This window comes from Cryptomeria japonica, chromosome 3 (genome assembly GCF_030272615.1).
Source record: "Cryptomeria japonica chromosome 3, Sugi_1.0, whole genome shotgun sequence".
Lineage (NCBI taxonomy): Eukaryota > Viridiplantae > Streptophyta > Pinopsida > Cupressales > Cupressaceae > Cryptomeria > Cryptomeria japonica.
In genome coordinates, this window is record NC_081407.1 from 997206398 (window position 1) to 997278486 (window position 72089).

Sequence of the window (72089 nt, forward strand, 5' to 3'; positions counted from 1 at the left end):
TCAAAAATCTCAAAAACATTTGAAAAATCATAACATTCCAAAAATAAAAAAACATAGTCCTAGATTTCATATAACTTGCATTTCATCCTTGATGTCTTCAAGTCTCTCTTATGCCTATCATTACTAGGTCCTAAAGCAAGAAGAACAAGATGGACCCATCTCAATATGATCGAATGATCAATCCTACCAGTCACAATTACTAGAGAAGGAACCCAAGCCCCATAGTTGAATATCCACTGAAACCTCCTCTTGATACATCCATAGAAAGTATTTATAAAATTTAACCCAAGAGGAGATTGAGGAAGACTTACAAGATCCTAAGATTCAAGCTATCATGGATGCCTTTCTCACAGTAGACCAAGATGGATACTTCCTACTCTCAGCACAACAAGGGGCCAAATTGCCTCCTGATTTTGACATCTGGAATATCAAAGAAAAATCACCTAACATAGATCTTCTCAATTTAGCTAACTTCCCAATTCCACATCAATATAGACCCAAAATAAATGAGGGTTCATCATCATCATTTGATTTCTAATTTAATAACCCCTTTTTTGCTCTACCTTTGACACATGAAAAAAGTGGGGCACAACCTAATCCAAATTCAACATCTTCCAATCCAAGTGTCTCTCATTGATCAAAATACGTCTCAACCAAGTCAAAATGTGCCACAACCCAAACAAACCTTGGTTAATCAAAATGCACCTCCCAACCAAAACCAAGTTAATTCTGCATCTTCATCATCAATCCAAAATCCTATTAACAATCAAGTATTGCAAGCTACTAGCCAATCTCCCCCTTCAATCAACACCATGACCATTACCACGAGTACCACAACATACTCATCAAATATAATTGTTAATCCTCTGACCCAACCAAATGTCAGTCAGGGTACAAATAACCCTCCATCAAGTCAAATTTCAAGCCAAGATCCTAATATTCAAGCTATCATGGATGCCCTTCTCACAGTAGACCAAGATGGATACTTCCTACTCTTAACACAACAAGGGGCCAAATTGCCCCCTGATTTTGACATCTGGAATATCAAAGAAAAATCACCTAACATAGATCTTCTCAATTTAGGTAACTTCCCAAATCCACATCAATATAGACCCAAATTTAATGAGGGTTCATCATCATCATTTGGTTTCCAATTTAATAACCCCTTTTTTTCTCTACCTTTGACACATGAAACAAATGGGGCACAACCTAATCCAAAATAAACTTCTTCCAATCCAAGTGTCTCTCATTGATCAAAATATGTCTCAACCAAGTCAAAATGCGCCACAACCCAAACAAAACTTGGTTAATCAAAATTCACCTCCCAACCAAAACCAAGTTAAATTTGCATCTTCATCATCAATCCAAAACCCTACTAACAATCAAGTCTTGCAAGCTAATAGCCAATCTCCCCCTTCAATCAACACCATGACCATTACCACAAGTACAACAACAAACTCATCAAATATAAATGTTAATCCTCTGACCCAACCAAATGTCAATCAGGGTACAACCAACCCTCCATCAAGTCAAATTTCAAGCCAAGATCCTAAGATTAAAGCTATCATGGATGCCCTTCTCATAGTAGACCAAGATGGATACTTCCCACTCTTAGCACAACAAGGGGCCAAATTGCCTCCTGATTTTGACATCTGGAATATCAAAGAAAAATCACCTAGCATAGATCTTCTCAATTTAGGTAACTTCCAAAATCCACATCAATATAGACCCAAATTGAATGAGGGTTCATCATCATCATTTGATTTCCAATTTAATAACCCCTTTTTTTCTCTACCTTTGATACATGAAACAAGTGGGGCACAACCTAATCCAAATTAAACATCTTCCAATCCAAATGTCTCTCATTGATCAAAATATGTCTCAACCAAGTCAAAATGCGCCACAACCCAAACAAAACTTGGTTAATCAAAATACACCTCCCAACCAAAACCAAGTTAATTCTGCATCTTCATCATCAATCCAAAATCCTACTAACAATCAAGTGTTGCAATCTAATAGCCAATCTCCCCCTTCAATCAACACCATGATCATTACCACAAGTACCACAACAAACTCATCAAATATAACTGTTAATCTTCTGACCTAACCAAATGTTAGTCAGGGTACAACCAACCCTCCATCAAGTCAAATTTCAAGCCAAAATGTTCTACCTCCCCCTTGAAGTTAGAATGCCCCTACAACTAGTGGAACATACAATCAAAATATTATGAACATTATTTGAAACACTCTTATTCGAAACAACAATCCCCCACATAACACACATCCTACTTATCAAAACCCCAGGGGTACATCATCACAACTTGGAGATTAATCAAAACATACCCTATCTTCAACCATGAAATCAAAACTTGATTTATACCCAATATCAAATGTCTTCATCCTTAATGTTACAAAACATCACTTCTGGTATCAATCCTCGTGGTTCTTCACTTATGACAACATCAAGTAACAACATGCCTCAATTTCATAATCACAATCCAATCCTCCTCTTCAACCAACTAATATATTGGCTCAACAATTGCAAAACCTTCAACAACAAATCACCAACGTGCAAATGAGACAAAGTCAAATGACATACTCATTTGAAGATATTTGCCTCTATCCTTTCGATAGAAGCATACCTATGCCTCCTTTTCCTCATAACTTTGACATACCAAAATTCAAAAAATACAAGGGCAAAAGTGATCCAATTGAATGTGTCAGAGAGTTATATATATCATGTCTATAAGTTTCTTACAATAACACATGCTTGAAGGGCCTCTTCCCATGAATTTTAGGTGGTCAAGCAATGAAATAGATCTCTCATCTCCCACATGATATCAAAACTGATGCACTGCGAAATGGACAAGGTTAGCAAATGACAAACAACACAAGACACAAGAAATCGTTAGTGTTAGTCAATCAAAAAACTAATGTAAACAGGCATATCAAAAGAGATACTAAGAACATGAAAGCATATTTAACTAAAGAAGCAAATACTTCAAGGCATCTCCAAATACCTCCTAACATGCCCTTGGCTTCTTCTCCCTTGTTCCTCTCCTCTCCAAGTTCCAAAATAGTGTAGCTCTCAGCAACTTTTTGCACTATGGATGCTTATGGAGGATTGAGATTTTAGTATTTTGCTCCAAATGTGAAATGAAAAGCTAAAATACTAGATGCTATTAAAATGATTGATTTTAACCAAAATAACAAAGATATTAGTTTGCTATGCTAAATGCTCTCTAAAATGACTATAGGTTAAATGCATACAAGTTTTCAGGATTTGGATTATGAAGAAATGGGCTCTATTTATAGGAAAAATGGAGCAATGGATGGTTGAGATTGAGTAATCTCAACAAGGGTCAGGATTGAATGATTTGAGATCCATGTGAAGGCTTTCAACCCAATCCCATGTTGACAAGTGTCACCATGAGGAGGCTTGAGAGGAGAGATAAGGATCATTAAATGCTTGAGGGGACATGATGGTTACCCTAGTCAAAGAAATAAATGCTTTGAAGAGACACATGGGTTACATGAGGGTTAAGTTAGGGGTCAAAGTCCTTAACCATGGGTGCAAGGTGAGTTAACCATAAATGGTTATGTAAGAGCCTTTAATGGTTTGGAAGACTTTAGAGGTTAACCATTTGAAGACTTAAAGCCTTAAATGCCTTTCAAAGACTTTGAGGGCTTTGAGAAGTGACTCCAAGTTGCTTAGGAATGTGACAATATTTAGGGGATGGATTAGGCTAATTAGGAAGGGGTTAGAAGAATCTAGAAGGGATTTAGGCATGCAAGTGGATTTTGTAGGAAAATGCAAGTGAGAGGAATTTTGGGATTTTCAATTAAAATAAAATCATTTATTTCAATTAAATGGTGTAATTTGCATTTGGGTAAATATTCAAATAAATATTAATTTATTTAAATGAGAAAAAGGAAGATAAAGCATTAAATGCTTGAAGACTTTGAGGGAAACCATTAAAGGCTTAAGAAGACTCTAGAAGGAAGCCATTAAGTTTGAAGACTTTAAGGGGAACCATTAAAGGCTTAAGAAGACTTTAAGGGAAGCCATTAAGTTTGAAGACTTTAAGGGAAACCATTAAAGGCTTAAGAAGACTATAGAAGGAAGCCATTGAGTTTGAAGACTTTAAGGAAAACCATTAAAGGCTTGAGAAGACTCTAGAAAGAAGCCATTGAGTTTGAAGACTTTAAGGAAAACCATTAAAGGCTTGAGAAGACTCTAGAAAGAAGCCATTAAGTTTGAAGACTTTAAGGGAAACCATTAAAGGTTTCAAGTGGGTGAGGATAAATAGGATTTAAAATAAATAATTTATTTAAAATAGTTGTGCAACTTGCATTTGTAGGAAAATACAAGTGGGTGGAGGATAAAGGTGATTTAAATAAATGATTTATTTAAAATAGTTGTGCAACTTGCATTTGTAGGAAAATACAAGTGGCTGGAGGATAAAGGTGATTTAAATAAATGTTAATTTATTTAAATGTGAGAGGTGGGATTTTGGGGGATTTAAATAAATATTAATTTATTTAAATGCGAGAGAATATTTAATTAAATAAATATGCTTTATTTATTTAATTAATGGTCTGAATTTGGTTAAGTGAATTAAATCAAATAAATTGAATAATTTATTTAATTAATAGGAGAAGAGGGTTAAGATGAATTAATTAAATATATTAATTTAATTAATTTATTGATTGATGGTTAAATAATCAAATAAATACTAAATATTCATTTAATTAAGTGGACAGATTTATGTGACTACAAAAACATTTCAAGAAATTGTTGAAAAATTCATTGCCCATTTCTCTTATAATATTGACCATGAGGTGTCTTTGAGTGACCTTTACAACACTAAGAAAAAATGTCGATCCTGAAAATTATAGCTCTGTACCTATTCCTGTGCATAGTAGAGAAGGGAAAATGGTTGGGAATAGGGGTTTGCCTTAGGTCAAACCCCAATTTTGGAATTAACCATGAAATAGAATTGAAAAGTAATGTAATGGAAATGCTTTCCTTTTGAGGGGAAGGTTGAAAATGTTTGAGACACTAATGTTATACCTCTTTATGAAGTTTTGTTTTTCGTCACAAGGAATTAGGGTTTCATGTAGATACTATTCATAAAACATATAACACGTGAATGCCATCTCCAATGCTTGAATCTTGACTTTACTTCTTCTCTAATGCTTGAAACAAGACTGATTTCTTGCTCACTTGAATTTGTTGAATCTCAAGAGTGGATTATGAATTTGAAGTGTGAATCATGTGCTATATCAAAATGAGAGAGGTAGACCTCCTTTTATATATGCTAGTCGGAAAAAAAAAATTCTGACATGAGCCGACATGGGATCTAGGTTCCTGCTCAAATCATGTTACCGTTATGAGGCCCCAAAATGTGTCCTTTTGAAGAGGAGAAAGGTGTTGGGCACCCTGGACTTGGACATTAGGGTCCCAAGATCTTGGAGAGATAAATGCGGATCATGAAAATTTGAGCTTGAAGCATGGTGTGAGCAGAATCAGGGCTTCAATGAGGCCTTAGGGGACAAACACCAAGGTGAGGGCCCAAGTGAGGACAAAATTGTAAGGGTGTACAATTTAGGATGCTACAGATACATCTCACCATGCTTATTCCATAGCTTATTTACATAGGTCTCTTTATGGAATTTGATTAGAATAGAGTTTGTTAAGCACAATATAATTAGACCTTTGGCTTTATGGTCCATAACATCATACTAAGCAGCCACAATAATATCTATAGATCTCGTGATATTTGCATCAACAACATCCCACAATACTCGATCTATTAGAAAATCATCCATCATCAACTTCCACATCTCAAAATTACTTCCAGAAAATTCCCCACCTCTATTCTCCCTAACAAACTTTCCATCAAAAAATTCCTACAACAAGATCAAAAAGTATCTTTTGCACAAGCTCCCACTCGGATCTAGATTAGTTCAAAAAACCCAACAACGCACAACTAAAACCAAAGGTGATCAGGCTCTAATATCACTTGCAAGGAAGTTAAGGTCGTGAAACAACTTCCTACACTAATCTTGAGAAGAGGGTAATGCAAAAAAATTGTAGATCTTTACAACAATTAAGAAAAAATTAAACAAAAATAACACAATAACATTCATACCATAACACAATGATTTACATGGGGAAAACATTTTTGTGATAGGAACACCATGCTCCAAAATCCACCTAATATATTATTTAGAAATTAATAACAAATTGCAATATACTTGCAAAGCAAGCTTCTCACAAGAGTATCACAAATCAAAGATCTGGAGGTAACTCGATATCTAAAATACTCTTACACACAACCTCCATCTCACATCTCACGCACCTTATATATAAGAGATACAATACATGAAACCGTTAAACGCTATTACAAACCATGGGCTAAAACCACCCAATAAAGTGGCACCCATCTTATCTCCAATCCAAGATGCCCTATGTTGTGTCAAAACACACACCAACACATGTACTTATCTTTTCCATATCATTCCTATGTCCTACATGTTCTTACATTTCTCATTTTAGGAGATCCAACTTCCAAAGGCCATAACTTTTGAACTGGGTGTCTGATTGACAAATTGCTTGAAGTGATAGAAAGCTCGTGATGTTCTCTTTCAAGCTATAAATAGGAACACTAATTATAGACTCTTTTGGGCCATTTTGGAGCCTCTAAGGTCTTAAAAATTGAATTTGAAACTTTCGTTCACAACATCCAAAAATGAAAACTTTAATATATTCAAATCTAGACATGATTTTGCAACAAAAAATTTATTGGCATGCTTATCTAGCCAATCTGAAGCTTTGGGGGAAATCTTAGACCAATTTGTGCTCAAATAAAAACTTACTATAAATAGTTACCCTATGCAAATGAAAAGATGTGACACCATTTTCCTAACAAAGGTATTTTTTAGATATTTTACTGTTTGATGTTGCATTTTGTTAGTTGAAGTCAAATTTTGGTTTTGCACAATTTTATGTTGTTGATCTCTATTCCTAATGTTTGAAGTGTATCATTGATGTAATCATGGGTTTTGCAAGACAACCTTTTATTATCACTTTGACTAAGTAGAATTATGAGTTGTGAAAAAAAGGAATCATCACACATTGTAAGTGGTTTGACATCTCGCGTCATCTTCATGGACTCATTCTTAAGCCAAAGACACCATGGAAGCAATCAGTTTGGGGTAATTGAAATGATCATATCATAAGGTTGATGAGTTGTAGCATTAGTCAAAGCTTCCTCCATGATGTCTACCCCTATTTTAGAGGTATTCAATGCCCTTGCACAATTTTGACCATTATTTGGGAGATTTTTGGAGATCCGCATGTTCCTCCATTCCAAATGATCCTGCTTTAGATTGTCTTCTTCCACTTGATGGTGTTGACAATATTCCCTATGATGCTGGTACCTTAAAGAGGAGTTTGGATATGAAGTAGTACTTGAGAGTTATGATATTCTAGAAATTCCTCCTACGACTCCTGCTTCTCCAGTGGAGACCACAAATTCATCTCTTTTTAGTGGTTAATTACAAGAGGCATCTATTTGTCTTCCTGATTGAGATTCCTATTTTCCAAACATTAGTTCATTGTTTGTGGAGTCTCATGTTTTAGATTTGGGAGACGTTTATGTCTCATATTTGATGATAGTTATGGTTTAATTTTTGTTTCTTCATCTTTATCTTTGGATCTTATTCAAAATCAATTTCCATTGGTTCCTTGTTTGTCACCTTCTATTGTGATTAGGTATGTACCTGATTGGTTTGTGGCATCTTTGACATCCAAGGACATGGCGATACATGAGAAGTCTCACATTTTAGATTTGGGAGATGTTTATGTCTCCTATTTGATGATAGTTATGGAATAATTTTTGTCTCTTCATCTTCATCTTTGGATCTTATTCAAAATCAATTTCCATTGGTTCCTTGTTTGTCACCTTCTATTGTGATTAGGTAGGTACCTGATTGGTTCGTGGCATCTTTGACATCTAAGGACATGGCAATACATGAGAAAGTTTTAGAGACATAATCTTCATACATTTGGATTCATCTTCCTACCAATTCATATTCAGAATGGGAATCATTATTTTATGCGTACTTGGTTCATCTTCTTCCCTTGGTGATAAATGTTGTTTCTAGGCATTAGACTATGTTTAGTCTTTAAACACTCGCCATTTTTGTAGGACATTATCCATTATGGGGGGGCTACATTGTTTCTCTCTTTTATTCCTATGGGGTGATTCTTGATTGTATATACATGATGTATGTAGTCCTTGGGGTGTATGATTGAGTCCCCTATGCATCATCTTGTTTGTTTCTTTTCTCTCTTTTGGAGATGAGTTTTCTCCGATGTGATTTTCTCCTTTTCTCCACTTGTGAGAGATCCCATTTCACTTTATTATATTTGCATTGTACATGAGTACCTAACATGGTTTTGTAGTCGAGGCCCATATTGCATCTTGCTCATATTGCATAATAATCTTCTCCCTAAGTTGCACATTGAGGGGGGCGGGAGGGGGGTGTTAGGGTTTCAAGCAGATCCGAAGCAAATATGAACTAACAATTATATGCAGATTTAAATACAAAAGATAAAGAAATAAAACAGGACACAGATAACACAGAGATTTAACGTGGTTCACCCAAAATGGGTTACGTCCACCATACACAGCCGTCCAATCTTTCTTATTATCCAGCAAAAACAGTACATCAACCTTACAATGCCTTAAGCATCCCAGCCACTTATAACATGCATTTTTTTGGGCAACAAACAAAGTCGGCCTTTTTAGGGTTTTATTACAATGTCGGTTTTCATCAACAAAAAAATGGCAAAAAAAAATTTTCTCGAGGGCTGCCGCCCTCGAACCCCCGCTTTCTCGGGGGCTGCCGCCCCCGAACCCCTGCCCGGGGCCCGGCCCGGCCCCGGACCCCGACGAGGATACGTGCTTAGTGTACAGTACTTTGCTGATCAGTCGCCACATTTCAACAATCTCCCACTTGGAGACTGATCAGGCTCCACACCGAACAATCTCCCACTTGGAGACTGATACTACACGACACCACTGTACATGCAACATCCGCTGGATAAAACACTAGGACTTGACTGGTATAAATTCCACAATTATTAATCAAGAAGACCAACAGAAACTGATGAAGAAATCAGCTTCTCCTGTGGAACTGCCTTTGTGAACATATCGGCATGATTCTCACTTGTGTGAATCTTCTCAAGCCGTAACTGACCCTCCTCCAAAATAGTCCGGATGAAGTGGTACCTGAGCTGAATGTGCTTTGTCCTTGAATGAAAAGCAGAGTTCTTCGCAAGATGAATGGCACTCTGGCTATCAGTATACAATGGGCTATCCTCTTGTGTCTGACCCAATTCCTTCAGAAAACATTGCAACCAAATCATCTCTTTGCTGGCTTCTGTAGCAGCAACATACTCAGCTTCAGTGGTTGAAAGTGCAACAACCTTTTGCAGCCTAGAAATCCAACTGACTGCAGTTCCCCCTATAGTAAAAACATACCCTGTAGTACTCCTCCGTGAATCAATATCACCTGCCAGATCAGAGTCAACAAATCCACTTAGAGCAGCATTAGATCCTTTGAAACATAATGCCTTCGTAGTAGTTCCTTTCAAATACCGAAGAATCCATTTTACAGCATTCCAATGTTCCATACCCGGATTACTCATAAACCTGCTCACAACTCCCACTGCATGTGCAATATCTGGCCTTGTGCATACCATTGCATACATCAGACTGCCAACAACTGATGAATACGGGATGTTAGACATTTTATTAACCTCTTCCTGTGCCTTTGGACACATCTCCTTAGTCAATTTGAAATGACTAGCCAAAGGTGTACTGACTGCTTTTGCATCCTGCATGTTAAATCTTTTCAACACCTTCTTTATATACTCACTTTGGGACAAATTCAAGGTTCTATTTTTTCTGTCCCGTGTAATCCTCATACCGAGAATTTGCTTAGCTGCACCCAAATCCTTCATAGCAAATGACCTGGCTAATTTTTGTTTAAGATCATTTATATGTTGCATGTTAGACCCAGCAACAAGCATGTCATCAACATAAAGCAACAGGATAATATAACTGCCATTATCAAATCTCTTAAAATATACACAATGATCAGAATGACATCTATGATAACCGTGTTCAGCCATGAAACTATCAAATTTTAAATACCATTGTCGGGGTGCTTGCTTTAGACCATACAGACTTTTCTTCAACCTGCACACCAAGTTCTCCTTACCTTTGACCTCATATCCCTGTGGTTGCAACATGTAAATTTCCTCCTCCAAATCTCCATGGAGAAAAGCTGTTTTGATATCTAATTGTTCAAGATGTAAATCATCTGCAGCCACAAGACTAAGTACAGTTCTAATTGAAGTCATTTTTACAACTGGAGAAAATATTTCATCATAATCTATACCCTTTTTCTGTGCAAAACCTTTTACCACAAGTCTGGCCTTATATCTTTTCTGACCTCCTTCCTCCTCCTTCAGCCGATAAACCCATTTGTTAGGCAAGGCTCTTTTTTCTGCAGGTAAAGGGACTAAGTCCCAAGTCTTATTTTTCATCAAGGAGTCCATCTCCTCTTTCATGCCTAGTTGCCACTGTTGTTTGGCATCCACCTGCATTGCTTCTTCATATTCTTCTGGTTCACCAGAATCCGTTAATAAAATAGAATACAAAGAAGGAGAAAATCTTTCAGGGGGTCTACTTGTCCTCGTAGAACGTCTAACACTTGCAGGAGTTTGTGGGACAATCTGTTGTTGCTGAGCATCAGGTACCTGTGGCATTTCATTTTCAGGAATCTCATCCAACACCACATATTCTTGTTTGTCCTGTTCATGCTTCTTTTCCTGCATTTGTTCTTTATACACAACCTTCTCATTGAATATAACATCTCTACTTCTAATTATTTTCTTATTTTCAAAATCCCATAACCGATAGCCATATTCATCTATCCCATATCTAATGAAGGTACATTTCTGAGATTTAGCATCAAGCTTGGTTCTGTTTTCTTTATCAACATGGACAAAAGCTTCACAACCAAAAGTTTTTAGAAAAGAATAATTTACCTTTTTACCAGTCCATGCCTCCTCTGGAATACCACCATCCAAAGGGGTTGAAGGTCCTCTATTTATCAAATAGACAGCAGTATGTACAGCATCTGCCCAAAAATGTAAGGGCAATCCAGCATGCAATCTCATGCTCCTTGCACGTTCCATGATGGTCCTATTCATTCTCTCTGACACACCATTTTCCTGTGGAGTTCCTGGAACTGTCTTCTGCTTTCGAATCCCATTTAAGGAACAGTAATCTTCAAATGTTTTGCTGCAATACTCACCTCCATTATCCGATCTGAGACACTTCAACTTTTTTCCTGTCTCATTCTCAACCAAAGCTTTCCATTTCTTAAAAGTTTCAAAAACATCTGATTTTTGTTTTAGGAAATATACCCATGTTTTTCTGGTTGAGTCATCAATAAAAATAACATAATAACAAGAGCCACCAAGAGATGATACCTGAGCTGGTCCCCATACATCTGAATGTACAAGCTCTAACTTCTCACTCTTCTTCTCTTTCCCAACCTTGAGAAATCTGACTCTTTTCTGTTTACCATAAACACAGTTTTCACAAAACTCTAAATCAATCTTCTTTAGTCCTGGCAATAGATTTTTGGAGTGAAGGATTTTCATCCCTTTCTCACTCATGTGCCCAAGCCTATGGTGCCACATTATCGAATCTGTTCTTGCAACATTTATTGTTGTTGTCCCTGCAGTAACTTTATCTGTAGCAGCTAAGGTAGAGTAAGTGTTACCAGTACACAGATATAATGTGCCTACCTTTGCACCTTTAGCTACTACTAATGATCCTTTAGTGACCTTCCACATACTGTCTGAGAAGGTAACTATGCAACCTTCACTACCTAGTTGCCCTGCAGAAATTAAATTTCTTCTTAAATTAGGAACATGTCTTACCTCCTGCAGAAACCAGTCATTACCATTCTGCAACTTGATCTTTATCTTTCCTTTTCCAACAATTTGACAGGGCTCATCATCACCCAAATATACCTGTCCAAAATCACCTTGAACATAATCTAGAAAATATTTTCTATGGGGTGTAGCATGAAATGAAGCCCCAGAATCTATTACCCAGGAATCATTAACATTATCCAAACATAAGATTAAAGCATCTTGTAAAGTATTACTTGCAATATTAGCTTCCTTACTGTCATTTTCATTTTTGTCTCCTTCTTTGTTTTTCCGAGACCAACAGTCTTTCTTTAGATGACCAGGCTTTCCGCAGTACCAGCAATCTTTCTTTCCTCTAGATTGAGAGCGTCCTTTCTTTGACTTCCCTCGTGACTTCTCATTCCCAGGGCCTTTTCCTCTTTCCTTTGATCTTCCTCTGTTCTCCACATTCAAAACACTACCCGATGATGTTGAAGTCTCACCTGTGCTTTTCCTTCGCATTTCCTCGCTTAGGATAACACCAACAATATCATCAAATACCAAAGTATTTTTACCAGAGACAGAGTTACTTACAGCCATAACCAAGCTATTCCAGCTTTCTGGCAAAGAACATAAAATCAAGAGAGCCCTAACCTCTTCTGCAAAGGTAATTTTTACCGAAGACAATTGACTGGTAATTGTATTAAATTCATTTAAGTGCTCCTCTACAGATCCTCCCTCACTCATTTTCAAATTAAACAAACGCTTCATAAGAAATACCTTATTTGAAGCCGAGGGTTTCTCATACAACTTAGCCAATGTTGCCATCAAATCTACAGTCGTTTTTGCTTCTGTTATATTGAATGCTACAGACGACGCAAGGCACAATCGAATGGATCCCAAAGCCTTTCTATCTAAAATGTCCCACTCTTCATCTGATATTGTGGTCGGTTTCTTTGCCTTTCCTTCCAATGGCCGCCACAAATCCTTTTGATACAGGTAATCCTCCATCTGCATTTTCCATAACTGATAATTCTGGCCGTTAAACTTTTCGACCTTGAATTTGGAATCCTCCATTGCTCCCACTCAAATCTGAAAGTCCTACCAATTTACAGAAAACCTCGCTCTGATACCAATTGTTAGGGTTTCAAGCAGATCCGAAGCAAATATGAACTAACAATTATATGCAGATTTAAATACAAAAGATAAAGAAATAAAACAAGACACAGATAACACAGAGATTTAACGTGGTTCACCCAAAATGGGTTACGTCCACCATACACAGCCGTCCAATCTTTCTTATTATCCAGCAAAAACAGTACATCAACCTTACAATGCCTTAAGCATCCCAGCCACTTATAACATGCATTTTTTTGGGCAACAAACAAAGTCGGCCTTTTTAGGGTTTTATTACAATGTCGGTTTTCATCAACAAAAAAATGGCAAAAATTTTTTTTCTCGGGGGTTGCCGCCCCCGAACCCCGGCGAGGATACGTGCTTAGTGTACAGTACTTTGCTGATCAGTCGCCACATTTCAACAGGGGGGTGGGGGGGGGGGGGTGTTGAAGTAAATGAGATTTTTACACATGCTTAAGTTTCACTTAGGCAACCAAAATAATATTTTATTAGAAAATTAGTTGCATTTAGTTGAACATTAATTAATAATACATAGGGTACATTTAATATTAGTTGTTGGTAGTTCTTTGTTGGTTATCTCTATTGGCTCTCTCCTTGCCTTTAAAAGCAATGCATATGTACATATTTTGCATATCATCTCAATCTCAATACAATCCCTTATTTGATGAAATAGATTTGCTTCTTTCTTTCTATGAAGGTTATATTTGTTGGAATCAATGAACACTGTGAGGGGAGGGTGAATCAGTGTTTCGATATTAATAAATTAATTATGTTGATTCTTCAACCACTAGATGCAAATAACTGAAAGAAAAGTACAAAAATAAAAACCAAATAAACATACAACCATAACACCGAGATTTTTACGTGGAGACCTTGAAAGGGAAAAACCACGATGGGATTGAGTACCCACAATATTATTATACTATGGCCAGTAGTAGAACAATATTACATAAGAGGAATGCACATGCATTCAAGCACACTGCCTAGAGCTCACTTCTCAACTACAAAAGAGCTGCTACCCCGAAGGACTCACTATCCTACAAATGAGATATAGAAGCTAATAAAATGTGTGAATTGGAGTATAGCATCTACAAATGCCAGAAATCAGTTCCAGATAGGCTCATAAATGATCTGTTGCTGTTTGTTCTGATAAACTGCTCTGTTCTGCTCTACTACTGATTACCAAATCATTAAACTCTCAAGATGCACACGTGAAACTATTCCCAATCGCACCAATAATAATTTCACACACATACATATATACAAAAGATCACCCAACACCATCTTATATATCCGCACCACCAAAATTGCTCTCCCACAAGTCGACTTCACAAAATATCAAAATATGAAATGTCTAACTTCAAGTCAGCCCAAATCTTCACAAAACCATATACCGGATCCAAAACATATAATCACACGCTTCTCATAAGTCGATCCAATTACCTAAAACTTACCAACAACCACCAAAATTACCTCAAGACATCTAGTCCATACGTTACACCACCAACAATGAAGATAACCTTGTTTTACTGCTCTGTTGGATACCAGACTCTCTAACATACTTAAGAAACAACACTGGAGGATAGAATTGCATGATAATCTTCTTCTCATACTCAATCGACTTAACTCAGATGACTAAAACCAAAATCACATCACCAAAAATGAGAACTGTTCACCAAAATTGTACATTGAGAATTATCGACACTTATATCAAAACTTACTCAAGACATTTGGATATCCCAAACTCCATATCAGATAAGATCAATAGGCTGAGTTTCCATCAATGACAACTCCAAAGAAATCTCATGCACCAGACATCATAAATCTTCACTAGAGCATCACCGAACTAGTGTCATATGCCAACAATATTGCAGGTTATGTCCTTGGTTTGGAGGTTGCTCCAACATGGAGGCTATCCCTCCCCCTCCCCTTGTTTCGAGCCTTTGGAGGGTGAGTTTTCGTGGAATATTGTTCAAAGGAGGAAGAGAGTTATTTTTAAAACATGCTTGTGCTCCCTACACCCAAGTTAAGAGTGCTTAAAACATTAGAAGGGGTCCAAGGGTGGTGTAGTCCAATTCATTCTTGTTTGTTGTGTTGACAACTTGGCTGCATTTGTTATTTTTTATGTGTGATAACTTGGTTCTTGTTTGTTGTGTTGACAACTTGGCTGCATTTGTTATTTTTTATATGTGACAACTTGGTTCTTGTTTTGTGGTAGCCTACTTTTTTGGCTACTTTTTGGTTGTTTTCAACCTTTGTGTTGATGTCTTGTATTGTGTTGTAAATGGTTTTGGGACCCTTCAAAACTTGTTTGACCTATAAAGTAAAAAATAATCCCTCAAACATCTCATTATTGATTATCTTTTCATAATACTTGAGTAGTGTTGCAATATATAACTACTTTGAGGTATACGAAAACTTCTCTTACATATGCTTGAATAATATTGCAAAAAACTCTTGTATGTTCCTTGCTTCCTTGAGAAACTCCTTGCTACTCGACATCATGCAACTTACCATGCCATCTACTTTCATTAGTAACAACGTTTCACTATCCTTAATGATGGTGAAGTTCTTCTTCCACCCATTATTGATTGTGCTTTTTTCATACTATGTTGGCCTTTCCAACAACACATGCCACACATCCATTATGATCACATTATGCCATAACTTATCCATGTAATTTCCAATTTAGAGTGCACTAGATTATGCTTTTTTTTTATTATTAAAATGATGTATTTTTCCTTTTGCAACCACAATAATTTGTATGGTGTAGGGTGTGTGACAACTTTTAAGCTTAATTTCTCAACCATATTTGTAAACACTAGGAATATTTGCACTACCTCCATCAATTATCAACCTATGCCACTTAACCACACAACTTGCATTTGGAGCAAAATCCACTCTTCCTCAACCATAGTCCATTGTCCTCTTAGGCTAATTCAATGCTTTGGAGTTGCACTTTTTGTTCACTTTCTTCTTTGGCATGTATGATATGCACTCACTTTGTAATCCTCTTTTTTCTTTGTGAGCCATGAATCCTCCAATTCAACTATAATGGGATAGAAGCACAAGTGCCCTTTGTTATCGAGTTCACGTAGCTCTCACTCATATGACTAAACTATCAGTCTGATATGATGACACAAACCACTAGTGGGTCCAATGAACAATCGATTGGTGATTTTCTAAAGTAATAACAATATAAAGAAAGGAAGAACAAACAAGAATTCATAAAACCCACTAATATATTATTTATAAAAACATGTGCAATCTATGGATCACTTTGAAATTGATGTATTCCAACCACCATTTACAAGGCAACCTATTTTAAAATAATCACATCACTTGCAAAGACTCTTTATGATACAACTAAATATCTTTTATAAACCCAAATATGCCTAAAAATTACAATGTTCTCACCTTGCACTCCAAATCTTCTCCTTGCATGCTCCCTCTCTTCTTCAATTATTAAATTAGTTTTAGGCGGCTTTGTTTTTAAACAATGTGTCATCAATTACAACCAAATCTTCAAGAAACATGTCACTTGAATTTCAATCAATCATACACTCCATTCTATGTGCAAGAAACTATAGTCTTCATTATTTCTCTAGTTGACCTACATACACGTTTTTTCTCTAACCAATTATACTCTTAAATCTCTCCAATCAACCACTTAATCAACTCAATCTACACTATTGATTGCCATATTCAATTGATTCCTTCGCTTGGAATTTTATAAATTCAACCTTCCTTAAGCTATTTGATAACACACACTATAATATATTGTTATGTTGTTGAATTAAGTAACCACATATCCATATTCTATCATTTTGAAGCATATATAGCTCTTAGATTTGGTGCAACAAGAATTGTTGGGTAAAATGTGTCTATTTTCTCTATGTTTTAGTTTCTTGCTTTATCATGAAGTAAAAGTTAAAATTGAAATTGATTTTAATATGAGGTTTTGATCTCAATTTTTTATTTCAAATTTTGTTGTTCGTAGGCCGCTCACAACAAAGGAAAATTCTCTTAACTTCAACTTGCTATCTCTTTGTCTATATGTGTAGGGAGTTGAGCTAGCCGTTTTCCCCAAAAGATGCATCTATTTAGGAAACCGTTACCATTTTAGTTCAACAATCTCCCCCTCAACGTTACTTGAGGGGATTTGAACCTATGACCCCGCTTTGATACCACTTGAAGAGAGTTGAGCTGGCCACTTTTCCCAAAAGATGCACCTATTCAGGAAATTGCTACCATTCTAGTTAAGGATCTCATAGGAGTTTGTTAAACCATGTCATGAATCCTAAGGGGAGACGCGAGACACATTCCAACAATATGTTTCCAAAATCAAATGTAGGAGGTTCTTGAAGAAGATGAAAGAATTGTTAATGATGGATGGAAACTTATACATATCGCTAGGGACTTGTCAACTGGTAGGTGGGATAACTTTGATGGACAAGACCCCCTCCTAATATTAGTGTTTATATTACCAATTGATGTTGTTGATTTTTTATTTTATTTTTTGTTTAAATGTTAATTTAATAATTTGATAGTTATTAGTACTTGCCGTTAGGCAGTACTATTGTAATGAAAATTCATTTGTTGTGCTTATATGGTTATTAAAATTTTTTATTTAGACCAATGAAAAGCAATTATTTTTCTTTCTTTAAATTTTTTTAATTTATTTTATAGTATAGATGCACATTTGTTAACATTATAATTTACAAAAATTATTTTTGTTGCAAATGATTGGCTAATATCGTTTTGCCTCTTATAGGCGGGTTTCTCGGAACAAGGCATAATCTCAGGTTAAATTTTAACTTCATTATTTGTTGTAATAGGCAGTTCACCTATGAACAAGATTAAAAATATATATATTTTAAAAATATGTATTATATTTAAAATGTTCTTTAATTTATAATCAAAATAAACTAAATTTCAATAATATTTTTTTGGCAAAATAGATAAATATTCATATTAATTTAATCATAAAATCAAAAAAATATTAAATCTTATAAAAACAAGGATAATGAAACTAAATCACTGTGAAAAAATCCTAAGCAACATAAAAAAAAATTGATCTAAAATATTCATTGCATTATAATATAATAATATAAATTATGAGTTTATTCAACATGTAATATAAGTTATAAAAATTTTAATGACATTTTTTGATTTATTAATTTATTAAAAAAAATTAAATCGGTTTATTTTTAATTTTTTTTCCAAACAAATCAATTATTCAAAGGTATATTTTTACAACTTAAAAAATAAAATAAAAACAATATATTATTTTAATAATATAAATTATTAATAATAATCAAAATCTTATATATTCACAAAACGAAAAAGTCATACCTTTCATTTTAAATAAGGGAGGTTTTTTTAATATGTTATACTTGCCTTAGTCAATACTATTGTAATGAAAATTCATTTGTCATGTTTAAATGGCTATTAAATAAAATTATTTAGACCAATGAAAATAATTTTTTTCTATAATATAGATGCATGTTTTTTAACTTTATAATTATTTTACTTGTAAATGATTGGCTAATATTAGTTACAATAAATATATATTTCTAATAATTATAACAAATATTATTATTTAACTAAAAATCATTAAGGCAAGTACTCGCCACTATGTGGCACTTGTTTCTCTTATAGACGCATAGTATTTAAAATGTAGTTTTGTCCTTTTTAAAATCATAAATTTATTTTTGTATTCTTGATTAAACTAATTTAATTTTGAATTTTTTTAAAAAAAATTTCATCATATACTTTAAACACATTGATTTTATTATGACATTATTATCAAATTTATATATATTAGAAAATAAAACAAAATAAAAATATAATATAATTTACCAATAAATTTTTATTGGATGTAATTAAAGGTGGATGCAAAATTGACTCAAAAGTTGTGAGTTAACATTAAAAGTTAGAGGGCTATTGCTAGATCATAAGTTTTCCAAACATCATGCACTTTGGAATTCATTTAACCTAATGAACATCCGACACTATTCTATTGCTATGTCAATGTTCCGAGTTCTGGTTGCATAAACCAGAGACGAGCGGCAATGGAAACAATGAATGGAATTTACGACCCCAAAAACAACAGACATCCCAAACTCGAAAGCAGAAGGAAGAAAAAAAAACTGAGTAGAAGTCTCCATTCAAATCTGAATCTGCAAGAGGGAAGAAGTAGCTATGGAGTACAGCCATTGGGCAATCTTCTTTTCAATGGAAGTGGCAATCACAACGCCAGAGATGTGGGCTTGGGCACTCTCAGTCTATTCAGTGATGAAACCGTAATGGATGTTTTGGGTTTTCTTGATGCCAAAGATTTGTGCCATCTTGCATTGGTAAGCAAAGCCTTCTACGTTTTCAGCAATCAGGAATCCCTATGGAGGACCCTTGTTCTTCATCAACTGAAAGGCAATTTCTCCTTCCAAGGATCGTGGAAGTCAACATACATTGCAACGCATTGCCCTTTTTCTTCTTCTTCTCCAACCCTGATGTCCCACTTCAAGGTCAGTAATTTCTATTCAGATTACCTGTTTCAAAGTTGGCTGTGTGCTAATTTAGAGATGAAGCAAGAGTGGTTAGAGGTGGATAATATTGAGAGAAGAGAGAAACTTTCTTTAGATGAATTTATATCCACTTTTGAGGAACCCAACAGACCAGTACTTATTAGTGATGTGTTAGGAAACTGGGGTTCATTAAAGAAGTGGGATAGAGAGTTCCTCTGTGAAGTTGCAGGAGACACGGAGTTTGCTGTGGGTCCAGTTGATATGAAGCTGAAGGACTACTTTTCGTATGCAGATCGTGTGAAGGAGGAGCGCCCGCTTTATTTGTTTGACCCTAAATTTGGAGATAAAGTGCCTGACTTGTCCCTGGGTTATGAGATACCCATATATTTCAGAGAGGATCTTTTCTCATTGCTGGGGAAGGAGAGGCCCGATTACAGGTGGCTGATATTGGGTCCAGCTAGATCAGGGTCTTCCTTCCACATAGATCCTAACAGTACCTCTGCATGGAATGCAGTCATAAAGGGCTCTAAGAAATGGATTCTTTTCCCTCCTGCTGTGGTCCCTCCAGGTGTGCACCCCAGCCCAGATGGTGCTGAGGTGGCATCACCAGTTTCTATAATTGAGTGGTTCATGAATTTCTATGGAGAAACAAAACACTGGAAAAAGAGACCCATTGAATGCATTTGCAGGGCCGGGGAGGTTATCTTTGTGCCCAATGGATGGTGGCATTTGGTTATTAATCTGGAGGACTCCATTGCCATTACACAAAATTATGTGAGCAGGTAAGTTATTATTTAAATGCATTCGGTTTTCGCAGTTTTATTTGCATTTTTTATAGCTTGCTTCGGGATCATCATTGTGATAGTAATACTTTGATTCATGTTAAATTTACTCCAATGAAACTAGAGTTTATAACAGCAACGCTGTCCTTAATAAGAACTTAGAACTAAGAAAGTTGAAAGAATCACAGATAGCTGCATTTGATTTCAAGTGCTAAAATGGTGCAGCAATAAAGGATGCCTCTCTTCCAAGCATTTAAATGGGAATATGGATATCAGCTGCACTCTATTCAATCTTTGCTGTACCTGCAGTCCTATGCAAAACCATGCTTTTAATCTTCCATGAGAAAGAAAATGAAAACAAATGTCAAATACATCTTCAAAAGAAAGTAAATCATGAAAAATGAATTTCAGACCATAAGTAAAACCTATAAGTATCATGAATTTTCTCTATCTGTTACACGTGGTTCACCTTGAGGGTGTCAAATCTTCCCTAATAAAAGCTCCATTTCCTCTATATATATTCTACCCTTTTACTGTATTCTTTTTCTAATATAATAGAGCAGAAGTGGGCAAACCAACTGTCCACTAGGTCTTTACACAGTAATTGACCACTCTCTACAGAAATGACCGTTTGGTTGACTAAACCTCTCCACAACTAACTAATTTTCCAAATTTTCTCAAAAGAAATCTCAGCAAAAATAGGGGTTAAATGCTACCAGTTATCCTTTGTTGAATTCTTATGTATACAAAAATTGAACTTTTGTCTTTAATTTAGGAGTTGCTAGATACTTCCCAATCCCCATCTGGATGCATGTATGTGTATTGGATACCAGATATAAAGACAATACTCCTCGGTACAGTAAACTAAACTATATAGAGACACTACCACTTTACAATTCTACAAAATTAAATCCTTGGATGGGGAAAGTATGTGTGTAATGAACCTTTGCTGTACCTGCCTTGCCTTTCTGATAATTAGGGCCTGATCTATCCACCGAAGGTTGGATTTAGGGCCACAAAAGGAAATTACGGTTTCCTGCAACATTTAGATATTTTATTTTATGTCAGCAGTAATATTAGATCGGTGGCATAATTATTGCAGCACAAAATACATACACGACCCATTCTAGATTTTGAGGATTTTCCAGGTTGGCTGGGTTACCCATCCAAACCCATCCCGTCTCTTAGGGCTAATAGGGCCACCTGAGGATGGGCCCAGCATACCCCTGGCTTGCACTCATTATCTTGAATGTACTAACAAACAGAGAATATCAGGAAGATAACAAATGCATACATAAAACATAGATTCATGACTATATTACTTGGTTAACATTTATCCATTATATATAAATTTGTAGGGACTGCAAAAACATGACTATCATTAATTAGTATTCCTTTTTTCTACATATTAGTTTTGTCTGAGAATGAATGAATTATTTTTATTCTTTTGTCTATCACTAAAGTGTATTTTAATGCAGCATTCTAAACTTGATATTGCAGGTTACCTATCTAGCGTGAAGATTAAGTTCATTTTACCCTTTTGTACATTATAGATGTGCTTAGTTCATTTGGTAAGACATTTTTAGGCATGGAACCGATTTAGCAATTAATCTGGGTCACTAGTTAAATTATATTAATTACTGTTATATGAGGAATGAAAACAGATTTAATACAACTGGCACAAAACATACTTCAACATTTCGACATTTAAGCGGATTGGCCTGGGGACATACCAACCTATTGGTGATGGGAAGGAATGCTTACCAGGCGCTGGTTCTTCATCACTGGGAAGAACCAGCGACTAGCCCTTTTACATCGTCTGCTGACTGATGCATTCCCCGGGCAATCCTCATGGTTGTCTAGGCATCATAAATTATGAAAACTGAAATAAATATTATTACTGAGTAACAAAGTTACTTGTTGGATGCTTCTCCTTGTCCTTCTCTCCTTGTCACTCCCTCTCTTGTGTTTCTTTGGGGTGCGGTTTTATACCTCTTTGAAACCACGCAATTCCCTTTGAAGTGTGGTGTCTATTCCGGAGGTGGCTTGGGAATGGATGCATCCTTTCATTACTAGTTAAGATAAAATGTATTTTAAGTGGTAAAAATAATTTATGTATTGAATATATATATATTTATGTACATGTATTGTTTAATGTTTCTAATCATTGCCTGCTGTCTACATGGGAATATGACAGTCCTCCCCCCTTACATTGCTTGTCCTCAAGCGATGTGGAGATTTGGGTGGTTGAAGATCTCTTCACCCTCCTAGGTTGCATCCTCCTCCGGCAACCCTTTCCATAAGATCAAGTTTCTACAATGTTTTTACTCTTTATTCTCCTTTCTCTTATGTCTAAAAGGGCTTTTGGCTCGAGTGTTAATTTTCCCTCGTCATCTATTGGAGGTAACTCCTTGCATGGGGATATCTGCTGCCCTAATGCTCTTTTTAATCTAGACACATGGAATACATTGTGGATGCGGCTGCCTGGAGGAAGCTCAAGTTCATATGCTACCTCTCCTAACTTCCTTGATATTGGGTAGGGTCCGTAGAACCGTGGCTTCAGCTTCTCTGCCCCACTAGATTTCAGCGAAGACTGCTTGTAAGGCTGCAACCGTAGGAAGACTAAGTCCCCTATCTCAAATGATCTTTCAATATGATTACGATCAGCGTATATCTTTTGCTGATTTTGGGCTTGATTTATGTGATCTTTTAGAGCCCTTAGGATGTCCATGCTTTCCTGAATAAAATCCTTGGCTCGTGGTACTTGACTTTTTGGAGTAATTAGTGATCCAAAAGAGGTGGGTTCATAACCATAAAGTGCTTTGAATGGGCTCATTTGGATAGACATATGATGTGTAGTGTTATAACAGTATTCTCCTAAATGTAACCATTTGATCCAAGCTTTTTGCTGCCCAGTGACATAATTTCTTAGATATCCTTCAATCCATTTGTTGACGATTTCAGTTTGTCCATCGGTTTGGGGATGATAGCTAGTACTTGGAGTGAGACTAGTCCCCGCCATCCTGAAGATTTCTTGCCAAAATTGCCCCATAAACCGGCTGTCGCGGTCACTTATGATATTTTGGGGAAGCCCATGAAGTCTGAAAACTCCCTTAAAAAAACACTTCTGCTACTTGAGATGCTTGGAATTTGTTTGTTATAGCAAAGAAGTGTGCATATTTGGTGAGACGGTCCACAACCACATATATACAATCTTTTCCTTTGGCCTTGGGTAGGCCGGTGATAAAATCCATCGAAATGCTTTCCCACTTCTAGTTGGGAATGGGCAATGGTTGTAGCAACCCGGCTGGGTGGTTGAGTTCTGCTTTGTTCTTCTGGCATTGTGTACATTCTTGTACGTATTTTTGGACTTCTTTCTTAAGTCCTTTCCAAGAATACCGTTCTCTGATTTGTTTATATGTCTCATAGAACCCTGGGTGTCTTGCCAATGGATTATCATGGTACTCTTTAACTATTACTTCCTTGAGTTTAGAGTTGGGCACCAAGTACAACCTGTCCTTATATAGGATAAGCTCCTCCACAACTTTGTATTCTGCATGACTTGATGGGTCCCTCAAGATCTCGCTAGCAAAAGTGTCCTTGGTGTATTCTGCCAAAAGATCATATTTCCAATCAGCATTTATAGAAGTTATGGTATTTATTTGTTGCTTCCTTGATAAGGCATCTACTACCACATTGGTTGTTCCTTTAACGTATTCAATATCAAAGTCATAAGCTTGTATCTTGCTGACCCATTTTTGTTGCCTATCTGTAATGTCCCCTTTTGGGATTTACCCTAATTTAGTCCCAAGACAACAATTCTAACTTAAAGTGAGTGTTAAAATATATTAATAAAATAATTCTAACTAAACTGAATACATTTCATTATAATAATTAACTTAAAATTCTAAGATTAGTTTGGAGGATGGAACTTATCTTGACAATTTTCTTTGATTTGTAACCTTGAGATATATGACATTGCTGCTGCCCAACTGAGCCCTCAGATTGGAGTCATAATAAAATAGATTCTCAACAACTTATGCTATAGTTCTCCCTTTCAACTTGATCTTCCAATGTTATGAAATGACTATAAGTCTCCCACACAATTCTCTTCACAAAGATGTTCTTTATATCACCTTTGAGACTACTATAGATCTGGTCACAAGTCTGATTTATAGAGATCACAATGTCCTCCTTGTAATCTGCTCATCATATACACTTTTCAATTAATCTTTTATGTAATGAATGTATTCCAACTATCTTCTTTAATACACTTACAACCCACTCTCCCAAATATATTCCTTTTTTTTATATATTTTTCCTCATGCATCCAAGCTTGGTATTTCTCCTGCTCTACTTGGGCACTCAGACTTGGATAAGAAAGATACATCCTTCCCCTTTCCACATGTCTCTCATTCTATTTTATATCTTTAATTTCCATAAGGGTCACCTCACTTCATTTGAGGAGTCATATCTCTTTGTTTATTAATAAACATAATTGTTAACTCATACACATCTTTGTTACTGTTTATTATCCTTTAATTACTGACTTGCCTCTCCTTAGCATTTGCACCCTTTTTTATAAACCGATGCCAAAGGTAATCTTAATTATCTTAATCGCTGCTCATGGAATTACTTGGTTGATCAAGTCATGCTCTTCTTTATTGTTTCAGGCTTGCTCCTTAATATGAATTGTTGTTAACGATATTACCACCTTCTCAGTGATTATTTTTTAATCATTATAAGATTCGCTGCATATGCTGATTGCCTATTTAATGTGCAGTGGTCTTTAATTACTGCTTATCAATGATATACAAACTATTCCTGTTGTAGTCACATTACCATGAATCTTCTGGGGTATTTGCTACATTTAATACGAAGTCGCTGTTAGAATTCTTTACCCGATCTGTAACTATCCCCGATGCCCTGATGGAAGAGATCTTAATTGCCATCTTATATCTTGTTGAATAGTTACATCATTTTAGAGACACCTCTCTTCAACTTAAACAAATCGGTTTATTACTCAACCTGCACCCTTCGGTAATTATTATTATTTGTTATTTTTATTCAGGTCTAATCGAAGCCTTAGTTATCTTTATCTTCACAGGCGTTGAAAAGAAGATTTGGTGGACACCGACATCGCTTAATCATTATACTTGGTCCCGGTTAAAGCATTCTTTTGGAGACAAATCGTAGCCTTATGACACCACTCTTGTTGAATATCACCAGCAGTCTACTTAGTATTTTGTAATGTCCCCTTATATGGTCCTTTAGATTTTGGGACTGATTTCTTCAACAAATTGTAGGCTGAAGGATGCTTAATAATTATCGGATAAACCCCTGAATTCTGTCGACTGCCAAACTCCTTTGCGATTCTCTGTGACTCCAAAATTAACAAAGGCAAACGTATCTTCCACAACTGGCGGAAAAGCTACGGAACCTTCGATGTGAACGCTGGTCTTTTATATTTCTCAGGCCTGACAACTAAGGCTCTTAACTTAACAATATTAATCCACCAACATCGCAGAGAGCAGCTTATATTGATTAGTAGTAAAAGTCTCTATCTTAGTTATTATTTATCGATACTTCTATAACTGCTATCTCTGAAGATTCATGGTCAAAGATAATTATCGATCTCATCACCCTATCTTTGCGGCGTAGCTTTCCTTGTTTCTTTTATACATGTTTGCAAAGGCAGACAAATCTGACATGTGTCAGATTTGGTCTGCCACTAGGTGTTTATTTAATAGTAATTAATATTGACTGGAAATCAATAATTTATTTAATAATTTATTACTATGGAGGTAAATGGTATTTAATAATTTATTATTATAGAGATAAATGGTTATTCATTATTCAATAATAGATTGCTGATAGAAATAAATGAATGGTTAATCAGTATTAAATAAGTGTATTGATATTTAATGTAATTTAATTTTTATGTTTTAATGGTAAAACTTCTTTAATAGTTAATATAATATTAATAATTGAAATATGAACGTTACATTAAAATAAAACAATAATAATAAATAATAATCATAACAAATAATAAATATTAATAATCATATATTAAAGGAAAATCGTGAAGTCTCATAAATGAGACGATTTTCCAATATTATTAAATGTTAATTAACAAATGTTTTAATTATCATCTTTATTTAATCCTATGTCCAAAGAGGGGTTATGACACTATCATTTAGATCCCTTTGGTTTAAAAAGAATCTTAGGCTGTTATGGTCTGTCTTTACATGGAATTTGGTGCAAACTAGGTATTGGCGGAATTTGGCTAGGGCATGCATGATGGCTAACATCTCTTTATCATAGACGGGGTAATGCTTTTCTGTTTCTGTCAGCTTACGGCTTTCGAAGGCTATGGGGTGTTTCTTTTGCATGAGGACAGCTCCAATCCCTTCTTCAGAGGCATCACATTGTAGTTCAAAGGAAGGGAAAAATCAGGGATAGCTATGATGGGGCATGAGCTCATAGCTTCCTTCAGACTTTCAAAAGCTCTTTGGGCTGCTTCGCTCCAAGTGAAAGCCCCTTTCTTAGTTAGATCGGTGAGAGGGGCTGCCACTTTGGAGAAACCTCGTACAAACCTTCTGTAGTAACTGCATAACCCCAAGAACCCCCTTAATTGTGTGAGGGACTTAGGTCTATGCCATTCTCTGATAGTGGCTATCTTTTCCTCATCCACGCTAACCCCCTCCGCATTAATCTTATGCCCTACATATAGGATTTCCTCCATTCCAAACTCACATTTGGATGGCTTAGCATAAAGTGACTCTTGCTCTAGGATCCTTAATGTGTCCTCAATGTGTTTGAGGTGCTCCTCCCAAGTTTTGCTGTAGATCAAAATGTCGTCAAAAAAAACTAGTAGAAATTGCCTTAGCTGCTTGCGGAAAGTATGATTTATACATGACTGAAATGTTGCTGGTGCATTGGTTAGACCGAAAGGTAGAACCAAGAATTCAAAATGTCCATAGTGACACCGAAAAGTTGTTTTGTGGATGTCCTCTTCCCTCATCCTGATTTGATGATATTCTGATCGAAGGTCGATCTTGGAGAAATATCTTGCTCCATGTAGTTCATCAATCAACTCATCTATCCTTGGGATTGGGTACCTATTTTTGATGGTTTTCATATTCAGTGCTCTGTAGTCAATACACATTCTTAGAGTGCCATCTTTCTTTTTAACAAGTACCACCGATGATGCGAAAGGGCTGGAACTAGGTTGGATGTGTCCCATAGCAAGTAGTTCCTTAATGGTTTTCTCAATTTCTTCCTTATATTTGTGAGGGTGGCGATAAGGGGTAGTGATGACTGGTTTTGCCCCCTCTTCCAATTCTATAGTGTGTTCAAACCCCTGTTTGGGAGGCAAACCTTGGGGAATTTCCCCAAACACCCCTTTATATTTCTCCATGATGGGTTTGATGTCCATATGCGTGGATTTCTCATGAGTATTGCTCTTATCTAGTATCATGCATTGGGCCACCCATTCTCCTCGTCCTTTTCTAAAAATTTGCTCCAATTTCTTACAAGAAACCACTTTAGGGCTACCATCAGGTAAGCCCTTGAGAGTAACTTCCTTCCCTTCATTTTGAAATCTGATTATTTGGTTTGGGAGATCAAACATAAAACATCCCAGTGAATAAATCCATGGAGTCCCCAATATGATATCTGTGTCCAATGGTACCACGTAGAGATCTTCCCTTACCGGATGGCTACCTATTATGAACTCCAACTTAGGTACCAACTTAGTGCATTGGACCCTTGCCCTTGTGGCTGTTGCTGCTTCGAACCCCTTAAAAGTTTGTGTGGGTAATTTATGCTGCTTGACAACCCTTTCATCAATGAAGTTATGGGAGGCTCCGCTGTCCACAAGTGTGACTACTTTCTTCCTTTTAAGCTAACTCTTGATTCTAAACAGATTGTGTTTAGCAGCATGGGTGATAGTGGCAACTATGGCCTGATCTTCCTCCCCCAATCTCATCCTTTTGCTAGGTGGCTCTTCCTCATCCTCATATGGTGAGGCTTCTATTCTGTGAGCCCGACCTTGACATTTATGGCTCCTTCCTTCATAGGGTTTTAGACATGTGAAACAAAGTCCCTTCTTTTTAAGGTCCTCCAAGGCTGAACACATATGTCCCTTTTCTCTCTTTCACTTGCAATAGGTGCAAGACCTTACAATCCCTTCTTGATTGTGTTTACTGTCCTTGGGCGGAGGTTTGGAGGAGTTGCCAAAGGGCTTGGTCTTGTCCTTGGGTGAGCTTTCTTCAAATTTCATAGCTTTCTGTATAGCCTCATCTAATGTTTGGGGTTCATGGGCACTCACTGTGCTTTTGATTGATCCCCTCAGGCCTTCTATGAATAGGTAAGTAAGCCTTTCTTGTGTTAGACTCGGTACCATCACTGCTAATTTCTGGAATTTTGTGGCATAGTTTTCAATAGTCCCCTGCTGCCTTAGTTGGGTGAGCTCTTGAAAGTACCACTCAGGATGCTTTTGGTCAAATCTTTTTATGAGCTTTTGGGTGAACTCCTCATATGTGTTTATAAGTTGATGTCCTTGAGTGATAAGGCCATGGTGCCACCACTCATGGGCAACTCCGGATGGATGAAGTATAGCAAATTTAATGGCATTGGATTGAGTCATGGGGCTGAGGGATAAATAGGTATCCAATTTTTGGACCCATGACCTAGTTGATACCTTGCCTTCCCCATCATAGTTGGGGATAGTCACCTTACTGAGCTTGTTTTGAAGCTCTTTGTGGGCTGGAGGATGTCTCTCATTCCAGCCTAGTGTCTTTAGTTTGGCATCACAATAGTCTTTGAAGGTTACAAGATCTCGTAGTTCGGGATCCAACCCGCGGTAGTCTGCAAGGATTTGATCTACATTTCCCATGGGCATGTCATGGTTATCATCACTTATTGGTGCTTCCTCAGGTAGGAATGAAGGTCGAGTGGGCCTTGAGCTGGTGTCCTTTGACGGGGTGGGGTGGTGGTTTTCAGAATGATTGGATTGGGCTTCTTTGGTGTTATGGCTGCTTATGTTTTGGAGGGCCTGAAGGACTAGTTGGTTATTCCTCTCATTTTGTTCGATGAAGGCCTGCATGGTTCTTTCAGTTTGTTCCCTTAGTGCTTGAGCAGTTTGCTCCATGAAGGCCCTAAGTTCATTACTAGCTTGTTCACTCATGTCGTTGGCTCCTTTTTTTCTCTCTCTTTCTAAGGCCCTACGGGATCTTTGGCTTTGTTGCATTAACTATTTCCACAGGGTGGCAGGAAGGAGGCTCTAATACCACTGTAATGAACCTTTGCTGTACCTGCCTTGCCTTTCTGATAATTAGGGCCTGATCTATCCACCGAAGGTTGGATTTAGGGCCACAAAAGGAAATTACGGTTTCCTGCAACATTTAGATATTTTATTTTATGTCAGCCGTAATATTAGATCGGTGGCATAATTATTGCAGCACAAAATACATACACGACCCATTCTAGATTTTGAGGATTTTCCAGGTTGGCTGGGTTACCCATCCAAACCCATCCCGTCTCTTAGGGCTAATAGGGCCACCTCAGGATGGGCCCAACATACCCCTGGCTTGCACTCATTATCTTGAATGTACTAACAAACAGAGAATATCAGGAAGATAACAAATGCATACATAAAACATAGATTCATGACTATATTACTTGGTTAACATTCATCGATTATATATAAATTTGTAGGGACTGCAAAAACATGACTATCATTAATTAGTATTCCTTTTCTCTACATATTAGTTTTGTCTGAGAATGAATGTATTATTTTTATTCTTTTGTCTATCACTAAAGTGTATTTTAATGCAGCATTCTAAACCTGATATTGTAGGTTACCTATCTAGCGTGAAGATTAAGTTCATTTTACCCTTTTGTACATTATAGATGTGCTTAGTTCATTTGGTAAGACATTTTTAAGCATGGAACCAATTTAGCAATTAATCTGGGTCACTAGTTAAATTATATTAATTACTGTTATATGAGGAATGAAAACAGATTTAATGCAACTGGCACAAAACATACTTCAACATTTGGACATTTAAGCGGATTGGCTTGGGGACGTACCAGCCTACTGGTGATGGGAAGGAATGCTTACTAGGTGTTGGTTCTTCATCGCTGGGAAGAACCAGCGACTAGCCCTTTTACATTGTCTGCTGATTGATGCATTCCCCGGGCAATCCTCATGGTTGTCTAGGCATCATAAATTATGAAAACTGAAATAAATATTATTACTAAGTAATGAAGTTACCCGTTGGATGCTTCTCCTTGTCCTTCTCTCCTTGTCACTCCCTCTCTTGTGTTTCTTTGGGGTGCGGTTTTATACCTCTTTGAAACCACGCGATTCCCTTTGAAACGTGGTGTCTATTCCGGAGGTGGCTTGGGAATGGACGCATCCTTTCATTACTAGTTAAGATAAAATGTATTTTAAGTGGTAAAAATAATTTATGTATTGAATATATATATATATTTATGTACATGTATTGTTTAATGTTTCTAATCATTGCCTGCTGTCTACATGGGAATATGACAACGTGTGTGTATAGATATATAGTGAAGCTTTAAACTTGATATTAAACTATGAAAACACCAAAGTCAGAGAGCAAGAATATAAAAATGAAATGCTGAACACACGTGCACATGAAATACGCATAACACAGTGTGTACGAGGAAAGCCCGCGATGGGGAAAAACTTCGGTGAGAAAAGTTGCTAGAGACTACTGCTCTAATCTAGCCTCACAAGTAAAAGTCTGATTACACATTTATGGGCACCAACCCAAAGGAGCACGGACCTCTAATATACACTGAGTAAGTATTCAATTTACAATTAAGCACCTTGTTACAAATGAGGTTTTGTAACTCATAAATGTTTTGTTGCTTGCTCACAATGTTATGCCTGTTCTGCCTCTGTGTTATGTTGAATCTCTTAGTTCAATCCTCAACAACCCTCTTCAACTCTCCGGCCTGTTTACACCTTGAACCCTATCTTTTCTTCACTTCCCTGCTTTGCTGTCTCTCATGCACTCCGCTGCACTATAACACTTTCTTCACCACTTTGCTCTACCTTCTTCACCTCTTTGCTCTATCTTCTTTGCCTTCTTACTCCACCTTCTTCACAGTCTTGCTCCACTTTCTTAGCCCTTTGTTTTATTAGAATGTTTAATTCTATTTTAGTCACCTATTTTTAGTTCCTTGGTTAATGGTCATTTACTTTTTTTATGTAATTAGCTTTTAAGCTTAATTTAGCTTTCACGCTTAATTTAGCGTTTAGCTCTTTAGTCTTTTACTTTAACGTTATGTTCTAATTATAGAACATCGTCTCGTAACCTCCATATATACGTGTGTATATCGTTCAATGTAATTATCCGATTATTGAATCATTCATTCAATTATTTTTCACGTTTTTCTTCTTTTTGCTTTGGTTCTCAGCTACCTCTTACCTCCTCTTCACCCTCGATCATTTTGCATGCAATCTCTTTCGGTGTTATGCCTGCTCTGCTGCTATGTTATGTTGACATTCTGAGTTTACTTCTGTGCGCCCTGTTTCTTTTCTCTGTTCTTTTTCCTCTTTTTTTATATATTCTCTTCACCTCTCTTTAATGCCTACAACTTCCACACACTCCTTTTTCAGCTCTCTGCACAGCAATTGCTCTTCCTGCCTTTTTTGTGTGCTTCCACTACCTGTTTGCTCAGCAACCTCCCAAGCTCACTGAGACACACCTTCTTCTTCAGTCTTGCTTCTAACTTCTTCACCTTCTTGATCTACCTTCCCAGTCCTCTGTTGTTCTGTTATTTGTTCTAGTTCTAGTTGTCTCTTGCCTCCTCTTCACCTTCGATCACTTTGCATTAAATCTCTTTGGGGTTATGCCTGCTCTTTTTTGTGTTATGCAAACGTTTTGAAACTGCTTCTCTGCACCCATGTTTTTCCTCTCTGTTCCGTATCCTCCTTCACATATCTCCTTCACTTGCCTTAGCTCCTACTCGCACACAACACCTTCACACACATATCCTCCTCACTCTACCTTTCTTGTCACATCCTCTTTTCTTACTTGGTGGTCATCTACGTAACAAAGACAATCTTTCCTTTAAAAAGAAATTCAAAAATAATCTTCTTGAGTCCCTAAACAATCTTCCTTGTCTCCTCTTCAATCTAGCAGCAGACCATATTAAATGCAGCCTTCCTTCTCTTCTCAGCAACCCATGCGATCAGATTTTATCTTGTACACAATCCATTTTGGAAATAAAAAAATTCAAATGCAACTCTGTCCAGCATTGACTCCTTTGTATTTGCAGATAAAACTAAAAACAAAAAATTATTTGACACGCATGCCCCAATCTGCTACACAGACCAGTGAACCAAGATCTTGTCCACGTAGCCTCATGTTTCCCTTTGGAGCATGGTGGATGGTGGGACCCATCATCATACCTCTATTCTCACAAAAGGTCTGCGTGATGCATCCAAGGTGGACTCACAGGTGGAGTGCTGAGCTAGCGTGTCCAGCAGCCCGACTAACACGACACGTTATGCTAACCCTGTAACTACATGCGACTAACACTGTATTATGCATTACTGCAACTGCACTTTTTTGAGTCAGACTTGTTTGCCCAATGCCTTCATAACTCTATGGCCTTTGTCTTCTCTTGCCTTCACAACTCTATTGCCTTTGTCCTCTGTCCAATTGTAAGTCCAAATAGCTAACCCCAATTGTCTTCTGTGATATTCCCATGTAGACAGCAGGCAATGATTAGAAATATTAAACAATACATGTACATAAATATATATATTTTCAATACATAAATTATTTTTACCGCTTAAAATACGTTTTATCTTAACTAGTGGGATTGATAAAAGGATGCGTCCATTCCCAAGCCACCTCCGGAATAGACGCCATGTTTCAAGGGGAATCGTGTGGTTTCAAAGAAGTATAAACCCGCACCCCAAGGAAACACGAGAGAGGAGGTGACAAGGAGAGAAGGGCAAGGAGAAGCATCCAACAGGTAACTTCGTTACTCAGTAATAATATTTATTTCAGTTTTCATAATTTATGATGCCTAGGCAACCATGAGGACTGCCTTGGGAATGCATCAGTCAGCAGACAATGTAAAAGGGCTAGTCGCTGGTTCTTCCCAGCGATGAAGAACCATCGCCTAGTAAGCATTCCTTCCCATCACCAGCAGGCTAGTATGTCCCCAGGCCAATCCGCTTAAATGTCGAAATGTTGAAGTATGTCTTTGTGCAAGTTGTATTAAATCTGCTTTCATTCCTCATATAACAGTAATTAATATAATTTAACTAGTGACCCAGATTAATTGCTAAATCTGTTCCATGCCTAAAAATATCTTACCAAATGAACTAAGCACATCTGTAATGTACAAAAGGGTAAAATGAACTTAATCTTCACGCTAGATAGGTAACCTGCAATATCAGCTTTAGTATGCTGCATTAAAATACACTTTAGTGACAGATAGAAGAATAAAAATAATCATTCATTCGCAGACACAACTAATAAGTAAAGAAAATGAATACTAATTAATGATAGTCATGTTTCTGCAACTAGGCACAAATATAATGAATTAATCCCTACAAATTTATATATAATGGATAAATGTTAACCAAGTAATATAGTCATGAATCTATGTTTTTTGTATGCATTTGTTATCTTCCTGATATCCTCTGTTTGTTAGTACATTCAAGATAATGAGTGCAAGCCAGGGGTATGCTGGGCCCATCCTCAGGTGGCCCTATTAGCCCTAAGAGACGGGATGGGTCTGGATGGGTAGCCCAGCCAACCTGGAAAATCCTCAAAATCTAGAATGGGTCGTGTATGTATTTTGTGCTGCAATAATTATGCCACTGATCTAATATTACTGCTGACATATAAAATAAAACATCTAAATGTTGCAGGAAACAGTAATTTCCTTTTGTGGCCCTAAATCCAACCTTTTGTGGATAGATCAGGCCCTAATTATCAGGAAGGCGAGGTAGGTACAACAAAGGTTCATTACATCTTCTCTATCTTCTCTGTGGCCTTTGATTAAATGCCTTTGCAAACTACATGCTTGTTCAGCCTGCTCATATACAATGAAATTTGCTCATTTCTACCAACCTGAGACAACACCATCTCGACCAAGCTGATCTTCACTCTGGGACACTCATCATCTTTGCATCTCTGTCCAGTGCATGTTGACAACTGTTGACATCAATGGCAATCTAATGCCAATAGTTTCTCCATTTAAATCCCGTGTCATGTGATGCTTTTAAGTGCCTAGTTTTTCATCCTCAGAGAGTTGAGTCATTCAAGCTAGTTTGGAGCCTTGTGTGGAACCTTGTTGGTAACGGGAAGTGGTGAGTCCATCTTCCATTTGGTTTTCTTTCTTAGGGCAGCATGTAGGAGCGTTAGAGGAGTGCCGAAGAGATAGAATTCTCCATTTGGACCTGAGTTGTTTTGTCGCTTTTTCAGTCCCTTTTTTTGTTGTGTGTTGTCTTCGGTAGTTCCACAATCTTTGGCATGTTCTAGGGACCAAACCCTAGCTTGGGATTACTCTATCTTGATGATATGTTGCTCTTTGGGATGGTAAGAGTTTGATTTCTAATTTGAAGTGTGAACTTTTAACATATTTTGAGATGAAAGATTTCGGGGTAGATGTGTATAATTTGTTTTGATTTGGGTTTTTGTGATACAAATCATACATGTCAGAAATTGAGCACTTAGTGGTGTTTGTAGGATATGCTACATGTTTTAATTTGGAGGTTCTTTTAACAAGAATGTGATCAATATCAGTCTTGAAATAGAAATATTTATCCAATTTCTACACCCATGCTCTAGCTGTGCATTTATTGGAACCATCAATGTGGGAATTGAAAGCTTACACAACCTCTTCTGCAAATCCTGGCTATTAGGACCGTTGTCTCTCCTAGGTTTGTTCCTTAGCTTGAGCTAGCCAGAATCCTGTAGAGACATAGCAGCATGGAGTCCCATTTTGGCATTGGAATCCCACTCAAACGCTGTAGCCCAAGATGCCTATGCATGGACTATCACACTTGGACAAGACTCCAATGTTGGGATTGGGCTACAGCGTTTGAGTGGGATTCCAATGCCAAAATGGGACTCCATGCTGCTACGTCTCTACAGGATTCTGGCTAGCTCAAGCTAAGGAACAAACCTAGGAGAGACAACGGTCCTAATAGCCAGGATTTGCAGAAGAGGTTGTGTAAGCTTTCAATTCCCACATTGATGGTTCCAATAAATGCACAGCTAGAGCATGGGTGTAGAAATTGGATAAATATTTCTATTTCAAGACTGATATTGATCACATTCTTGTTAGTGCTTTATATCTTGATGATATGTTGCTCTTTGGGATGGTAAGAGTTTGATTTCTAATTTGAAGTGTGAACTTTTAACATATTTTGAGATGAAAGATTTCGGGGTAGATGTGTATAATTTGTTTTGAATTGGGTTTTTGTGATACAAATCATACATGTCAGAAATTGAGCACTTAGTGGTGTTTGTAGGATATGCTACATGTTTTAATTTGGAGGTTCTTTTTTTGGTCTCATGTTTCTTCATTTTTGTTCCAATGATTTTATAGATTCTGTAAAGATTGTGACATTCTGAGATAAAAGAAAACTCTGTATTCTCCACAATAAAATGGAGTTGCAGAAAGAATAAACAGATCATTGATGGAGAAGGCTAGGATGGTGAGTCTATGATACATGCACTTAGGAGACCTAGCTACTAGAGATGGATCTTGCATGAGGTAGATGCACTAGTGTGGAGACAATGGTTAGGGTGCAAGGAGTGGACTATATATATATAAAGTTATGTTCTATAACCTTAGATGTATTAGTGATTGAATATATTGATATTTTTATAATTGCTGTATCTGACCATATCTATATCCAAAGGATCTTAAAAATTTGCATATTTACATCTAGTAACATATCTGTATCTTCTACTGTATCCATTTCCATGCAACTTTGGTTATGATGTTTCAATCGCCTAGACCTGATAGTTGTTTTGTTCCACATAGGATCTGCACGTTTGTGCCTTGTAGTTCACTTCAAATGAATCATATATATTTATAAGGTCAGAACTAAATTGGAATAGCATCTCTATTGTAGTGAAACCTGAAATCCGCTTTATATAATCTTGTGTTATCCTTTCACCTAATTTTAAGAATAATAGATTTTGAAGTTTGTGAATTTAACAAATTTCTTATGACTAGATAACAAATCAGAAATTGATGAAGACGAATCAACACTCGAACTGCAAATCAGACTGCAAATATCTGGTTTAGAATGACATTTTTTATCAGACATTCCTTACAGAGATCTCTGAAGGCCATGATAACTCCTGTGATTGTTAGTGATCTGACAGTGGTACAGAAGCTCTAACTTATCTTGTTTTTTGATTCAAAAAAGGATAATACAGCCTATCCCTTTGTGTGTGCATCTGTGTATGGAGATCCTATTTACGTAAATTTGAAATTTTTATAATTGCAAATCATTATTTAGGTTCCACCATTCAATTATGGATCTATATGTTACATCTAGCATCATTTATGTTGAACAACATTCTTCCTTTCAGCCTTCCAATAATATATCGCATTTTATAACATCTAATGATACCATAAAAGATTTTAGGGAATCAAAACACCAAGATAAGATACAGAAACAGTCGAATTTCTACTAATTTGCTTGAATTGCCACAAAAAGAACTTTGATGAAGTGCGGGAAAAGAGTGGTGTCAATGTTTCTTCTTGCTCGCCTTATATATGCTTATGAGCATTAAGGTTAGGAACTTTACTTTTGCATGAATACATGATCTGCATACGTTTTTTACTGCCTTTTTTTGTTTTTAAGAAAAACACTTCTAGGGCTCAGGCCCAGATATATTTCAGCTTGAATGCAACATATTTGATCCTGGTCACAGAAAAGTGCCGATTTACTTTGAAAACAGGGCACAAAACAATCTTCACCGTGTCCAATTCTTGAATCATAATTTAAACAAGTGTTCAATAGATTTTTGTATGTAAGCTCCCTTAGAGGTTTATATTTCTATGCCTAGAAATTCACATCTAAAATACAATTAGACAATGGACATATTCTTGAAAATGGACTCTTTTCTTATTATTTTTGGGTGTTCTGCAGGAGAAATTTGTTGAATGTTCTTGATTTCCTGAGCAGACCTAATTCAAGGGAGTTAGTTTCAGGGACAGAAGATCGGGTCAATTTATATGATAAATTTAGAAGAGCATATGAAGATTTTAGCCCTGGTTCTATTGAAGAGTTGAAACGAAGAGACGAAGAGAAAAAATCAAAGAAGTCTGTACCATTTTGGGAGTGTGCTACTGATGCAAAAGTTGGAGCTTTCAAGTTTGGATTTTGAACCAAGGTAACCTGCCATTTTTGCTTAATATTTTGATCTTTGAGTGTACATATTTAACATCATTTTTTTTAGATTTATTCTTGTATGTTTTCAACCATCTGGTGCATTTCCCTTCTTTCTTTTGTCAAGTATGAGGGGGGGCATGTCTTTGATTAGAATTAAAGTTTATCTCTAGTTGAGAATTCAGAAGAGCATATTGCAAATCTTCTTTTTCTAAAAGTTCGTATTTTGGATATCAATGGTATTGTATTACAGCATACTGCAGAGATATTTGTTAGTGAAGAATCTCGTAAGACCTTGATTGCAAGTTAACAATCTCTTGTAATGAAATTCTACAAGGTCAATGTGCTGTTTTTACATGTTAAATTTGTTTTCACCATTCCTTAGAGCTAAATCTTGAATACTGACTAATACATACTGGTTTCTTTTAAGAACATCCAGTAAATTGTAATTGAAATCTGAGTATTGTTTCTGGATTCAACAGTGTGAGATATTTTTGCATCAGCATTTCAGATCACACTCTGTTATCTAAAACGCTGATGCAAAAAAATCTGACATAATGAAATCACGGAGTGTGATCCAAAATGATGATGCAAAAATATTTCACACTATTAAATTCAGAAACCACACTTAACATAGACTGGAAATTTAATGTCTCTGATTGAAATCTGAGACAATCTCTCTCAAGAACGGGTACAACTCTCTTTGTTGATTTGTGTGATGACTCTTTAAAAGACTGCTTTTGGTAACATTTTAAAAAAGAATGGTGGAGTTTTTGACCATTTCTTGTTGCAGTTGTGTGAAGGCCATTCGATCCTTGGTCATTAGTGTTAGTTATCAGTTCTTAGAGCCACATAAATTTCTAGTTAAGAAATTTTTCCTATATTTAAGGAGGTTGTCTTTAGTGAGGTTGCTAGGATTATTATTTTGTATCTATAAATTTATATTATTCTACATTACTTTTGCTATTTAGTGAGGATTCCTTCAAGTCTAATGTCACAATGTCCTTTACAAGAAATATTGGAGGAATGTAGCTCGTTTTCTTAGTTGTCACAATATTCTTGGTTATTGGAGTGTAACTTATTTTCTTTGCACGTGTATGCACAACTGTTGTCACGAGGAATATTACATATAGGCACACATGAATGCAATGAGACAAATAAAAAGACTTGGAGTTAATGTATGGTTACTCTTTTCACTTCTACAAAATAGAAGTTTTTTTCTCTTTTCTTAATGGCAATATCTTGTTGTCTTGAAGCTCTCATGGTTTTTCCAATGAAGAGATAAGATCTCACCTTTGATGTGGTATGAGTTTATTTCAATTTGTTAATGGATTATCTATTATTTATGGTTCAATGTGTAATACTTACTTTTTTCTTTCTTTTTAAGAAATGACATTAAAACAATTGAGTGTTATATTAGAAAATGAAATTCATAAGATTCATTGTATGAGATACACTTACTTGCAATGCAAATGTTTTGAAGTCATTTCTCTTTCTTGACTTTATTGAATTGGTTATTGTATGCCATTTTTATTATTTGTTTTTGTTATCCGTATTTAAAATGTGCTTGATTTATTCCCTCAAGTTTTTTGGGATAGAAATCCAACATTTATAGAATATTTTTCCCAATGTCAACTATGTATGGCTTTCTTTGCTTGAAATTAGAGCCAAGTTCAATTTTTTGTGTGGTGAGTTCCTAACCTTTTAAGATATAATTAACTCTATTTCTTCTCAACATTTGCACAAAATCTTCGTGAGATCTCTTAGACCCTATTGGAAGGATTGGAAGTGGTATATTAACACTCCTATAATTCCCAAGGAAAGGTTACCAATGGCTTTTGCTTTATCTTCCAATGGTTCACAACTTAACAATAATGGTTTCTTAAGTTGCCTAGTTTCATGTGGACCAAAAGATTTCAGACACTTTAAGATGCTATTGTTGAAACTAAAGTGGCCTAATTTGCATGGTGTTTGTTGTATCAAGGTTTACCTATTGACAACCATTTGATGCACCTTGGTGTTTCTAATCCAAGATGTCCCTTTTTTGGGAAATTTGAAACCCTTCTACCCTTCTATATATCTTCTAGTATTATGTTCATGCCCAAGATTCCAATCAATGAATACATGATTTTTCTCACCTTTTGATATGGAATCAAATGGAGCAATAGGTAGAGATAAATTCCTTTAGAGATGAGGTAAAAATTTCTACAAATAATAAGCTACAAACTTATTCCAAAACTCCAATGATTTTCACGAGGAAAACATACATAAACATATAGGCATGAATATGCCAAAATTAAATGATTTTAAAATATCTCCCAAATTTGGATGTGAAGTGCTAAACAAAGCAAACAAACAAATTAGCTAGCCAAAGTTAACTTCCTAACAACTAGGAAACTAACTTTGACTTGAATGTTTACCTTTTTACATAGGATGAAAGAAACTATGTTAAACTAATAAAATAATAGAATAAATCCTATGCCCAAGTCAACAACTTATACTATGCCCTATGAATCCCCATCATTCCTCCCACCAATAGAAGTACTAGACTTTAATGTATGCAAAAGCGAAGGAAAATCTTGAGACTATTGATAGTGAGAGATCCATTAGGCATGATGTAGAAGTTGACCTTGTTTAACAACAAAGTAGGAAGTAGTTGACCTTGATGGGTCTTATGAGTTTCATTGACCTTGTGTGCTTTCTCTTGGAAACGATATTTGTCCATGTATAACCAAACTCTATTTGCAACTTGAAAATGTTGAGGGACACGATGGTAGTCTATAAGTTGTTTTCAGTTCTCTCAAGTCTTTTGAAGAATCTGGATTACTTTGGATTGAAGTGTAAGGCCCCTATTCTTAACATCTCTCAAATAAAATTAAATATTCATTTAACACATCATCAAATCGATAATTAAATCATTAATTCCAAAATCAATAATTGGCAAAATTACAAGTAAGGATTTTAGTGCTTAATTCAGGGAAAAGTGTGTGCGTGCACACACGAACACAAATATATATGAGGTACATGATTACAATTATGGCCTTCATGCCATGAGTACAATAAATCAATAAATAAATTACAAATTTACAATAAATACAAGTTTAAACGATCATCCTTGGTTGCCATCAATCACACGGTCATGTGTAAGCCGAGGACAAAAACAGGGCCTAGGCATTTTTTTGCCCAACCATGAAGCAATTATGCTTCCTTGGAGTTCTTCATGACACGAAGAGCCATCAACCTTGCACAAAAAGCCTAGTTACCTGAAAACAATGGTAGGATGGAAAATTTGGTAGAGAAACATATCAATTAAGTTTGCTAGGCCAATTCATCTATTTCAATGAACAAGGCTTTAGCCAAAGCTTTTTAAAATAACTAGATTTTTTTGGGAAGAGAATCATCCTTCTCTATTTACCCATATTCGGCACCCTCTCCTAAAAACATAGCTTAAAGTTCACTCAATAAATTGTAGACACTCGTACACATGCCATAGAGACTATTTTACCCATTCCTTCATCATGCTAATGCATCATTTCTTATGATGAGATCATGTTATGAATATGCAAGAAAATGATATATTTCACATGATTGTTTATGAATAAGCAAGATAATGATCTATTTCACATAGATATGGCTGTTTGTACATAATGATCATGTTGTGATTATGCCAGAAAATGTTTGCAATACAGATTTTTTATTCAGAATGAATGATAATGCATTGTTTATTTTAAAAGGTATGTGAGATGTATTTATATATATAATATATACATATATCACTATATACATATATATGTGCATAATTTCTTAAGAAAACATGTGAATTTGATAGCAGTTTCATGGTTTTTCAGTCACAAGATTATATCAAATTTCATTCGCAATCAAGAGATCCATAATTGTTGGTCTATTTTCTTCTATGTACCTCTTGTTTGTAACAGTTCTTTTTTTAGTTTTACAAAGAGTAATAATGGTTTTCTTTCTCTTTTCAGGGTACGCAGAAGATGGAAACAAAATTTCAGTTAAGATTAATTCAGCTTATAATCACAATTTTTAGTTTACAGAGAATGAAAGAAGGGTTTTAGATTTGAACTAGCTACAGCCCTTTCTAATTTTAGTTTTATAGAAAAGAAAGAAAAGAGTTTTGTTTCAAATTTTCTGAAATTCACAATTTCAGATTCGGGCTCGATATAAATTCATGTTTAAACACACACACCCAAGAGATTTGTGTTCAACAGAGAAAATATAGATAGTGATGTAACCCAGAAGAAATTCGACATAAAACAAGATTTCAATGATAACATTTTCAAATGGTAAACAAGAAGTAAAATTCTACTCGGAAATCCACAACAGATTGATGATGAAATCTTGTGATGTGATCCCAGAGTGAGGTTCAATAATCTCCCAGTCATTTCAAATGGTAAACAAGAAGTAAAATTCTACTCGGAAATCCACAACAGATTGGTGATGAAATCTTGTGATGTGATCCCAGAGTGAGGTTGAATAATCTCCCAGTCACCCCTTTGATTTGTGAATGGCCGACTCTCTAATATTTGAGAAGAATAACTCTCCTATGATAACCCCAAGACTTCGATTTCCTGCTGCTCTTAACAGATCACCTTTCAAAATGATATAGATTTCATGCAATGACTAAGAAATGCAAAACTCTGAGAAGATGTTCTCTGATTTTTGGGTTTGTGTGTTTTAGTCGATCCTTTTCTCTTTGCATGTATCGTATGAATAGCAAATTTTTACTGTTTTAGGGCTGGTAATGTAGCAGCCCTCCCCCTCCCCGAATAATGTTGTCGACCTCGCTAAGAATGATTTGGGTTTATAAAACTTGACAAATGAATAGAATCAATTTTAAAGCATATTGTCGTAGCCGTCAGAAAGAATAATCACCTTATTATTGGCGTTACACACTGTAGGTTGGTGTCGAAAATCGCTATTTAAAACATAGCCTTAATAATCGATTTATGTAAAAGTCGAAAGAAAGCATTTCAATTGAATATAGCTAGCAGTGATATAGGTTCAAATCATTTGCCTTGCAAGTTTATAAGGCAGTCGCTTCCTCACATAGCTTAGTTCAATAGTTATATGCAAATAATTGCATGGTTTTTAATACCATGTCATCAATTCGATGGGAAGAATAACGTTAAACAAAAGCATATAGGTATGAATACATGGATACAAACAAGGTATGTAATTTTTTTTTCATTTTCAAATTAATTCAAAAAATATGATAACAATCATATATGTATATATGCATCAAGTCATTCAAAAACCATTCATTATGTCATTCAAATGCAAGTTCTACACGAAACTACATGGTGTGGGCAATAGGAATCCATCTCGTCCATTCTTTACCAAATGACTAGACTCCTTTGCTCAACCATGTTCCCACCTTCAACTCAAACCTGCACTCAATCACAAGTCAATAGATTAGCCCTCAAAACCATAGTCGAAGCATGCACATGGTAGGAAAAACAATAAATGTCAATTTAATTATCATCTTTTCATTTTCATTTAAAAATACACCACTATATCTAACATATCTAACCATTATAAATTAATCAAAGATAATTAACTAATATCAAAGTCATATTTATTTCATTAATTAATCAAGCCAAAAAGATGAGACATGACATCCTTTCCCAGCAAGAAGATACATCGTTCCAATGTCTTATTACATATATGAACAATAAGAACATCACATAAAATCAATCTATCAACACACTATGAAATCAAAACATCACACCAAAACATGGTATGTCAAAATCTAGTTTCTCAATTGAGGAAAAGATCGGTCTATCTCCTATGCATCCTCCCAAGTGGCACTATCCTCTAAATATTGGTCCCATTGGACCTTATATTGCTCAACATCTCTATTACCCAGCTTGAGGTTGTGTGTACCAATGATGCAGATGGGCTCCACTAGCACCATCCCCAAATCTTGAACATGTAAGGCATGTCAATCAAGTATGTGAGAGGCGTTAGGATGATATGGCTTAAGCAATTATACATGAAAAACATTATGGATTTGAGCAAGAGCAAGTGGTAGAGCAAATTTGTATGCAATTTGTTTGATCACTTCCAATACATCAAACAAGCCCACAAATCTAGGAGCAAGTTTGGATGATATGTTACATGTTATGGAACTCTTATGTGGTTTGACCCTTAAAAAGACTTCATTTCCCATCGAGAACTGCCAAGAGGTTCTATTCTTATTTGCATAGCTCTTCTATCTGTTAGACTCTTCTTTCAATCTTTTCTATAGCTCTTATATTTATCAAATGTTTGTTTCATTCTTTCCTTAATAACTCTCATTTGATCACCTGTCTCTCTAAGCATATTGGGACCTATCATAATCCTATTCTCCACTTTATGCCAATTGATCGATGTTCGACATTTACATCTATAGAGAGCCTTGAAGGGTGTCATTCCCAAAGATACACGGTACAAATTATTATAAGCAAACTCTACCAAGGGAAGATACTCCTCCCACTTATATTGTTGATCCATACAATACATCCTCGGGAGGTCTTCAACTACATGGTTTACCCTTTCTGTTTGAGGGTGATATGTTGAACTGAAATTCAATCTTGTGCCCAAAGTTTCATTCAACGTTGTCCAAAACCTTGATGTGAAGCAAGTATCTTGATCCGATATGAATCTTAGGAACTCCATGTAGATGAAAGTTCTCCAGACAAATTTCTTAGCTATAACCAATGATCCATCCTTAAGATTTCCTAGGATTAAATTCACCACCTTGGTCAAATTTTCTACTATTACTAAGATGATGCCATATCTATTCTTGGGCATTGGCAACCCTTGAATAAAGTCAATGGTAATCACCTACCACTTATGCTTAGGTATGTCATGCTGATACATAAGTCTTGCTAGATGTAAGTGCTCAACCTTGACCCACTGACACTCCAAACATTGGGCCACATACCTAGTCACATCTCTCTTGAGTCTTGGCCAAAAATATAAGGATCTCAATTCCGCTACCATCTTAGTTACACTGAGATGGCTTGAATATGGTACATCGTGGATCTCCTCTTAGATCAATTTCCTTAAATCCCCCATGTCTAGAATATATAGTTTCTTTTGATATCTCAAGATCCCATCTACCTCAACTATTGAATAATTGGTCAGAGGGATTTTACTCTAAAGCTTGTTTCACTCCAAAGTAGTGCTCATCACCTTGTACATTTTGTAATACTTTGTTGTCTTAGATTTGACCTTGTGGTCATCATGGATACTACATGCGTTCTTCTGCTAGAGAATCAACTACTTTGTTCTTCTTCCCTTTGATGTACTCGATTCCAAAATTGTATTCATTAAGAATTTCTAGCCATCTCCTCTAGCGAGCATTCAGATTGGGTTGGGTGAAGATATACTTGAGTCTGAGTTTTACCCAAAAGGTAATGCCCCCACATCTAAAGTGCATGTACTATGGCTACTAACTCTAGATCATGTGGTGCGTAATTTTGCTCATTTTGTTTTGACTTCCTAGACTAATAGGCAACAAATTGTTTATTCCGCACAAGCACTCCTACACCTTCACTTGATGCATCAATTGTCGTTGTAAAATGCCCATTAGAATAAGGTATAATCAAAATTGGAGTTGAAATAAGTTTCTCCTTAAAGAGCTGAAAAGCTTGCTTGCACTTCTTAGTCTAGTCAAACCTTTTTCCCTTCTTTTGGAGTGAAGTGATGGGTGCCAAGATTCTTGTAAATTCTTGCACAAACTTTCTATAGTAACTTGCAAGTCTCATGAAACTTCAACTTCACTTACATTCTACAGTGTCAACAACTCTACCACTACCTTGATATTCTTTGGATCCACCGAAATTCCATTTTTTGAAATAATGTGACCAAGATAGTGCCCCTTGCTTTTGTAAAATGTACACTTGGATAGCTTACCAAAGTGTTTATGCTCTCTTAAGCGTTGCAAGACTATCCTCAAATGCTTGGTGTGCTCCTCTATTGTCTTTGAGTAGACCAAGATGTAATCTAGAAATATCAATTCAAAGTCATTTAAGCAGCCTTTGAAGACATTATTCATTAAGTTGATGAAAGTTGTTGGAGCACTGGTCAACTTGAATGGTACCACAATGAATTTGTAGTGACTATAACGAGTCCTAAAAGTTGTTTTAGGTATGTCATCTTTAATCTGCATTGTCAAAGAGCTCATTGAAGAAGTTGATGATCAACCACAAGAGCCACGAATCATCTGCAAGAAAAATACCTATTACACAAAAGAGATCAAGCAAAGATTGTATGCTCTATAACAACCAAAGAATTATGCATAATGCACAAAAGAATTGAAGATTTAATATTGAAGGTGTAATATTGGAGGTATAATTACAATTAATGAATGACTTGCTTTATAGAGAGCAAGAGATGCCCTAATCCTATAAATAGAAGAACTAAAGCAATGCAAAGTAGGAGCTAAATTAAGTTCAACTACAACCTAAAAAAGCTAACTAAAAGTGTCTCTAAGTGAATTAAGACTAAAAAAGCGTAACACCTAGATAAAATAAAGCACCTAAGTTTAGCTTAAGTGAAAAAATAATTAAATGACCTAATTAATAAATAATTAGATAATTGTCCTTAAATTACTCCAACACCGCCCCTTATGATTAACTTAGGGATAAGCTAAAGAGCTAATGATGAATGCAGAATGCATGCATGAATGAGTCCCAACAACAAAGGCTTGATTAGGTACTCATTTACAAACCAATGCAAACCAATGCAACCAATACCAATAAGGTCTCTCTAAACAAAGAAAAGGAGAAAAATCACATGGGAAAAAAACCCCTCTCCAAAAGCGAGAGATGCAATGAAAAAGAAAAGGGTACTACATGTGACTAAGACGAAGGACTTCAAGTGGCCCCCCAAGTACAAAATTGGTCATAGAAGTATAATAAATATTTCCCCAATGTAAAAGAGAGAAGAAGAGACAATGTATCCCCCCCATAATGAAGAAGCTCCAATGCCAAAGATAAAAGCTCGAGGATGTATACTGATGGAGATCCAAGAGTGGCAAACCTCATTCCTCCCTTTAGGAAGAAAAAAGTCAAGTGGCCCAGGCTGAAACAACTCCATGGAAGTAGATGAAAGGAATAGTCTCTAGATGTGTGCCATGGAAGACTGCTTAATTGTCCAACTATTTGAATCATGATATGCTGAATCAACTGAAGCAAATCCAAACAACCATAAAGATACTCGATGAACAATCTTTGAAGGCACTGGAGATGGGATGACATGAATGTTCAAATTGCCATCAAAGAGGAATAATGTATCCTCAATCATGTCCCCAATCTCTGGAGTGTGTGATGAATCAAATAATGCTACAATATCTGGCAAGTCCTCATCCCACTCTAGTGAAACTGGAAGGGAACAATCAACCTGTTGAACTGAAATGATCTCTGAAGAAGCAAGAGGTGGAGGAGGATCAAAACAAGTCTCAGGAACCACTGCAGATGACTGAAGCACACATAGGTTCAGGTGACCAAATCTTTCCTCAGATTTGCGATCTACTCTCAATGCATGAGAGAATAGAGCATACAATCTTTGCTTGATCTCTTTTGTGTGATAGGTATTTTTCTTGCAGATCATTCTTGGCTCATGTGGTTGATTATCAACTTCTACACTCATCAAATTTCGGAAGTGGGTACCTATTCATGATCATTGCCTTGTTCAATATTCTATAATCAATGCACAGGCGCAAGGTCACATCCATTTTCTTAACAAATATGATTGGCACACCCCACAAATACACGCTAAGTCTAATGAACCCTTGCTTCATCAACACTTGTAAATGTGTTTTCAACTCATACAATTCTGTAGTGATCATCCTATAGGGAGCTTTGGATTATGGCTCAATCCCTCGAAGCAATTTGATGGTAAAGTCAAAATCTCTCTTAGGTGGTAACTTAGTCAACTCTACTAGAAACACATCTTGAAACTCCTTTAGGATAGGGTAGTCACCAAGATACAATTTCTTGTTATCAAGATCATTAACTTGGATTGCATAGATGAAATAACCCTTCCTTGTGGCCTTCTTAAGTTGCATAGTCGAAATCTTCCTAACCTCAACGGGTTTTTGAAAACCACAAATCTCTATTTTATTTCCCAAATAATCCAAAGACTGAACAACCTTATCTTCACAATTCACAATAGAGTTATGCTTGACCAACCAATTGATTCTTAGACTCACATCATAAGATCCAACTCACTACAAGCAAGACAAGTTTATATCCTCCTTTCGGCGTGGTTTCTATATTATATCATCCATGGATTAGCTATATACCCTATTTTAATTGGTAATTTGGAAACAAGCTTTGGATCTACTAAACATTCTACTACCCCAATATCAATGAATACATAAACATGATGACCTTAGAGCTTACCAGTAAATTGGATCAATGGAGCTTGGAAGTTGGCCCGACAGTTCTCTATTGCTGCATGAATATGGAGTTGTGGTGCTCCTTGTTTTTGACCCTATAACCATTGAGGACAACACTCACATAGTGCTCTCAATGTAGTGATCATCAATGTTATGCAATTACAAACTTTTTAAGCTGATTGTTAAACTATCGGATGCATAAGAATGAAAGTAAAGTGCATAAACATAAAGAAATCAACCACACAACCATAACACCAAGATTTTTACATGGAAACCCAGAAAGGGAAAAACCACGGTGGGATTTGAACCCACAATATTATTATAGTATGGCCAAGAGTATGATAATATTACATAAGAGGAATGCACTTGCATTCAAGCACATTGCCTAGAGCTCACTGCTCAAATACAAAAGAGGGCTACAACCTGAAGGAAGGGTCACTGCCTTACAAGTTATTATAATTGATTACAATAATGAATGAACTAAGTATAGCATCTACATATGCCAAAAACAGTTCCGATTAGGCTCAGATTGACTTCTGCAACTGTTCTTCTTATCTGCTTTGTTTTCCTGCTTTGTCATATACTGGAGCACCAAAATCTCCACTCACATTTACCAATATTCGCACATTCACTCATACAGACTTCGCACACTCATCTCACACCCAAAATTCTCAAATGAATTGGTCTTATATATCCACATCAACAAAATGAATCATTTACCATGTCGGCTTCCAAAAATGCATAACAAGCAACATGAAACGTGTAACCTTAAGTTGGCTCAATTCGTCCACAAATTCATATGCGGACCTAAACAAAATGTTAAAAAGCTTCATACAAGTTGGCCCAATCTCCTTGCACACGAAACCAATCACCGAAATCAACCTTAGGATTTTGCAACACACGGTACACCAAAATAGTTTTGTTCTTCCTGAATTATCGGATACCAGACCTTTAATCTCGCTCACGAATCAACACCAAATATCAGGATTACAGAATAATCTGCCTCGAACCTCGAATCATTTGTCTCTATCACCACAACCAAAGTTACACAACTAAAATCAAGATATGCAAACTGTACTCATACTCTACCAATTACTGTGTTCCACCTTCCAAACTTATGCCTTATGAACAATATGACTTCTGGTATATCAAATCTATGTACACTGGATATGATTTCTGAACTGGGTTGTCATCAATGACAACTCCTAAGCATTCCTCATGCATCAATCTTCAGCGGAATAGTGTCTCTTGCCAACAATCTCCCCCTTTGACATTGATGGCAACACTGTGAAAAATGAACTGTACAGTCAAAACTGCAAAACTTCAAAATTTCAAACTCTTCCAAAATTCTCCAAGACTCTACAAGCTCTCCCTAAGGATTTGTAACCTTTTTCACTCCGCTCTCTCCCCTTTTGACAACAATGCCAAAGATAGGAAGCCGCCAAAACTTATATACAAGAATATATACAGTTGCTTACAAAAAATTGAAAATATTTGCAAAAATTGTCGTTAGGGACAAGAAGTGGTTATCCCATGCCTTCAAACTCTTCAAAATACTAATCATCCCACTAAAAAGATAGGCGTGCATCTCTGCTCCTCTTCTGTCTGCTGGAACACTCTTGTTCAGAGCATCCTTTGCATCATGCATACTACTCATCAGAGAATCTATCTGGGGAGTGACAAGACTCCTCACTTCTTCCACTCTACGCAAAATCATGTCCTTTTCCTAGTTTAAACTCTTAATCTTATCCAATATACTCAAAACTTGTTGTTCAAAATTGCTAGCCGTGACTGATTGAGGTGCACATGACTGAGATATGCTAGCAAGCTGGCTTTCACATTCTCTTATTTTCTTGTCAATGTCCATAGTAAACTTTGGCAAAATTAGACATGACTTGTATATTTGAACACCTTTGTCTAATGCATCTTGAATACCCTTCATAGCAGTTATCAAGCTTACCCTATTACTCTCAATCATCTTCAAAAATGTTTTCAGCCTCATAGCATTAAATTGATTCAAAACTCTAGCATCTACCGCCTTCTCCAAAGACACAAAGTGAGATTCTACAACATTCAACATACTTCTAAGCTTACCGAAGGGATTATCAGATGTGTTCGGTTTAAAAGGGCAAAATTTTCTCTAACACATCTCTTTATCTGTGGTATAGGACCTGAGTAAGTCCTCACTGGCTTTTGCTTGTGCAAGAGTTTCTAACTTCAATGAATAGGCGATAAAGAACTCAGATCAATAGGCCCCTTGAGAAAAATCATCTGAATCAGTAGCAACCTCTTTTCCTTTATCAGCTAAAGTGTCTCTTGCCACTGTCACTGGAGCCTGATAATCCTTCTCCTCTCCTTTCTCCTTTCCTACTACCTTTGCACTCACATCTTTACCATCATCTTCACCCTTTTCAGCATCAACTGTCTCCTCAACTGCCTTTTCTGAAACAACTTCTATCACCGAAGGAGCCTGTTTAGCTTCACCGGAGTTATCAACCCTTTGATCAACATCAACTGTTGCATGCACATTGGTCTGTTATGTCGGAATGGCCTTCTCATATGTTTGATCTTTCTGCACATCAAGAATGACTGCATGAACTTCCAGAACAAATGTGTCATGTGATTGCTCTCTCGGTTGAGTGTCATCATGTGCCAGATTCACATCATATATGTGATCTATCAAAAATTGTCTCAAAATTTCTTCAGTTTCTTTGGTCACTTCATCTATTTTACCGAGCATAATTCTATTAACTCTCTTCTTGCTTCGGAATCTTTTCGTAGCAATCTTTAACAATCTAATAACCTCACCTTTAGAAATTATAGAACTCAAATTCACTAATACATATTCCTTTATTCTTTCATCCTCTAAACTTGTTGTATGCCTCCTTGCATCCAAAATGTCATATAGACTCTTGGGTATCATGGATGATAATTCTATTAATGCTTTACTATAAACATCCATGTACTATATAACTGCTTCCTCTATAGCTCTTTGATCTTTATCATCAAAATTCTCATAATATACATGCACATTCTTCAAATTACCATCCTTAAGCATTTCATCAATTATTTCATTCAAAGTCATTGGGGGCACAACATCATAAGTACCTTTAACTTTGCCAGATTTCAGATCTTCATCCAATTCAAATTTTTGCTTCTTGTTCGCTCTGGCTCTACCAGATGGCTCAACTTCAGTTCTTGGTTTCTTGGTCGACTGGGCTCCACCAGATTGAGGTTTCCTCACTACCCTAGCATAGGTAGCTATCTTCTTTACCTCTTTCACCACTTCATCAGACTCAGTTTCTATATCCTTAGCAATGGCTTCAACATATTCTCTTTGTGGCTTCTCCTTCTTCCTCTTCTCAACTCGACCGGTTGGCTTGGCTTGTGGCTTAGGTAGAAGGATAGGCTTCTGAACACCAGAAGTAGGTGCAGACTGGGATTGCCTTGGCTTGGATTGTTTGGGAGGAGTAGAGACTGATTTTGTCTTCTTAGGATTTTCCATGTCCTCCTCCTTCAGCATATTTTGATCCCTAGACCTTTGCACAACTTCTTTGGATATTCCCATTTGTTCAACAAGCTCTTCAACTTCCTTTCTGACTTTCCTCTTCTTTGTTGGCTCAGTGAATTTCTTGTGTAGGTCTAAGTCTTTCTCTTTGTAAGTACCGAACCTCTCTTCCTTCTCATCTATCGGTTTACTCAACAGGTGTGAAGCATATGCATCAAGTGCATTTCCATCTACCTCATACCCTATGGGCATGATCAAAACAGTTCTAGGTTCAACTACCTCCATGTGGCATTGATCTTTGTCTACCACGAAGCAAATTGTATTCTCATATTTTTCAACAATATCTTTTGGGATCCTCTCTCTGCTTTGCATATTTTCTTGAAGTGATTTAAAGTATCCCCACAAAGCAGATTTTTGAGCTATAGTATCACCCAATCCCTGCAAACCTTCCTTGATTCAGACTGCCGACGGTTTATCATAAGCCCATTGTACTTTTCCTATACCAGGGATTTCATTCAGGAAGTAAAGTGCTAAACAAACAATCAAAGAACTGAACTTGAAAACATGTTTCTTATCTTGTTTGATCTTCTTTAGATTGCTCGTTAGCTCATTGAGAAGTACTCCACACAAATCATATCTTTTGTCCTCCTTAAGCATTTGATAGGCCGCATATATTGTAGTACCGAACACTGAATTATGTGTGTTGGACTGGTACACCTTGCATCTTGTCACCATTGAAGCAAATCTCACATCATGCTCTATGATATCACTTATTGTCATTGATCAACTGTCATGCTGAGATCCAGTAACTGCATTCATAGTTGCGTTCTTGACATTTCTCAGACCGGGGATCTCATTGGTTGCACTTAGACAGGTTACCGCTTGAATGGTTTGCTTTGTGATCTTGTGAGATCTATTCAGCGATATAAATTCATCGTGGATTGGGCTCAAAACATACCTAACCCATTCGGGTTCATCGATCACTGGAAAATGAACAAATTAGATAAAACCCTTATCTTGCAATGATTTGAAATCAGGCTTAAGATTCTCCATTCCATCCATCATATGCTTGGTGTATAGTGATAGCATGTTCACATTTCCAATCTCTTCGACATTATAGTGAATATATGCCCTAACATCTTTATTATGCAACACGCCATACGACATAGAGGAAAATGCTCCTTTTGGATCATCTTCAACCGATTTGAATGGATGTCTCTTAAACACTGGCCTTGCCCTTTTAGTAATCTCAACTACCGATGAAGTTGCAACACCAAATGTAGATGCCATTTTGAAATTAGGGTATGAAAAACAACTCGAACACGAATAAATACCTTTTCAAATTCAACCGGATGCTAGGATTCACTTTTAGATCACTTCAAGCTCAATTATCACTGCTCAATCTCATTCGCCTTACTCTTCTGTTTTTTCTCTTCGTTCACAATGTGAAGAATGAATGATAGAAATGCCTTTTTGTGCATTGAAAACCTAACTTTAAGTTGTAATAAATGCACAACCCTAAAAGGCTTTTCAGATACCTTGCTTCTCAAAAATTTATCACCAAATACTTAGGTAGGCATGTAATCTTACGAATATCAACTGCACAGCTAATCTCCATCATCAACAACCATCCTCGATCAGTTACAGATCTTTGAAAGGGGGTTTTAAGGATCTACATGAAAAGCTTCCCCCTAAGGCCAAAATGCCTTATTTATCGAATGAGGTTCCAACACCGGAATCAAGTGTGGAGCCATTCCGAACATTTGAATCTTCCAACTGAACCCACATCTTCTTGTGCTTCTCTCTAACTTCTTCAACCTTTGCTTTGCCCTTTTCATCTGATTTGTTCTTGTCTACTAGACCATTCTTGCTTACATTCTTACTTCTGCAATATTTCGCAATGTGACCAGATTTGTTGCATGCATAGTAAAAAACATTTCCTTGCATAGGGCTGAAGTTCACTTGATTTGGTCTCATCCTACATTGATTAGAAATGTGTCCAAACATTCCACAAGCATAACATCTCTTAATCTGGAAATTATTCATCATTGTTTTGCACATGTTTGACTTATGACCAAAGTTGTTGCATATGAAACATTGACTGGTAAAGGTAGGACCATTATTCATCATCCTATTATTCATCTTATTTATGCACTGACTTGCCATCTAACCGAATTTTCCACAAGCAAAACATTTAGCAATGAATTTATAGGCATTAGGCTGTCTTACTGAAGATTTCTTGTTCTTCTGATGATTGCTTTGTCCAAAACCGGAGGATTCTGCTTTCTCATATCCAAGTCTCTGCATGTCTTTCCCATGTCTCTGACTTTCCAGCATCTCATCTAGCCTGACTGAGCTAGCTTTGAATTTTTCTTTGTACTCATTAGTAGTAGAAAGCTCATTTCTTAGAATTATGATCTGTCTTTCAAGTTCTTGTCCATCAATCTTGGATTGCACCAATTCAACTTTCAACTGATCATTCTCATAGTTCAACCTGCAACATTCATCAGATATATCCTTCAATGACTGAGTCAGATTTTCCTCATTCTTCTTCCTATCTTCAATCTCCTTTGTCAGCTTCATCACAATGGATTGCATCTCATTCTCTCTAGCAAGCTTCTCACATTCATCTATCTTGTCTTGTAGGGCTTGATTGTCAATGTTTTGTTCTTATTTCCCCTTGAGTTTATCCATCAGTTCTTTTCTCTTCTCTCTTGATGTGCTCACTTGTTCTTTTAGAGATTCAATGAAATTTTCAGCTGCTTCTAGACTTCTCCTTGGGCTACTCTTCTATTTCATAGCTGCATCAAGATCTTCAAGTGCCACAATAAGTTGCTTCTGCAAACCAGAGTCCATTGATTCAATCTTCCAAATCTTCCTCAAGTTGTTAGGCTTCTTCCGAGGAACTAAGCTTTGATACCAATAGTTGGAATCAACAAACTCTGAGAGGGGGGGGAGGGGGGTTGAATTAGTGTTATGCAATTTACAAACTTATTAAGCTGATTCTTAAACCACTGGATGCTGAAATATAAAGCAATCAACCACACAACCATAACACCAAGATTTTTACGTGGAAACCCGGAAAGGGAAAAACCACGGTGGGATTTGAACCTACAGTATTATTATACTATGACCAGGAGTATGATAGTATTACATAAGGAGAATGCATTTGCATTTAGGCACACTGCCTAGAGCTCAATACCCAAATATAAAAGAGAGCTACAACCCGGAGGAAGGCTCACTATCTTACAAGTTATTACAATTGATTACAATAATGAATGAACTAAAGTATAGCATCTACATATGCCTAAACAACAGTTCCGGTTTGGCTCAGATTGACTTCTGCAACTGTTCTGCTTATCTGCTCTATTTTCCTGCTCTGTCATATACCGAAGAACTAAAATCTTCACTCACATTTACCAATCTTTGCACATTCTCTCATACAGACTTCTCACACTCATCTCACACCCAAAATTATCAAATGAATTGGTCTTATATATCTGCATCAACAAAATGAATCATTTACCATGCCGGCTTCCAAAAATCGCATAACACGAAACATGAAACATGTAACCTTAAGTCGGCTCAATCTGTCCACAAATCCATATGCAAACCTAAACATAATGATAAAAAGCTTCATACAAGTTGGCCCAATATCCTCGCACACAAAACCAATCACTGAAATCAACCTTAGGATTCCGCAACAAGTTACACCAAAGTAGTTTTGTTCTTCCTGAATTACCAGGTACCGAACCTTTAATCTCACTCATGAATCAACACCGGATATCAGGATTACGAAATAATTTGCCTCGAACCTCGAATCATCTTCCTCTATCACTGCAACCAAAATTAAGATATGCAAACTATACTCATACTCTACCGGTTACTGTGTTCCACCTTCCAGACTTATGCCTTATGAACAATATGACTTTTGGTAAATCAAATCTATGCACACCGGATATTATTTTTGAATTAGGTTGCCATCAATGACAACTCCTAAGCATTCCTCATGCATCAATCTTCATCAGAACAGTGTCTCTTGCCAACAATTTCTTATTCCGAAACTTGGCATCTCGATTCTTGCGGTAGTTGGCTACTTGTTGAAGCTTATGCTCTTGCTTGCTTTCCTTCTCAAATACCTCATCCATAGTGAGTGGATTATGAATATCCACATCTGTCACAATCTGTGGCCTTAATCCCAACATGAATTTATGGATCGTGAAGCACTCATCTAGCTGATATTGTAGGGCATACTTGAGCAAATCGAAGAACCATTCCCAGTATTGAGTTATTGTCATGACAACCTGGGTTAAGTTTTGAATCTTAGTTTGTAACATTGTAAATTGCACCCTATGCAATTCCACATCACATGACACCTCTGCTTGAAGCCAAATCAAATATGATGATCAAAGCTCCACCTCGCCTGCTTGCTTAAACTGCTTTGTCACCTTTTTTTGCTAACTTCCTAACTATTTGGTGGTATGTTCATGGGAACATGCATGCTGCAACAATCTTCGTACGCCACACATTCGTCCCATGAATATTCAAATTGAAGTTGGTCATTGGGATCTTACACCTAATTTTGGCAATGTAATGCCTCTTCAACGACCATTGAAGTCAAGACGTCTTCTAGTCCCCTTTTATCTTGCCTTTTTGCCCTCATTTTTCTTTCTTAGCTCTAATCAATCTCGAGAACTCTCTTGTTCTCTCTAACATTCTCACAATTGTTTTTTCCTACATCTCACTCATTACATTTTGCTCATTTTTTTGCATTACTGCCATCATTGAAGCTTCATCCACATGAGGGATTAGTTCTTTTCTTCGCTCCAACAAGTCCCAACTTATTGGTATTGAAGGGGTGTTCTTCCTTCTTGCCTATTGAATTTTTCATTTGATCATCTCTTTGATAATATATATTTGTATGATTTCTTTTATTGTATCTTTGTTATTACCTATTGATCAATCAATCTTGGCTGTCTGTGGAGGTGGTGTTGGCATTGCACACTCCAATGAGAATTGAAGGTGATTAAAGGTGCTGTCATTGATGGCAACCTTGCAGCATTGTGGAAACCAGCAGGTACAACCATCGACAGGCACAGGCACAAGCATCGACACTGACAGGCACTTCACCGACAACGACAACAATGTTCACCGACATCTCAGCCAACTAGAACAACTTTTTCTATTTAATTGTAATATTTTTTGTAAGCCGACATGACATATTGTAATAGACTCATATATGTATGAGATCTTGTAAATCATTTTAGTAGTAAGGCAACATGGATGTAGAAGTGATAAGCGAATATTAAGGTAGATTTTGTATAAGGGTTTATGGTTATAGTATGAGCTTAAACCGATACTGAACCTGACATAGCAGATGTTGAATGGTAGCAGTACATTATATTGGATTCTCATAATCCATTTTGTAATTGAGCATATCATTTTTCTTTAATAGGAACAACCTATGACTTCATTTTTGGATACAGTTTTTTGATTTTTCTCATGAGTGTTGCCATCAATGCCAAAGGGGGAGATTGTTGGCATTGCACAATGAGAATTGAAGGTGATTGAAGGTGTTGTCATTGATGGCAACCTTGTAGCATTGTGAAAAATGGCAGGCACTTCACCGGCACTAGCACCCATAGACACTTCACCGGCAACGACAACAATGTTCACCGACATCCCAACCGACATGAACATCTTTTTGTATTTAATTGTAATATCTTTTGTAAGCCGACATGGCATATTGTAATAGACTCATATATGTATGAGATCTTGTAAATCATTTTAGTAGTAAGACAACATGGATGTAGAAGTGATAAACGAATATTAAGGCAGATTTTGTATAAGGTTTATGGTTATAGTATGAGCTTAAACCGGTACCGAACCTGGCATAGAAGATGCTGAATTGTAGTAGTACATTATATTGGATTCTCATAATCCATTTTGTAAGTGAGTGAGACTTCCTTTTGTAATTGAGCAGTGAGCTCTAGGCAGTTGGCCTTCTTGCATGTGCAGGCCCCTCTTGTAAGTAATATCTATTCATTGGCTAGTGAGTGAATATTGTGGGTCACAAATCCCACCGAGGTTTTTCCCACACCGGGTTTCCTCATTAAACATCTTGTGTTATGGTGTGCTTTCTATGTTGTCTTTATTGTTCCTATTTACTGCTTTAATTCTTGTTTACTGGTACACTGTTTTGGAATGCAAAATACTTAATAAGGTTAAATATTCTGTAAACCGGTTAGATACTGATTCACCCCCCCTCTCAGTATCTTTGGACTATCATAAATCCTAACATTGGTATAAGAGCCTGATCCTCTATTTTCAAAAGTCTAACAACTTGAGGAAGATTCTGACACCGGTACAGATGGAGAATTTAAGAAAGCAATTAGAAGTAGCTCTTGTGGACTATGATGCAGAGAAGTTCAAGAATATAAAACTTGAAGATGATCTGAGGACTGCATAGGATTTCATTCAAGGACTTCAGGAGAATCTCACTATTGTTAGAAATAAGAGAAAATAACTTCATGAGAAGATACAAAGTAATGATGATGAAAAGGAAACTCTTAATGAGCTTGTAAGCAAGATGAGGCAAGAAAACATGACTTTGAGGAATGAAATGCAAGACACGACTATGAGATTTTGTAAAGACATTGAAGTCAGAAAGAAGAATGAAGATGACTTGACTAGGAAACTCAATGATGCTGGAAATGAAAATCTAAGACTCAGTCATGAAAACGATATGTTAAAGACAGATCTAATTCACATGGAACATGATAAAACTGAACTTATGAGATAGAAGGAAATTTTGGAAAATGAGTTGGCTACTGCAAATCAAAATAAAGAGAAGTTGAAGAAAAGTTCAAGAAAAGTTCAAAAGAACTTGATGGTATGCTGAAAAGTCAGAAACCTAATGGAGACACTAATGAACTTGGATTTGAAGTTGGTGAAAGCTCCGAAACTGCAAACAATCATGATCATAGTAAACCGGTAAGACAACCCAATGCCTACAAATTTAATGTGAAATGCTTTAACTGTAACAAGTATGGTCATAGAGCAAATCAGTGTAGATCTAGAAACAATCAGAACATTAATGCACCCACCGGTCAATGTTTCAAATGCAACAAAATTGGTCACAATTCAGAAAATTGCAGAATGAATGTAAGATGTTATGTTTGTGGAAGATTTGGGCACTTATCTAATCAATGCAGAACACAAACCGACATAGGATATGGAAATGTTATTCAAAAAAACAATGTGACTTGTTATACTTGTAACATGATTGAACATATTGCAAAATTTTGTAGAAGCAAGACTTCACCGACAAATAATAAAGGATCCAGTTTGAAAGGCAAAGAGAAGGTTGATGAGGTAAAGCAAGAATTTTCAAGACAATGGATTAGAAAGACATATCAGAATGTTGATGAGACTATTCCTTCACTGGTAGAACAGAGTATTACTCCACCGACAGGAGTTTCTTCATCCAATTGAAAAGTAACCCTTGGGGGTATTGGAACAAGTTGAAAATCATGCAAGTTTACCCTCGGTTGATGGTGAGAAGATGGATTTCTTCCTTATCGGCAGATGTGTTAAGTTTCACTTAACTAGCGAACATGTAATGCGGTTGTTGGAGGAAAAGACATTATAAATTAGTGTTTGTCTCTCTTTTTCAATTCACCGAGCATTCAAACTTTCAGAGAGTGCGAAAATCCGAGCGAAGGCATCCTTAGCGAGAAGTGAAGCAAGTTCTTTCAAGCATTCAAACCTATCAGGCAGATTAAGGTATTTATCAATGGCTTCCTCCTCTGCTCCGGAATTTATTGCAAACCCTACTGTTGTGGAAGTAGTTAAATGCCCTAGACCCGTTTTTAAGATTATCCCCGAGATAGCGAAACATGATGATTCCCTAGGAGCTTTTTCAAAAATTCCAAAAGGTGTTGCATATGCTGAAGATCCTAGAATATATTCATTGCCATATTGAGGAATTAGGTTTAGAAGAAATATTGAAATTTTTAAAAACTGTTATTTGTGATGAAAGTGGAATTGTGAAACCTGAATATAAGGTTATTGAAACTTTAGGTTTTGTGGAAATCCTTGACATCCCGGAATTTCCTAAGGAGGTAGTAAGGATTGTGCTTAGCAGAGTTCATGGTGAATTCTTTTGGCTAGACTGTTTTTAAAATCACCAAGCAAGCAGTTAGGGCAGTGATTGGCTTACCCTCCACCGATAGTAGGCTAGATAAAACTAAAAAGGTTCCTAATAACACTGTCATGACATTAACAAGAGCAACCTATGATAGTAGATCCCTGAGAGTGAATGATGTAAAAGATGTGAATGTTAGATTCATAAATATGATTTTAGGTTATAAGGCCACCCATGCAAACCGACTCAACTCCGTTTCTAGTCTTTGTATTAAAAGTGCATATGATATGGTTAACAGTGATGCAAAGATAGATGTATGTGAGTGGTTAAAGGATGAGTTAATAGATAATCTGAAAAAGATCAAAGGAGACAAGAAAGGTACTTTTCGTTTTGGCAATCTCTGGGTATGTCTTATTTTGTATCTTACAAAAGAGGTTCCCGGTATTGGTAAGAAAGACTTTGGTTATTATATATCGGTAGGAAAACAACTATTAGATATCTTCACTGGTATGGGGACAGATAAGGATAACAATATAACATAGTACTTCAAAACATTCAAAGCAAAAATGAAAACAAGAAAAAGAGAAGGAAAGGATAAAGGCAAAAGCCAAAGAGCTAAAGTGCAAACTCAGTCCTAAGTTAGATAATCTTATCTCTCTGCGGAAAGAAATCTCTGAGGCACTAATTCAAGGTCAAAAGACACCGGAAAAATAAATGCATCATCTCACCTGCACAATTCAGAGAATTGAGGCAGCTATGAAGGACAGTAACAGGTTTATTCAAAGCTTGAATTTGGTCTTAGCAGACTTATTCCAGATTGTAACCAACCGGTTACAAAGTTCAAGCTGAAAATTGCACTCATTTGACAATTTTGACAACCTTTGTCATTGATGTCAAAGGGGGAGTAGTAGGACAAATAAAAATGATTATTAGAGGAGATCATCTACTCAGGGGGAGCACACATTTTTGGTAAAATTTTGGACTTCATTTTTGGATATAGTTTTTGGATTTTTCTCATGAGTGTTGCCATCAATGCCAAAGGGGGAGATTGTTGGCATTGCACACTCCAAGGAGAATTGAAGGTGATTGAAGGTGTTGTCATTGATGGCAACCTTGCAACATTGTGGAAACCGGCAAGCACAACCACCGGCAAACAGAGGCACAGGCATCGACACCGACAGACACTTCACCGGCAATGACAACAATGTTCACCGACATCCCAACCGATAGGAACAACTTTTTGTATTTAATTGTAATATCTTTTGTAAGTCGACATGACATATTTTAATAGACTCATATATGTATGAGATCTTGTAAATTATTTTAGTAGTAAGGCAACATGGATGTAGAAGTGATAAGTGAATATTAAGGCATATTTTGTATAAGGGTTTATTGTTATAGTATGAGCTTAAACCGGTGTTGAACCTGGCATAGCATATGCTGAATTGTAGCAGTACATTATATTGGATTCTCATAATCCATTTTGTAAGTGAGTGAGACTTCCTTTTGTAATTGAGCAGTGAGCTCTAGGCAGTTGGCCTTCTTGCATGTGTAGGCCCCTCTTGTAAGTAATATCCATTCATTGGCTAGTGAGTGAACATTGTGGGTCACAAATCCCACCGAGGTTTTTCCCACACAGGGTTTCCTTGTTAAACATCTTGTGTTATGGTGTGCTTTCTATGTTGTCTTTATTGTTCCTATTTACTGCATTAATTCTTGTTTACCGGTACACTGTTTTGAAATGCAAAATACTTAATAAGGTTAAATATTCTGTAAACCGGTTAGCTATTGATTCACCCACCCCCTCTCAGTATCTTTGGACTATCATCAATCCTAACAATTGGTATCAGAGCCTGGTTCTCTATTTTCAAAAGTCTAACAACTCGAGGAAGATTCTGACATCGGTACAGATGGGAGAATTTAAGAAAGAAATTAGATGGAGCTCTTGTGGACTATGATGCAAAGAAGTCGAAGAATATTAAACTTGAAGATGATTTGAGGACTGCACAAGATTTCATTCAAGGACTTTAGGAGAATCTCACTATTGCTAGAAATAAGAGAAAAGAACTTCATGAGAAGATACAAAGTAATGATGATGAAAAAGAAACTCTTAATGAGTTTGTAAGCAAGATGAGGCAAGAAAACATGACTTTGAGGAATGCAATGCAAGACATGACTATGAGATTTTGTAAAGGCATTGAAGACAAAAAGAAGAATGAAGATGACTTGACTAGGAGACTCAATGATGCTAGAAATAAAAATCTAAGACTCAGTCATGAAAATGATATGTTAAAGACAGATCCGATTCACATGGAACATGATAAAACTGAACTTATGAGACAAAAGGAAATTTTGGAAAATGAGCTGGCTACTGCAAATCATCATAAAGAGAAATTCAAGAAAAGTTCAAAAGAACTTGATGGTATGCTGAAAAGTCAGAAACCTAATGGAGACACTAATGGACTTGGATTTGAAGTTGGTGAAAGCTTCGGTACTGCAAACAATCATGATCACAGTAAACTGGTAAGACAACCCAATGCCTACAAACTTAATGGGGAATGCTTTAACTGTAACAAGTATGGTCATAGAGCAAATCAGTGTAGATCTAGAAAAAATCAGAACATTAATGCACCCACCAGTCAATGTTGCAAATGCAACAAAATTGGTCACAATTCAGAAAATTGCAGAATGAATGTAAGATGTTATGTTTGTGGAAGATTTGGGCACTTATCTAATCAATGCATAACACAAACTGGCATAGGATATGGAAAGGCTATTCAGAAAAATAATGTGACTTGTTATGCTTGTAACAAGATTGGACATATTGCAAAATTTTGTAGAAGCAAGACTTCACCGACAAATAATAAAGGATCCAGTTTGAAAGGCAAAGAGAAGGTTGATGAGGTAAAGCAATAATTTTCAAGACAATGGATTAGAAAGACAAATCAGAATGTTGATGAGACTATTCCTTCACCGGTAGAACAAAGTATTACTCCACCGACAGGAGACTTTTCATCCAACTGAAAAGTAACCTTTGGGGGTATTGCAACAAGTTGAAAATCATCCAAGTTTACCCTCGACTGATGGTGAGAAGATGGATTTCTTCCTTACTGGCAGATGTGTTAAGTTTCACTTAATTGGCGAACATTTAATGTGGTTGTTGGAGGAAAAGACATTATAAATCAGTGTTTTTCTCTCTTTTTCAATTCACCGAGCATTCAAACTTTCAGAGAGCGCGAAAATCCGAGCGAAGGTATCTTTAGCGAGAAGTGAAGCAAGTTCTTTCAAGCATTCAAACCTATTGGGCATATTAAGGTATTTATCAATGGCTTCCTCCTTTGCTCCGGAATTTATTGCAAACCCTACTATTGTGGAAGTAGGTAAACGCCCTAGACCTGTTTTTAAGATTATCCCCGAGATAGCAAAATAGGATGATTCCCTAGGAGCTTTTTCAAAACTTCCAAAATGTGTTGCATATGTTGAAGATCCTAGAATCTATATTCATTGCCATATTGAGGAATTAGGTTTAGAATAAATATTGAAAATGTTTAAAACTGTTATTTGTGATGAAAGTGGAATTGTGAAACCCGAACATAAGGTTATTGAAAGTTTAGGTTTTGTGGAAATCCTTGACATCCCGAAATTTCCTAAAGAGGTAGCAAGGATTGTGCTTAGCAGAGTTCATGGTGAATTCTTTTGGCTAGACTCTGTTTGTAAAATCACTAAGGATGCAGTTAGGGCAGTGACTGGCTTACCCTCCACCGGTAGCAGGCCAAATAAAATTAAAAAGGTTCCTAATAACACTGTCATCACATTAACAGGATCAACCTATGATAGTAGATCCCTAAGAGTGAATGATGTAAAAGATGTGAATTTTAGATTCATAAGTATTATTTTAGGTTATAAGGCCACCCATGCAAATCGACTCAACTCTATTTCCAGTCTTTGTAGTAAAAGTGCATATGATATGGTCAACAGTGATGAAAAGATAAATGTATGCGAGTGGTTAAAGGATGAGTTAATAGATAATCTGAAAAAGATCAAAGGAGACAAGAAAGGTACTTTTCGTTTTGGCAATCTCTTGGTATGTCTGATGTTGTATCTTACAAAAGAGGTTCCCAGTATTGGTAAGAAAGACTTTGGTTATGATATACCGGTAGGCAAACAACTGTTAGATATCTTCACCGGTATGGGGACAAATAAGGATAACAATATAACATAGTACTTCAAAACATTCAAAACAAAAATGAAAACAAGAAAAAGAGAAGGAAAGGATAAAGGCAAAAGCCAGAGAGCTAAAGTGCAAACTCAGTCCTAAGTTAGATAATCTTATCTCTCTGCGGAAATAAATCTCTAAGGCACTAATTCAAGGTCAAAAGACACCGGAAGAACAAATGCATCATCTCATCGGTACAATTCAGAGAACTGAGGTAGCTATGAAGGATAGTAACATGTTTATTTTGAGCTTGAATTTGGTTTTAGCAGACTTATTCCAGATTGTAACCAATCGGTTACAAAGTTTAAGCTGAAAACTGCACTCACTTGACAATTTTGACAACCTTTGTCATTGATGTCAATGGGGGAGTAGTAGGACAAAAAAAAATGATTATCAGAGGAGGTCATCTGCTTAGGGGGAGCACACATTTTGGAGCACACATTTTTGGTAAAATTTTGGACTTCATTTTTGGATACAGTTTTTGGATTTTTCTCATGAGTGTTGCCATCAATGCCAAAGGGGGAGATTGTTGGCATTGCACACTCCAATGAGAATTGAAGGTGATTGAAGGTGTTGTCATTGATGACAACCTTGCAGCATTGTGGAAACTGGTAGGCACAACCACTGACAGGCACAAGCACAAGCACCGTCATCGACAAGCACAAGCACAAGCACCGTCATCGACAAGCACTTCATCGACAACGACAACAATGTTCACCTGCATCCCAGCCAATAGGAACAACTTTTTGTATTTAATTGTAATATCTTTTGTAAGATAACATGGCATATTGTAATAGACTCATATATGTATGAGATCTTGTAAATCATTTTAGTAGTAAGGCAACATGGATGTAGAAGTGATAAACGAATATTAAGGCATATTTTGTATAAGGGTTTATGGTTATAGTATGAGCTTAAACTGGTACTGAACCTGGCATAACAGATGCTGAATTGTAGCAGTACATTATATTGGATTCTCATAATCCATTTTGTAAGTGAGTGAGACTTCCTTTTGTAATTGAGCAGTGAGCTCTAGGCAGTTGGCCTTCCTGCATGTGCAGGCCCCTCTTGTAAGTAATATCCATTCATTGGCCAGTGAGTGAATATTGTGGGTCACAAATCCCACCGAGGTTTTTCCCACACCGAGTTTCCTCGTTAAACATCTTGTGTGATGGTGTGCTTTATATGTTGTCTTTATTGTTCTTATTTACTGCATTAATTCTTGTTTACCAGTAAAATGTTTTGGAATGCAAAATATTTAGTAAGGTTAAATATTCTGTAAACCGGTTAGATACTGATTCACCCCCCCCCCGCCCCTCTCAGTATCTTTGGACTATCATCAATCCTAACACGTGGAAACATTGAAACAAGGGTTTGACTGTGGCAAACCTCTAAATCACAACCCCAACATTTTTGTCTATGTTTGTTTGTGTGCAAGTTTAGCAAGGAAAGACACAATTTTGGTTGGAGGCTTCATTTCTAGACCTCTTGTGAATTTCTTTCTCTTCTTTGTCTTTCTGTTATTTATTTTAGTTAACCATTAGCTTTCTATTTTTGTTGTTGTCAACTTTAGTGTTTAGAATTTGTGTTTGATTGCTTATGTACCTTCCAGTATAATTTTTGTGTCTCACTTGTATAAGATGTCTGCACATCGTGTTGTCGTCCTTGACTTGCGCATGCATCCTAGACAAAGAGTTCACAGAGTCCAACAAATAGTTTCAATGACTAGTCCTTTTGAATTTTGTATTTAAAATACATTCATCTATTGATATAAAATAGTTTTAGGATTACTCGAACTAGAGAGGAGGTTATTGAATCCCTGAGGGGTTTAACCACCCTTCATAACGGTTCAATTTCTCGATCTACATTTTGGTTAACATGTTGTTAATCACCTCTTGACTCAAAAACTTTTTAAAATTTTTTGCAAATCTTTTTTATTTTAAACTAGTGCTTGTATCGGGTTTCTCTCTTGCACATTCTTGAGGTTGTTAGAGTGTTGTGGAGCTTGTCTATAAGCTTTAGGACCCAAATTGCTTTGAAAGTTGTAGTGAGGAGAACTGCTAGACCTAGTATTCCTCCTGATTTATAGTCCCACATGACCTAGTTTGATCTTCTTGCAGACTATGAATCCTAATTATCTTTTTCCTCCTCAACCCCTTACTTTAGCACTTGGTGGTTCTACTACAGTTGGCTCTCAACCTAACTCCTGAAATAGTATGCCGATGAATACCCCTTCAAGATTTTCTCCCATGGATCACGAGTCTTCTCTGGCAGTTGTGTTCAATCAGTTTTAATCTCTTGAGAACCTAAGAGATTTTGAAGGCTTTTGAAATTGGGAAAATGTCATCCTTCAGTCTGGTTCTATTGTTAGCAATTTGAGAGAGGAGAGATGCTCATCTCAAATCGTAAAGGCCTAGAGGTGGTTAGGGCATTGTCTATGATAGTAGGCTCTCATGTGTCTCTTGATCACCCTAATTCTCAAGGCTTAGTTTGACATCATTGGGTGTTAGATTGGTGTTGCTATGCCTGAAATATCTGTTTATATGGTGGATACAAGTCCTAATATCGATTATTTATCTAATGGCACTATTTCAAGTATTAATGTCTCTCAAATTCCTTTGGGATATTCTGGTCCTTCTTCTAGCTCTGTTGCCACATCCATAGTTCATGCTTCTAGTGTTAGTACTAGTCAAGGCATTAGTGCTAGTATTGGCACTGGTCCTCATGTTGGTGCTATTGTCTTCGCCCACATATGAAATCCACCTCTTAACCATGTGCTTAACACTATATTATAGACCATGGGCCAGCTTCAACAACAACATGCAAACCTTTCAAATGTTGCTAATCAACCTTCACTTCCACCATACTATCGTCATAGTTGACTGGCTCTACATGTCCTTAACACCAACCTTCCTCAAGGGGTTGAGAGTTTGAAATTTGATTGGTTTAATGGTAAAGGAGACCCTCATGTGTACATTGGTTGTTTTCTTACATTATGCATTGATTATCACAATCAGGATCATATTCTCCTTAAGCTATTCTCATGGTCTCTTAAGGGGACTACGTTAGAATGGTACAGTGCTTTGCCTGATTATTTTATCCAAAATTTTTATCAACTGATGAATTCATTTCTCAAACGGTTCCAAGCTAACATTGGTAGAAAGGTCACCATCACCGACCTTGTTCATTGCAAACAAAGGCTGAATGAGAAAATCACTCTTTATCTCGAGGTATTAGTCTATACTAACTAAAGTCCCCTTTGCCACCAAATAGTGATCTTAAATGAATGTTTATTGGTAATCTACAACCAACATTGAGAGAAAAACTTTATTTGAATAAATATTCGAATTTCACCAATCTTTGCTATGCACTCACTAATTATCAACACACTATGAGTCAATTCAGAGATTCTGCTCCAAATCATCATATTGATACTTTTCGAGGTGCATCTTACTCAGGTAGGTCTCAAGAGAACAAGTTCCGACCAATGTTATTACAATTCCATTGTTTAATGAGAAGAATACATAAGAGCTTCAACGAAATCAGGTATTACTAAGTTATCTGATTCATAGTTGAGTGTATTACAAAAATTATAAAAGGATAATCTTTTGACCCTCCTCAACATTAGACTACTTCTGGATAACAAACCATACCCTCGTTGGTATGATGGCTCAAAGTTTTGCCAATATCACAGTGTACTTAAATACAATACTGGATGTTGTATGTGTTTGCGACACATCGTCCAAGACCATATAGATAATAGTTATAACCAGGTTGGAGATCAAAAGTAGAAATCTAATAAGTCTACTGACAAAACAAATAGTGAATGACAAATTTATACTAATTCCTTTTCGCCTCACTCATCAAATTTTATTTCTACATCATTTGCTTCTACATCGAGTCATTGCCCTTATGTCAATATGGTCACTATCACTCCAATTTCTCCCCCGAGTGAGAGGATGAGGAGTTTGGATATATCATTCACACCTCTGGACTTGTTGTATAGTGGAGAGTCTACTTTCCTCTACATCCTTGCTAAAATCACTGGTAACATTGTTACAGGTGTTATGGTTGATCCATCATGCAGAGTCGATGCCATCACGAAGGAGGCCCTCTTTGTTAACAATCTTCATCAAGAAAAATATGATGAGTGTCGTGCTACCATACGAATACATGATGGATTTTTTATTCCACCCACAGGGTGCACCACCCTAATGGTCCTTGTAGGACCCAAGGTAGTATCTAGTACATATTTTGTTATTCGTAGGTCCAACCTATTCCGTGTGAACCTAGGGATTCTCTAGCTAGTTGCTATGGATGTGGTACCCTATGTGGTACATAGATGTCTTAAGTTTCCTCACAAGGGTGTCATGCACATTATCTAGGATACTAGGTATCATCCACTAGTGTCTCATGGGGACTTTGCTCTAGATATTTTTTCGCCTTCTTTAGTTGGACCCATTCTTCCCCACAGTGATCTATTGTATAAATCTTATTATAAGAATAAAACTAGGGAATTGACATCAAGATAGGTTCAATCTCTTGTGTCTTTGGCTCCCCCTATATTTGTCGCTGCTCCATTATTGTCTTCTTTTGTATCAATTCCAGCATGTTGTGTCCTCTACTCCCTCCTCATCAAGTGTTAAGGACACACCTATTTTTTAGGGTAGACCTCCCCATTTGGTGAGGATCACGTCGCCTCCAACAGTGTCTTTCATTCCTGCGAGAATACTTATACAAAAAAGGGAAAGGCACCTACGTTGCCAAAGTCCAAGGCTCACCCTTTATTTGAGTTGTTAATTCTTCTAAACATCCTTCGCCCTACTTTGTATGACAAGAAAAAGAATTCGCTTTGTTATCATCCTTCACCTATGGTTCTTGTATCTCAACCTCTAAGGGTACCTCCTGATCCTTTGGCTTCTCCTAGAGAAAAATGGGGGAAGTTGTTTACAATTGAGACTGCAATGCCTGCTATAGTGGCACCTCTCACTTCATCAATTGGGCCTCCTTTTATAGCAACAACATCAACGACCTCTCTTATGGAGAAAGATGCTATTATGTCTTCTCAAGCTTCTCTTCATGGTCTCCATCTTCATTGAAACAAGCTTGCATAGATGCTTAAGCATTGTCGACGAACAATGGCTAGGGAACGTGATGACGCTTTGAAGGTTGAGGGTGAGTCTTCAGTGCCCACTTCTTCTCCCATCGCATTTGTACTTGCTTCCATTTTCATTGCTCTCGTCGCTAGCTCTATATTTATTTTCACTTTGTCCTGTGTCTTACTTCCTGCCGCTTCGGGACCATTGATGAGCCTCGCCCCAAGCATGTACAAGTGTTCATTACTCCCTCCTTGGAGTCATCGCTCATCACTTCTTTGCCAGATATCCCTTTGTTTTTCCAACCAATCAACATGTTGCATACATAAGTGTTGCTCAATGTAGCACTGTCTGGTCCTATCGCTTCATCTCTGCATCTTCATCACAATTTTCCTAGGGTCCTTAGACCTACTACAATTGGTGTGAATCCCTCACCTCAAGTACCTAAGTGCAAGTTCAAGTAAGGCCTTGTTCTTGAGTTACGTCACTAAAAATTGGTTCTTGCGACCTCTTTGTCTGTTTTTGTTCTTGTTTTGGAGGAAGTTCCACCGTCTCCGAAATATTTCACTGCCCCTCTTGTAGAGGTCAATGGTGCGGCTCCTATTTTTTTGCCTCAAGCTAAGTCAGTTGCCTCTTCTTTGGAGAGGTGCTTGTTCTGACTCTTTAGAGAATTTTAGCATTGTCGACAATCTTCACACGATCATTGACTCTTGCCTCTCAGGAGTTGTTGGATGAGAATGTTGAGGCAGTCTCATCCTTGGCTCTTGTTGTTAGTGAGATGCCTAGTATTGCCTTAGAAATTGTTCCATTTTGGGATCATCCTCCCTCTCCTTATGATTACGATTGGTAGGATGATGATCTATTGGGAGGGGATTTCTAAAGTAGTACTCTTCTTATCTTTTAGATTATAGTGTGACTTTTAGCATTTAGGAAAGATGCAAAGCGTTGGAGGCATTTAGGCCTTCTTCTATGTTGATCTGAATTTTTATCTTTGTCCTCATGTGCCTTTCTTTAGATTCAAAAAATTTGGGACCATAATGAGTATTTATATATATAATTTCACTATTATGAGTTATACCGACACTGAATAATCAAATCCCCCTATCTCTCTATATGTTTTTGTTGATGTCGTGGGTATCATGTCCTATCTGTTGCAAGGTGGCATTGTATGGAGACATCTCGCCATGATGACACAACACAACATCTCTTCTAATTAGAACGACTTGCACTCCCTCCATGTAACACATATCATCCTAAGGGGAGGCTATCATATCTGCATTTATGCATATTTCCACTTATTATCATATTTATCTCAGATCTTTTATCTTTTTTGTTGCCTTTTGTTGGTGTCAAATCGTTATCCTAATAATCTTGTATCTTTTATGAGGTTGTTGTACAATGTAGTTTGTTGCAGTCACATGTTGCCCAATCGTATGGCTATCTAGCATAACACAACTTACTACCTATACCAACACCATCTAATGATCTTATAATATCAGTGATCACTATCTTGTAATTTGTCTTTTGTAAGTGTTAGGATTAATGACAGTCCCAAAGATACTGAGAGGGGGGGGGGGAATCAGTATCTAACCGATTTATAAAATATTTAAACTTATTAAGAACTTTACATCCCAAAACAGTATACCGGTAAATAAGAATTAATGCAGTAAACAAAAACAATAAAGACAACATAGAAAACACACCATAACACAAGATGTTTAACGAGGAAACCCGGTGTGGGAAAAACCTCGGTGGGATTTGTGACCCACAATATTCACTCACTGACCAATGAATAAATATTACTTACAATGAGGGGCCTGCACATGCAGAAAGGCCAACTGCCTAGAGCACACTGCTCAATAAGAGTCACACTGACTACAAAAGTGGATTATGAAATCCAATACAATGTACTGCTTCAAAATAGCAACAACTATGCCAGGTTCAGTACCGGTTTAAGCTCATTCCATTACCAAAACCTTCACTGTCAACTATATCACCTTATACACACTTTTTATACTTCCATACATACATTCTAAATGACCTATAAGATCTCATAGATATATATTAGTCTTTTACAATATGCCATGTCGGCTTTACAAAAGATAATTACATTTAAATACAATAAACAAAAGTTTATTCCCTGTTGGCTGGGGTGCCAATATGCATTGTTGTCGTTGCCGGTGAAGTGTCTGCCGGTGTATGTAGATGTCTATTGCCGGTGCCGGTAACTGCCGGTGGCTTACCAGATGAATGCCAGAAGGTTGCCAGTTGGTTGCCATCAATGACAACATCAACTATTCTCATAAGAGTGTAGAATGCAAACAATCTCCCCCTTTGGCATTGATGGCAACACTCACGAGAAAAATCCAAAAATTGTTCCAAAAACCGAAGTCCAAAAAGTTACCAAAAAGATGTGCTCCCCCTGAGCAAGTGATCTCCTCTAAGTAATCATTTTTCTCTTTCCACTACTCCCCCTTTGACATCAATGACAAAGGTTGTCAAAAATAGTCAAATGAGTGTTAAAATGTCACCTCAAAATTTGTAATCGGTTGGTTACAATATGGAATATATCTGCCAAAACCAAATTAAGACTCTGCATGAATCTGTTGTTGTCGTTCAGGGTTGCCTTAGTCTGTTGGATCGTGCCGGTGAGATGATGCATGTTCTCTTCCGGTGATCTTTCTCCTTGAAGTAATGCCTTAGAAATTTCATTTCTCAGAGAGATAAGATTGTCCAACTTAGGACCAAGTTTATACTTAAGTTCTCTGGCATTAGCCTTAATCCTTGCCTTCTTTTTCTCAAATTTCTCCAATTTCTCTTCAAAACCTGCTATTTCCTGCTCA

The 72089-nt window shown here is 36.6% G+C and overlaps 2 protein-coding genes across 2 annotated transcripts; one reads left to right on the top strand and one right to left on the bottom strand.

Moving 5' to 3' along the window:
* The first annotated feature begins 19097 nt into the window (after positions 1–19097).
* On the top strand, positions 19098–42206 carry LOC131045297 (arginine-specific demethylase JMJ22). Its single transcript, XM_057978861.2, has 3 exons — positions 19098–20450; positions 37630–37873; positions 41856–42206. The coding sequence occupies exons 1-2, from the start codon at positions 19216–19218 to the stop codon at positions 37865–37867; spliced, it is 1473 nt and encodes a 490-aa protein (XP_057834844.1). The 5' UTR covers positions 19098–19215; the 3' UTR covers positions 37868–37873; positions 41856–42206.
* Positions 42207–50525: 8319 nt separating this feature from the next.
* LOC131874459 (uncharacterized) lies at positions 50526–52073 on the bottom strand. Its single transcript, XM_059217842.1, has 2 exons — positions 51389–52073; positions 50526–50794 (listed from the first exon to the last, which is right to left on the bottom strand). The coding sequence occupies exons 1-2, from the start codon at positions 52071–52073 to the stop codon at positions 50526–50528; spliced, it is 954 nt and encodes a 317-aa protein (XP_059073825.1).
* Positions 52074–72089: the final 20016 nt, after the last annotated feature.

Coding starts and splice junctions, on each gene's coding strand:
- LOC131045297 (XM_057978861.2), top strand. CDS start 19,216: ATGGAAACAATGAATGGAATTTACGACCCCAAAAACAACAGACATCCC. Junction 20,451..37,629: donor ACACAAAATTATGTGAGCAG/GTAAGTTATTAT, acceptor GGTGTTCTGCAG/GAGAAATTTGTTGAATGTTC.
- LOC131874459 (XM_059217842.1), bottom strand. CDS start 52,073: ATGGAGGTAGTTGAACCTAGAACTGTTTTGATCATGCCCATAGGGTAT. Junction 50,795..51,388: donor GAAATCTGGCAAAGTTAAAG/GTACTTATGATG, acceptor TGCATGCAACAG/TTGATGTTGATCAAAGGGTT.